Here is a 72,089-nt window from a genome sequence, read left to right on the forward strand (position 1 = left end):
ATGACCTCCACATAAAACCAGAGACACTGAAATAAATAGAAAAATAAAGTGGGAAAGAGCCTCCAACACATGGCCACAAGAGAAATTTTCCTAAACAGAACACCAATAACTTATACTTGAAGATCAAGAATTAACAAATGGGACATCATAAAATTGCAAAGCTTCTGTAAGGCAAAGGATACTGTCAATAGGACAAACTGACAACCAACAGATTGGAAAAAGATCTTTTCCAACCCTACGTCCAAATGCAGGGCTAATATCCAATATATACAAAGAACTCAAGGTTAGACTCCAGAGAAGCAAATAATCCTATTAAAAATGGGTTACAGAGATAAACAAAGAATTCTCAACTGAGGAATACCAAATGGATGAGAAGCACCTAAAGAAATGTTCAACATCCTTAGTCATCAGGGATATGCAAATCATAACAACCCTGAGATTCCACCTCACACCAGTCAGAATGGCTAAGATAAAAAACTCAGGTGACAGCAGATGCTGGAAATGATATGGAAAAAAAGAAATATTCCTCCATTGCTGGAAAGATTGCAAGCTGGTTTTGACACTCTGGAAATCAGTCTGATGATTCCTCAGAAAATTGGATATACTACTACTTGAGGACCCACTAATACCACTCCTGGGCATATGTAATAAGGACACATGTTCCAGTATGTTCATAGCAGCCTTATTTATAATAGAAAGGAGCTGAAAAGATCCCAAATGTCCTTCAACAGAGGAATGGATACAGAAAATGTGATACATTTTCACTCACATATTAAAACCAATGACTTTATGAAATTCTTAGGTGAATGGATGGAACTAAAAAATATCATCCTGAGTGAGGTAACCCACCGAGTAACGGAGTGAAGTAACACATCACTGATAAGTGGATATTAGCCCAGAACTTCGGAATACCCAAGATAAAACTAACAGACCATATGAAGCTCAAGAAGAAGGAAGTCAAAGCTTGAATACTTTGGTCCTTCTTAGAAGGGGAAACAAAATATGCATGTGAGAAGATACAGAGACAAAGTGCAGAGCAGAGACTGAAGGAAAGACCATCCAGAGATTGCCCCACATGGGGATCCATCCCATACACAGTTATCAAACCCAGACACTGTTGTGGATGCCAACAAATCTTGTTGAAAGGAGCTGGATATAGCTGTCTCATGAGAGGCTCTGCAAGTATCTGACATATTCAGAGGTGGATGTTCCTGCCAACCATTGAACTGAGCACAAGGTCTCCAATGGAGGAGCTAGAGAAAGGACCAAAGGAGCTGAAAGGTTTGCAGCCCCACAGAAGGAACATCAATATAAGACAACCAGTACCCCCAGAGCTCCCAGGATCTAAACCACCAACCTAAGAGTATACATGGAGGGACCCACGGCTCTGGCCACATATGTAGCAGAGCATGACCTTGTAGGACATCAGTGGGAGATGAGGCCCTTGATCTTGTGAAGGGTTGATACCCCAGTATAGGTGAATGTTGAGACAGAGAAGCTGGAGTGGGTGGGTTGGTGAGCATGGGGAGGGGAGATGGGATATGGGGTTTTCAGAGGTGAAACAAGTGAAGGGGATATCATTTGAAACTTAAGTAAAGAAAATAAGAAAAAAAAGAAAATATATTAAATTAAAAGAAGGAAAAAAGAATCCTTAAAGTTTCCATATTATGTAGTTATTACTAATAATTCTATTTTATTCAAAGGATAAATCTTTCTTTGGGGTTTAACTTTTATTTTTAAAATAATGTGTATTAAGGTGACCTTTGAGCCTAACTTGCCATAAGTTGCTATGGTTGAAGCCAGAGTAGAAAAAATGTATAAAGGCAGGGTGAGAATACCAATTTTCTAAGAAAATATCAAGTGCATGAATTATAAAGCCTGTTTAAGGTTTTACAATAACACACCAGATAAAAAGGAGCTCAAGAAGACACACTATGGGCTATTAAGCAAACAAAAGCAAACACAACTTGTAGTTGACTGTTCAGTGCCTGAACTGGATGGTGAGAAAGAAGCAACACAATGGTGCAAATGGAGGGATACCAATAAATTTTCACTAATTTAAAGTAGTTTGTCTTATAGAATATATGCATTAATCTCCATAGAGTGTGTGGGTTCAATTCCAATCATGTGGCCTAATGTAATGGAGATTATTAGGTTCATAACTTCATTTCCATAATTGGTAAACTACAAAAGATTTAAAGTTCTAAGTACCTGTCAATATGGTTATGTAGCTTAGTTTGTTTGTTTGTTTGTTTTTTCCTGGCAAAAGTTTGATCTTAATAGATATTTGCCAAGTATTGCCTTTTGTTACTTCCTGGGTGTTACAGCCATGCTGTAACATTTGATGGTACACATTAGTAACTTTGATATCTGAGTTACACTCTTGAATTTCTCCTTTCTTTCTTCAATAGCTGCATGGTTTTTCTGATTCATAGAACAAAATAATTTGAGCAAGGAAATTTAAGCTATGATGAATAAGGTTATTTTCATAGAGTTATCTCTTTTTAAACCAGGCCCTTACCATCTGTTCCCTTCTTTATGTGTTTGGGATGTATATAATTAACTGAGCAATCATGTCATAAAAGGAAGGAGATGAGTCATTTCAGTGCATCTCCATAGTTTTTGTACAGTACAGCTGTTAGGAAAGATTTCCTTCCAAACACTTTTTTCAGGTAAAAGTAAAAAGAGACCTTTTTCTCTCTTTGATCAACCTCCCTAAAATGCACATAAAATAGAAGTAAATTTGAGAGTTCATATTCACTGAAAGCACTTAGCAAGTTACAGGCCAAAATAAGGTCACACGTTGCTTATTTTATTCATGGTGAAAAACAGTATAATAGACTGTATTTTATCTCCAATGTTATCTGTATGCTGCAACTCAATAAACCCTATCAAACTAATTCTTCAACTTGATATACTGCTTCTTTCTAGTACTAACAACATGCTGTTTGTTCTACATGATACCACCTCGGGGGTTGGAAATTATATCTCTGTATAGCATATCTTTGAAAACAAGTTATATTCACCTTCTATTTACCAGAGTACAACATTTATAACTTTTCATTGAAATTGTCTCATTATTGAATTCCAACTCTAAAGTATACATTTGTGAAGCCTTATATACTATTTTTCCTACATATTAGTTCTGGGAGTATGCAACTAACAGTGGATGCCCACAGAGTTTTATACTCCATTGAATTAATAAACTATGCCATGAACATTACCAATCCTGAACAAAGGTGTATGTGCCTACAAATACAAGTTATTTGTTAACTGATTGACATCAGAGGACATACCCAGGCAGGTATGTTACCTTATAGAACAGCTGCCTGTGACAAGGTATAATTGGTGCCATTTTTCAAATGTCATTTTTGTATCCACAATAAAAATTGAAATATGTATGCTTTTTCACATTGGTATTTTGGACAACTATAGAATCATATGTGTGCCTGCAAAGAAACTAAATCATAAAATTATGTGACAGGAATATTTTTAGAAAATTTGAAACACCAAAAATATTTTTAATTTAAAAAAGGGAGGTAAGGATGAAGAGAGATGCCACTGATTAAGAACACTTTCTGGTCTCCTGGAAGACCTGAGATCAGTTCCTTAAACCAACATTGGGAGCTCACAAGTGACTGTTACTACAGCAGCAGGAGTTCTCACCTCCTCTGCTGGGCAAGATGAGTGCCTGAACATATACAGCACAGACAGAACGTACATCTAGAACTGACTCTAAAATTGATGTTAACAATACAAGACAAATAAATAAACTAGAATGTTGATTTAGTGATTCAGTTCAGATTGTGCAGGAGTATAAATCTCTGGTAAAATTCAGATGACTAATTAGGCATGACACTGGCAGTAAACAGAAATTTATCATCACATAAGCCATAGTAGCAATCGCAGGGTAAATAAGTAAGAATTAACAGATTATCATCAAATTTTTAAAGTCATTCTTATTAATTTAAATAGTTTACTTGTGATAGGCATGAGCCTTATTTTGAACTGCTGTTTTGAATTGTTTTTCAGCTCTATTTTGAATATCTTCAATAAATGTATTTAGTTTTAATTCTGCTTCTTTACTACTTATTTGTATTATTTTCTGTGGAAATTACAATGATGTTCTTCATTTCCCTAGTAATTAAAATGAATATTTAAAATGAAAATGAGTAGTTCTAAAGGCAGTAATGTGCCAAGGAGAGGTTGTCTATAAGGTCTAACACATACCCAGAGAATCTATAATACAAACAAAAAAGCAAAAACAAAAACAAACAAACAAAAAAACCAAAACAGAACAAAACAAAAAAACACTAAAACATAATCTCTGGGCTATAGAACCCCCAATTTACATACTGACCTTAAGCTTTCTAAAAATCCTTGAGATTCCCTTCATAAATGTGTGAAGATGGACTATGAATCCAAAGATGTACCAAGGGTCAGAATTAAGAAAATGTTTGCACATAAATCTGAAAGGCTTGCTCTTGACACAGAATGGAAGGACATGGACTAAATGTTAAAAAGGAAGCAGAAAGGATTTTCTTGAAGAGTTTATGATTTTGAACGATAATAAAGTCATTAGTGATAATTGGCAACAAGATATAACTTGAGTGGTTTTTCAGTGTTCATCCACATGCACACTAACACATGTGCACACACACACACATGAAAACACAAACAAGTGCAAGAAAATTTTAACTTCACTGATGTTTTTCTTAAATGTGTCAATGGTCAAAAGAAATTGCTGTGGGAACCCACAAGAGGAACAATTTAGGTTTCAGAATATCAGTGACTAAGAAACAGAATAAATAATATCCATTGAAGCAGTCATAAATACAAAAAAAAAAGATAATTTTTCTAAAAGTAGTCTTTGCAAATGACTTTTAAATAAACAAAAGATAAGATGGAAAACGCAAAAATGAGAAATTATTTTAAAGGTGACTTATCAATACAGAAAGGTAAATACTTCTAGAATGATAAATATATAGATACATAAATAAACTTCATTACACATTTACACAACTATCAGTATATATTTAAATTAAATAGTGTGGGCAAAATAGAGAACAAATCAAAACAATTTGACTACATATAATAGTGTAATCCCAGGACTCCAAAAAAATAGAGACAGAATGAAAGAAAGGGGAAAAAAAGAAAGAAAGAAATAATGAAAGAGAGAAAGAAGAAATAAAGGAAATTTAGTATTATTATCAAAGAAAATCATCATAAAATAGCTTAAATAATTGACCTGTAAAACAGAATAAATGTTTAAATTACAATAGTGAGAGGAGGAGTGGGTGAAGATGCTGCAAGACTCTATCATATCAATTTCATGTCTGTCTAATTAGACTGTCAGAAGGAATGAATTTGGAGTAGATTAAATGTTTAATTTTTAAAGAATTGACAATGTACACTTCCATGTAAACCGAATAAACATATAACGGCAATCAGGTCCCAAAAATGCATAACATTTTATATCTGTACTTGTCATCATAAATCAGTATAATTATGAAGAAAGACAAACCCAGCTGACTCATCTCCATATCAGTAATTAAAGGCATTTTTTAGTAGGATGATTAAAGAAAATTACTTTCAACTACAAGTCCTATAGTAAGAAATAGCTTTCCCAAATTGGTTACATAAAAAGGACATTATAAAATGTTAAACCAATCCTAGATTAAAAATCATATAGTAAACAATTACTGAGACTGTGTAAATCTGACGCTCACTGTGGTGGAAATCAGCCAGAAATTAAAAAAATAAATGAACCTTGAAAGTTCTTTGAAGATTTATGTGTTTAAGAGTACTTTTATAAATGGCATCAAATATATTTTAAATAATGTATAATATGGATGGAAAACAATGAATAACTTTACTTTCAAGAAGTAAATAAATAAGACCTCCACATAAAGGCCTTCGCACACACATGATTCCTTTCCACCATGAAATAAATATAATGAGTGAAATATTTAAAATAATGTTTAATATTAATACAATATAAAAACTAATTTTGTAACAATAAATTGGAAAAAAACTGTCATTCAATATTAAAAGGTTTCTAAAGGCTCTATTACACAGACTTGAAGGGTATCTCCCATTTTTGTTAATTATCTTTTTTATTTATTTTGTTTCATTATTTTACTTTCATTTTTTTTCATTAGGCATTTTCTTTATTTACACATCAAATGTCATTCACATTCCTGGTTTTCCCTCAGAAAACTCTGTAACACTGCCCCTCTCCGCAACCCACCCATTCCCAATTCCTGGCCTTGATATTCCCCTACACTGGGGCATAGGGCCTTCACAGGACCAAGGCCTTCTTTTCTCATTGATGACCAACTAGGCCATCCACTGCTACATATGCAGCTGGAGTCATGAGTTCCACCATGTGTAATCTTTGGTTGGTGGTTTACTCCCTGAGAGCTCTGGGAGTACTGGTTAGTTCATATTGTTGTTCCTCCTATGGGGCTACAAACCCCTTTCAGCTTCTTGTGTCCTTTCTCTAGTTCCTTCATTGGGAATCCTGTGATCATTGCAGTGGATGGCTGCGAGCATCCACCTATGTATTTGTCAGGCACTGTTTGAGCCTCTCAGGAGACAACTATAACAGGCTTCTGTCAGCAAGCACTTGTTGGCATTCACAAAACTGTCTGGGTTTGGTGACTATATGGGCTGGATCCCCAGGTGGGGCACTCTCTAGATGGTCATTCCTTCAGTCTCTGCTCTGAACTTTGTTCTGTGACTCCTTCCATTGGTATTTTGTTCCCCCTTCTAAGAAGGATCAAAGTATCCTCACTCTGGTCTTCCTGTTTTCCCTGAGTTTCATGTGGTTTCTGAATTGTATCTCGAGTATTCTGAGCTTCTGGGCTAATATCCACTTATCAGTGAGTGCATACCATGTGTGTTCTTTTATTATTGGGTTGCCTCACTCAGGATGATATTTTCTAGTTCCATCCATTTGCCTAAGAATTTCATAAATTTATTGTTTTAATAGCTGAGTAGGATTCCATTGTGTAAATGTAACCACATATTCTGAATCCATTCCTCTGTTGAGGGACATCTGGGTTCTTTCCAGCTTCTTATAAATAAGGCTGCAATGAACATAGGGAAGCATGTGCCCTTATTATGTGTTGGAGCATCTTCTGGATATATGCCCAGGAGTGGTATTAGTGGGTCCTCAGGTAGTACTATGTCCAATTTTCTGAGGAACTGCCAAACTGATTTGCAGAGTGGTTATACCAGGTTGCAATCCCACCAACAATGGAGGAGTGTTCCTCTTCCTACAAAACTACTCTAGCATCTGCTGTCGCCTGAGTTTTTGATCTTAGCCATTCTTACCGGTGTGAGGTAGAATCTCAGGGTTATTATGATTTACATTTCCCTGATGACTAAGGATGTTGAACAGTTCTTAAGTGCTTCTCAGCTATTCAGTATTCTTCAATTGACAATTCCTTGCTTAGCTCTATACCTATTTTTTAATAGGGTTATTTGGTTCTTTGGAGTCTAACTTCTTGATTTCTTTGTATATATAGATATTGGATATTAGCCCTCTATCAGATGTAGGGTTGGTAAAGATCTTTTTCCAATCTGTTGGTTGCTGTTTTATCCTCGTGACAGTGTCCTTTGACTTATAGAAGCTTTACAATTTTATGAAGTACCATTTGTTAATTCTTGATCTCAGAGCAAAAGCTATTGGTGTTCTGTTTCAGGAAATTTTCCTCTGTGCCCATGTGCTTGAGGCTCTTCTCTAATTTCTATTGTTTTTGTTTCAGTATATCTGGTTTTATGTGGAGGCCCTTGATCCACTTGGACTTGAGCTTTGTACAAGGAGATAAGAATGCATCAATTTGCATTCTTGTATACGCTAACCACCAGTTGAGCCATCACCATTTGTTATCTTCTTTCCTAGTTTCCCCTCCGAAAATTTGCTATCCCTTCCCCACTTCCCCCTGCTCCCCAACCTACCCACTCCTGCCTCTTGGCCCTGGCATTCCCCTATACTGGTACATAGAACACTCACAGAACCAATGGCCTCTCCTCCCACTGATGACCAACTAGGTCATTCTCTGCTACATATGCACTTAGAACCATGAGTCCCACCATGTGTTTTCTTTGATTGGTGGTTTACTCCCAGGGAGCTCTGAGGGTACTGGTTAGTTCATATTGTTGTTACTCCTATGGGGCTGCAAACCCCTTCAGGGCCTTGGATACTTTCTCTAGCTCCTTCATTGGGGACCCTGTGTTCTGTCCAATGGATGGGTGTGTGCATCCACTTCTCTATTTGTCAGGAACTGGCAGACCTTCTCAGGAGACAGCTTTATCAGGCTCCTGTCAGCCAGCTCTTGTTCGCATCTGCAATAATTTCTGGTTTTGGTGGTTGTTTATAAGATGGATTCTCAAGTGGGGCTTTCTCTGGATAGTCATTCTAAGAATTTCATAAATTCTTTGCCTTTAATAGCTCTGAACTACTCCATTGCTATTTCAGATGAATTTGTAAATTTTTCTTTCTAACTCTGTGAATAATTGAGTTGGAACTTTGATGGGGATTGCATTGAATTTGTACTTTGCTTTCGTCAGGATAGCCATTTTTACTATATTAATCCTGCCAATCCATGAGCATGGGAGATCTTTCCATCTTCTGAGATCCTCTACAATTTCTTTCTTCAGAGACTTGAAGTTCTTGTCATATAGATCTTTCACTTGCTTAGAGTCTCACCAAGGTATTTTATATTGTTTGTGACTATTGTGAAGGGTGTTTTTTTCCCTAAGTTCTTTCTTAGCCTATTAATCCTTTGTGTAGAGGATGGCTACGAATTTGTTTGAACAACTTTTCTGAAGTGGTTTAGCAGGTTCTGTAGTTCTCTGGTGGAATTTTTGTGGTCATTTATGTTTACTATCATATCATCTGCAAATAGTGATATCTTGACTTCTTTCTTTCCAATTTGAAGACTTTAAGTACTATATTGAATAGGTAGGGAGAGAGTAGACAGCCTTATTTAGTCCCTGATTTTACTGGGTTTGTTTCAAGTTTCTCTCCATTTCATTTGATATTAGCTATCAGTTTGGTGTATATTGTTTTTACTATGTTTAGGTATGGGTATTGAATTCCTTATCATTCCAATATTTTTATCATGAAGGGGTGTTGGATTTTTGTCAAATGCTTTCTCAACATTTAATGAAATGATCATATTTTTAAAGTTTGTTTATATAGTGGATTAAGTTGATGGATTTCTGAATATTGACCCATTCCTGCATCGCTGGGATGAAGCCTACTTGACGATGATGGATGATTATTTTGATGTGTTTTTGGATTAGGTTTGTGAGAATCTTATTTAGTATTTTCTCATCGATGTTCATAAGGGAAATTGATCAGAAGTTCTCTTTCTTTGTTGGATATTTGTATGGTTTAGATATCAGAGTAGTTGTAGCTTCAAAGAATGAATTGGATAGAGTAGCTTCTGCTTCTATTTTGTAGAATAGTTTGAGAAGTATTGGTGTTATGTTTTCTTTGAAAGCCTGATAGAACTCTGCATTAAACCCATCTGGTCCTGGGCATTTTCTGTTGTTGTTGTTGTTAGGAGACTACTAATGACTGTTTCTACTTCTTTAGGGGATATGGGACTGTTTAGATCATTTAAAACTCAGGATTTAACTTTGGTACCTGACATCTGTCTAGAAAATTGTCTATGTCTTCCAGATTTTCTAATTTGTTGAGTATAGGCCCTTGTAGTTAGGTCTGATGATTTTTTTTTGAGTTTTCTCGGTTTCTGTTGTTATGTCTGCCTTCTAATTTCTGATTTTGTAATTTGGATACTGTCTCTGTGCCCTCTAGTGAATCTGGCTAAGGGTTTACTGATTTTAATGATTTTCTCAAAGAACCAGTTCCTGGTTTGGTTGATTCTTGGTATAGTACTTTTTGTTTCCACTTGGTTGATTTCAGCCCTGACTTTATTTGCTGACATATACTCCTCTTGGGTAAATTTGCTTCCTTTTTCTAGAGCTTTTATGTGTGCTGTCAAACTGCTAGTATATGCTCTCTCCAGTTTCTTTTTGGAAGCACACAGAGCTATGTGTTTCCCTCTCATGCCTCTTTTCATTGTGTCCAATAAACTTGGGTATGTTGTGGCTTCATTTTCATAAAACTCTAAAAAGTTTTAAATTTCTTTCTTTATTCCTTTCATGAGAAAGTTATCATTGAGTAGATGGTTGTTCAACTTCCAAGTATATGTGGGCTTTCTATTGTTTATATTATTATTGAATACACGTATATGCTCAGTTCTGTAGAAGGTACCATGAGGTGCTGAGAGGAAGGTATATTCCTTTGTTTTAGGATAAAATGTTCTACAGATATCTCTTAAATCCATTTGTTTCATAACTTCTGTTACTTTCACTGTGTCTCTGTTTAGTTTCTGTTTCCATGATCTGTCCATTGTTGAGAGTGGGGTGTTGAAGTCTTTCACTATTATTGTATGTAGGGCAATATGCTTTGAGCTTTAGTAAAGTTTCTTTTGTGAATGTGAGATCCCTTATATTAGGAGCACAGATATTGTGAATAGAGAGAGAGAGAGTCCTTCTTGGTAGATTTTTCCTTTGATGAGTAGAAGTGTCCTTCCTTATCATTTTTAGGTAAAAGTAGATTTATTCAATATTATTATGTTTACTCCTGCTTGTTTCCTGGAACCATTTGCTTGGAGAATTGTGTTCCAGCCTTTTACTCTGAGGTTGTATCTGTCTTTGTCCCTGAGGTGGATTTCCTGTATGCAGCAAAATGTTGGGTCCTATTTATTTATCCAGTCTGTTAGTCTATGTATTTTTATTTGGGAATTGAGTCCATTGATGCTAAGAGATATTAAGGAAAAAATTGTTGTTTCCTGTTATTTTTGTTGTTAGGGTATAATTATGGTTTTTGTGGTTATCTTCTTTTGGTCTGTTAAAAGATTATTTTCTTGCTTTTTTCTAGGGTGTGATTTCCCTCCTTGTCTTGGAGTTTCAATTTATTATCCTTGAAGGGCTGGATTTGTATAGAGATATTGTGTAAATTTGTTTTTGTCATGCAATATCTTAGTTTCTCCATCTATGTTTTTTGAGAGTTTTGCTGGGTATAGTAGCCTGGGCTGGCATAGTAGTCTGTGTGACATCTGCCCAGGAGCTTTTGGCTTTCATAATCTCTGGTGAGAAGTGTTGTGTAATCTAATTGGTCTACCTTTATATTTTAGTTGACGTTTTTACCTCACTGTTATTAATATTCTTTCTTTTTTTATTCATTTGGTGTTTTGATTATTTTGTGACAGGAGGAATTTATTTTCTGATTCAATCTATTTGGTGTTTTGTAGGCTTCTGGTATGTTCATGGGCATGTCTTTCTTTAGGTTAGGGAAGTTTTCTTCTATTTTTATTGAAGATATTTACTGACCTTTTAAGTTGTGAATCTTTGCTCTGTTCTGTATCTATTATCCTTGGATTTGGTCTTCTCATTGTGTTCTAGATTTCCTGGAGGTTTTGAGTTAGGATCATTTTGCATATTTTATTTTCTTTGTTGTGTCAATGTTTTCTATAGTATCTTTTGCACCTGAGATTCTCTCTTCTATCTCTTGTATTCTGGTGCTGGTGCTTGCATGTATGACTCCTGATCTCTTTCCTAGGTTTTCTATTTCCAGAGAAATCACAGTCTCTCGTTGTGATTTCTTTATTGTTTCTACTTCCATTTTTAGATCATGGATGGGTTTGTTTAATCCCTTCACCTGGTTGGTTGTGTTTTCCTGTATTTATTTAAGGGACTTTTGTGTTTCCTCTTTAAGGGCTTCTACCTCTTTAGCTGTGTTCTCCTGCATTACTTTAAGGGATTTATTTATGTGCCTCTTAAAATCCTCTATCAGCATCTTGAGATAATGGTTTTAAATCCATATTTTGCTTTTCTGGTGTGTTGCAGAATCCAGGATTTGCTCTGGAGGGAGAACTGAGTTCTGATGGTACCAAATCGTCTTGGTTTCTGTTGGTAAGATTCTTGAGTTTGCTTTTGCCATCTGGTTGTCTCTGGTGTTATATGTTCTTGCTGTCTTTGGGTGGAGCTTGTGAGTCTGTAATCCTGTGTCAGCACTCCTGAGCGATCAGCTCCTTCCTGGTGGAACTTGTGTACAGAGGGCTCTAGAACAACCCAATCTCTGGTTAAAGATGGTGGACTGAAAGGATCCTGTCCCAGCTGCTTCACTGTTCTTACACCCAGTGTGCTCCTTGTTGCCTTGCTCCATTTAATGGAGAGAAATTGGCTATCTCACTTCTGAGCCTGGGAGTTGAAAACACTCCTGGGAGAAAAGGTCTTTCCTGGCAGGATTCATGCACAGTGGGTTGTAGAACAGCCTAAGCTCATGGGTATAGATGGTGGACCAGAAGCGTTAATTATCATTTTTATTTGAAGTATAAGATAGTAGATATTCATACGCCTTTTAATAGTTTCTTGGATACTTTAACCCTTAGATTTTCTTCTATTTATTTCACTCTGTGCCTACATCTTTTTATTTCCATGCCTAATACATCTCCTTTACTTTCATATTACCCATATTCTACTAGCCACCCCTCCTTCACTTTACTTTTATTAATCAATTATTTGTAGAGTGGATATATAAAAAGTCATAGATTTAATTATCAGTACTTTCCCCTTTCAACATCCAGATAAAACACTCAGAACTAGAAATTCAAAGCTATTATCTACATTTGGGAAAAATGATACAAGCCCTGCAATACAAATGCCATAATCTTCTTCCTCATATAAAACTTCAAAAGATGTCTGAATATTTGTGTATTCATAGAAGAGTTACTTTATATGGTCATTTATAAACATTGGGGTTCTATAATAATACTGCACAAGTTTGGTTTTTATGTAGTTTGTAATCTATATCTACATTCCTAGTAAGAGATAAGAGGTCCTGGCAATGGGGGTGGGGGGGAATGTCTTGGGAATGTCTGCTCAATATACAGTGTACACTTGTATGTTTTTATCTTATTTAAACACAGAATGGGTAAAGAATATATTTTAAAAAGTTTTAAAGAGAAAAGAAAAAGAAAATGACAAAGAAACAAATTCTCAGACATATAATGCAAGATGACAGAACCAGGGTACAGGTCAATGATTCAGAACTTAAAGGTTTCAAGAAATGGAGAGAACAAAGCAGTTTCTTCATTCTGTGCTAAGGCTTCTGGAGTAGCTTCTGTTGTCATACTTTTTTTAGATCATGACTTTGGGTCTAATAACACAGGAGAGTCAGCTATACCATGAAAAATTCTCTTAGAGACATATTTACTAGAGTTTTGCCAACTCCACAGGGTCATACAAACTTCAAATTGTATATATGATTAAATCAACAGTTTGTTTACCTTGAGGCAAGGTTCTCCTCCTGGTCCCAGTGCATCCTTCTTTAAAAGGATAAAGGTGAAGAAGAGGGTTATAGATATACTTTTGAGGTCTACATTTCTGTTATTTCTGATTCTTATCAAAGTATGTGTATATTTACCTATTCACATTTGTGAAAGTTTGGTCTCAGCTAAGCAAAGCCAAGCAGCAGGAAGATACAGCTTAAAGAGAAGTGAAATCAATAACCCCAAAGCAGTTGCTTCAAAGACTATGTACATCTTTTGTCTCTCTTCGAGGGCAAAATGCTTGCAAGAATAAGGGGAAAAGAAATCAGAATGAGTGAGAATAAGAAGAAATTTGGGAGTTAGGTGGGGGATTGAATAGTGAAGGAGGAAATGAATTTAGAATAAAGCCCTAAAATTATACATTTTACTCAAGCATTTATTTAGCATCTATGGCTTCAGAAAATGTCTATATGTAGTGATTGCTCACTTTTCTTTTCTTTTTTTTCTGTGTATTGGCAGATAAAAACACTCTCTTCTACCCTCTCTCCTCATCTTTCCTCTCCATTCTTATACTCCCAAAATTACAGTTCCATATTTTTCCATTGATATGACAATGCATTTGTTTCAGGTATATTGATTGAATCCAGATATTACAGATAATGGGCAAGTGTTCCAAAACTGTGATTATCCAAAGTTACTTTCTTGTAGGTATGTAAAGAAAATCTTCCATTTTGAAATTTAGAGTATTGACAGACAACCACAGCTAAAGTCTCCACCCACCAAACACTTATAATTCTCACTTGCGGACCATGCAGCAAGCAGAGCCATGCAATTTACCACAGTGCTCACCTTATCCAAAGAGTTGGTATTCCACAGAAGAAGTATGAGGTAGAGGTATAAAATAGCTCACCAAATTTCATGAACCAGAAATAACAAAGCTACAGGATGAGCCTTGATGTGATTACCTATGTGTTACTAAGTAAAAATGTGAAAACAACAACTATCTTATGAGATAGGTAGAACTTTTGTGCTTCTACTTAGTTTATTTCCATCAAAATAGTTCAAATTTGTACTATTCAATTATACAGTTTTAAAACTTTTAGTGAGATTTTGTGAGATATAAAATCATAAACAGTAATTCTGGTCTAGAGATAGGTACCTGAATTCCAAACAATGTTTTGTTTTGTTTTGTTTTTAAAGGAAGGCAAAAGAAAAGGGATGAGGAACTTGATAATTCCAAATACACTCAACTCAAAGACACAATCAGCAGCTTAGAAAGTTGCTTTTAACAATGGAATAAGATTTTGAGTAAATAAATGGAACCTCATAAAATTACAAAGCTTCTCTAAGGCAAAGGACACTGTCAATAGAATAAAATGGCAACCATCAGATTGGGGAAAAAAATCTTTCCAAACCTACATCTGATAGAGGGCTTATATCATATATATATATATATATATATATATATATATATATAAATAATCATATATCATATATATATATATAATGTATGGAGAGAGAGAGAGAGTGAGAGAACTCAAGAAGATAGACTCCAGATAATTAAATAACCCTATTAAAAATGGGGTATAGAGCTAAACAAAGAATTTTCAACTGAGGAATATCGAACGGCTGAGAAGCACCTAAAGAAATGTTTAACATCCTTAGTCATCAGGAAAATGCAAAACAACCTTGAGATTCCAAACACACCAGTCAGAATGGCTAAGATGAAAAACTCAGGTGACAGCAGATGCTGGTGAGGATGTGGAGAGAGAGAGGAAGATTCCTCCATTCTTGGTAGGGTTGCAAGCTGGTACAATCACTCTGGAAATCAGCCTGGTGGACATAGGGAGTGGTTGGGTAGGGGAGCAGAGAAGGGGGGAGGGTATAGGGGACTTTCAGGATAGCATTTGAAACGTAAATGAAGAAAATATCTAATAAAAAATTGAAAAAAATAAGAAAAGAAATGTGGACATAGTACTACCTGAGGACCCACTAATACCACTCCTGGGCATATACACAAAAGATGCCCCAACATATAACAAAGACCCATGTTCTACTATGTTCACTTATTAATAATAACCTTATTAATAATAGCCAGAAGCTCAACAGAGGAATAGATACAGAAAATGTGGTACATTTACACAATGAAGTACTACTCACCTATTAAAAACAATGATTTCATGAAATTCTAAGGAAAATGGATGGAACTATAAAATATCACCCTGAGTGAGGTAATTCAATCATGAAAGAACACACATGGTATGCACTAACTTATAAGTATAAGTGGGTATTAGCCCAAAAGTTTGGAATACCCAAGACACAATTCAGAGACCACATGAAGCTCAAGAAGAAGGAAGACCAAAGTGTGGATGCTTTAGTCCTTCTTCGAATGAGGGACAAAATACTCACAGGAGGAAATACAGAGACAAAGTGTGGAGCAGAGACTGAAGGAAAGGCCATCCAAAGAATGCCCCACCTGGGGATCCATCTCATATACTGTTACCAAATGCAGATGCTATTGTGGATGCCAAGAAACACATGCTCACAGGAGCCTGATATAGCATCTCCTGAGAGACTGTTTCATATCCTGGCAAATATAGTGATGGATACGCACAGTTAACCATTGGACTGAGCACAGGGACCCCATGGAGGAGTTAGAGGAACGAATAAAGGAGCTGAAGGGGTTTGCAACCCCAAAGGAAGAACAACAATACCAAACAAACAAACCCCTCAGAGCTCCAAGGGACTAAACCACCAACCAAAGAGTATACATGGAGAGACTCATCGCTCCAGCTGCATATGTGGCAGAGGATGACCTTCTCAGGGGTATCAATGGGAGGAAAGGACCTTGGTCCTGTCAAGGCTTGATGCCCAAGTGTTGGGGAATGCCAGGGTGGGGAGATGGGGGGGGGGGTTGAGTGGGTGAACACCCTCATAGAAGCAAAGGGAGTGGTGTGGGATACAGTGTTTGAGGAATGGGGTCCTGTAAAGGGGATTTTGCCCTTCCCAGCTTTGAGCAGCTTTCTTCCAGTCTTGAGCAGGTTGAATAGACCTGAGTGCTTGCCACTTTGGATCTTAATGACCAGGTGGAGTCATCTGCCTTGGTTGCACAGTGCACATGCAAGTTTCCACTGGAACTTAGAAAAATAGACTTCCAGGTGATCTTGCTCTGTACCATAGTCCAGCTCAAACAAATGATGGGTCTCTGGGTTTTCCCTATATAAACACAGTGATGAATATTAAACTTTGATCCTTGATCAGAACCTTGTCTTGGCTTCATTCTTCTCTTGTTCCCCGCCCCCAGGCTTTTTTCATTTCCAGTCCACTCCCCCTTCAGTTAAACCTAGTTTGTTCATGGTAACTGGATGGCTACAGGGAATAACATTTGAAGTGTAAATAAAGAAAATATATAATAAAGTAAAGGAAAAAGTAAAGGTGCCAGTTGACATAACTTCTCCAGACCTCTGAACTGAAATAAAACTCTTTTCTCTATAACATAAAAAAAAAATAGATTGAAATATGACTTAGTTAAATGTTTATTCCTAGTTCTGTGTATTAGGTACTATGATGGCTATATTTGTTTCTTTGTTTATTTGTTTTTGTCAATTTCACATAAGTTAAGGTAATGTGGAGAAAAGGAAAGCCCCATTAAGGAAATACTTCCATGAAGTTGATTTGATAGCAAGCATGTGGACTATTGTTGTTGTTTATTTTTTTTTTCTTGAATGATGATCAATGATTGACTGTAGGCAGTGGTGTTCTTGGTGGGTGGGTGGCCCTGGGTATACAACTGTGGATGCCATTTTCCTCAAGCCAGTATGATATCTCACCATGGTCAGTGATTTAGTTCTTACCTTGATGTTCCAGCTTTGTGTTCCTGCCCCTACTTCCCTCAATGAAGGACGGTGATATATAAGATGAAACAAAGCCTTATATCCCCAAGTTTCTTTTGGTTATGTTGTTTTATCACAACAGAAGGCAAATTTGACAGGTGGCAAATGCCCTTTATCACTAACCACCTAATGTCAGGAAAAAGAGCAAGGTCTCTAAGTAATCTGGAGTAAGAATATGGTCAGTAGACAACTAAATATTGCACGGGAAAAAGTGAAAAGTGAATAAGTAAAAACAATGTTATAGTTTCTAAAAAAATTAGGAGATAATAAATAATTTGAGATGATAAAAAACAAGATAAGAAGGCATGGAAACATTGAAATTTGTGGTTATAGAAGCAAATTAAGACAAGTAAAATTTCAGCACACTAGATTTTGCACAGTGAAAAAGAGAAAACTTGAAAAGGCAGATTGTAAAATATTAGAAAATGTATATTTGATAAGATGAAATGTGTACAGTTTACTTGAAAGATATCCTCACAGTAAGCAAGTTTTTTGAATATGTCCTTTTTCCAAAAATGAAATAATTAATAATAATAAAAGCCAGTGGGTATATAAGAAACTACTCAGCCTCAGTTTGAGTAGTCATCAGCAAGTACAATTGAAAACTCTACAGGGTACCTATGTGTATTATTGTTAACAAAGAAACCAGATGTAAGTGTTGACTGGAGCATAAAAAAAAAAAGAAGTGCATAATATAATTCCTCGATATATGGATTAGCACAGCAATTATCAAAACAAAATGGATGTTCCTACAAATTTAAAGATGAAATTATAATAGGATATAGTAATATTACTTCTTGATAAATAGCCAAAGGATATAAAACCATTCATCTTGTAATGATGTTTGTTCCTATGCCGATTGAAACAATAGTCATAATAACCAAACCACAAAAATCTAAGTATCTTCAAATACGAGCGTAGCAAAAGAAAACTATGACTAATAAACACACATGCTATTTATCTACCTTACAGACTTGCATATGTATTTTTGAATATAACCTAAGAAACATAGTTTACAATTTGAAGGGACACGAAAATAAATTAAATTATGTGAAAAAAAGATAGATGAATATTGAAAAATGTCATATGTCCTCAATTCTATATCAACTTGTTTTAGAAACAGAAAAATGGTTTAATCATAAAAACAGTGAAGCATGCTAGCCAACAACAACTAACCAAATAGAATCCTTAAAGGCTGCATGTACACTGAAAAAGGAGAAAGTGGGAGAATATTTTGCATATGTAGTACAAATGTGTAGTATGTTTCTTATAGAATAAGTGCTCAATGGAGAATTTCAAAGTTAATATTATTTAAGGACAGAGTAAAGATAAGATTTTCACATTTTAAAGTTTACAATTTTTGTTGTCAGCAAAACAACAACAACAAAAAAAATGCACAGGATTGCAGTTTCTCATTTTGATCATTAATTAGCCTATATTCAGTATAGTAGCTTTTCTACTTTTCTGGTCTATTTGCGTAAGCATTTTCACTCAGAAGAGAGATTCGGGCACTTCCTAACACTGCAAGTCTTTTATTTTTTTAATATATATATATTTTTTTATTACATCTTTTCCTCAATTACATTTCCAATGCTATCCCAAAAGTCCCCCATACCCTCCCCCCCACTTCCCTACCCACCCATTCCCATTTTTTTGGCCCTGGCATTCCCCTGTACTGGGGCATATAAAGTTTGCATGTCCAATGGGCCTCTCTTTCCAGTGATGGCCGACTAGGCCATCTTTTGATACATATGCAGCTAGAGTCAAGAGCTCTGGGGTACTGGTTAGTTAACGCTGACACCATTGCATTCACTAGCAAGATTTTGCTGAAAGGACTCAGATATAGCTGTCTCTTGTGAGACTATCCCGGGGCCTGGCAAACACAGAAGTGGATGCTCACAGTCAGCTAGTGAATGGATCACAGGGCCCCCAATGGAGGAGCTGGAGAAAGTATCCAAGGAGCTGAAGGGATCCGCAACCCTATGGGTGGAACACTGCAAGTCTTTAATATCATTCTAGTTTCCCTTGTAGTTTGGGGAAATTGCCGAGTTTTCTGTGGCACATATCTTAGGGTTTTCCTTCTTGTGCATATCTACTCAGCTTTCAGCAGGGCATGTACATTTGCATAAGAATGAGCTTTCCTGGAATTTCTGCCAAAAGTTAGGCTCTTTATGAGTGTTGCCTGAGTTGTGGGTTTTTTTTTTCCAGACATAAATGAATATAGAGAGCAGGTGTGAATTTTGGAGAAATTTTGAGACACACACACATATATGCAGATAAATATTCACAAATGCCAAGATGAATATATGGGTAATACATATTTCTTTCATAACATTTCATTAAATAATATGTTATCACTTTTATGATTTTATTTGTCAACAACTAAGTACAGGACCAGGGAAAAACCAGAATTTTTAAAAATTTAGTTAATGAAAATATCAAAATATCAGACACTTAATAAATATACTTGGAGAAAATGAATAATACTTTTCTAACAATGCAAAAAAAAGAGACTCATTTTTAAAGTGGAAAGTATTAATTGGTAAATGGAAACTCCAACTTAAATGTATTTATAATGAACGGAGACAGAATTGTGTTGTGTCTTCAATACATTTCTTAAATGATAAATATAGATAAGTATATTGAACCAAACACAGACATTAGTAGAAATCAAAGAGCAGAAAAATAATAATTTCCAAAATCAGTATCCAAGCAATGGACAAATATTTTATTTGAAATAGTACTAATTTATTCCAGTTTACACTTGGCATTCTGGTGCTCTGACCTGCTAGTCCTTTATGTGTGAAAGATATTTGCTTCAGACATTCAAAGTACTGGCTACTTAGGATGATCTTGGCTACTGAGAATAGCTTCAAACAGGTTGGTGCTATCTCTAGAGACTGCTCATATTCGGTAGCTGTTCAAGAGTAGATACATTTCTTCAGAACCTAGACTCCACCTAGAAAAAATGCTAAACTATTTTTCTATATATGTCTGCAAAAGATTGTTTTGATTGGTTGGTAATTGATGTGGGAAGGCTCAGCTAGTTATAGGTATCATCATGAGCTGTGTAAAGAACATATCTGAGCATGAATCACAAAGTGAGAACCTAAGCAGCCTTCCTAAAGGGTTTCTTATTCAGGTTCTGGCCTGAAGCTCCTCATCCAACTTCCTTCCGTGATAGACTTGACCTGGAACTATTCTCAGAAAACCCTGGCTACCATGTGTCATTTTGGATCAGGATTTTTAACTTAGTAATAGAAAATGAAATACCAACAGATTTTTTTTTAAACCAGTAGAGGCTGTCACAGATGCGATGACGATAGGCTGTTGTTTTGTACTAGATAATATATGTCAACTTGACACAAAATATTCATCAGCGAAGAAAGAACCTCAATTAAGAAAATGCTTCCCTAAAATCTGTGAGCAAGCATATAGGATATTTTCATAATTAGTGAATGATGCAGGAGGTGCCAGGCCATTATAAGGTGATACTATCCTTGGGCTGGTGGCCCTAGGTTCTATAAGAACACCTTAAGATTGGAGCCTGAATTGGCCAACACTTATAAACAGGCAAGCCTATCAGTGGAGGAACTGGAACACCAACTCAGGCACAAAACATCCAATCTACAACTTGTCCTGGCTACAAGATATGCTGGGTAACCATGGTGCAGAAGTTGTAATGAAAAATGAAATTGGGGCCAAATAATGACTGATCCAGCTTGAGACCTATGGCAAATAAGAAGCCCCCCCATTATGAAACCTGGAAGGCTAGGACCTAGAGACTGAATAGCTCAAGAGACCTAGGATAGAACCAAGCAAGAATGAGGAAAACAAACAAACAAACAAACAAACAAATTAAAAGTCAATAAAATGAGTCCTAATGATATTTCCCTAAAACCATAGATTAGTACCTAACCTAATTGCTTTCAGGGAGGCTTCATCGAGCAACTGATGCCAACAGTTGTAGAGACCCACAGCTACACATTAGGGGGAAGTTGGGGAATCCTGTAGAATATGTGATGAAGCATTGGATAAGTGGGCTGAAGGGCACCACAAGAAAACCCATAGAATCAACTTAACTGAGCTCACAGGCACTCACAGAGACTGAACTGACAACCAGAGAGCCTGCATGGGAGTGACCTACACCCTCTGCATATATATTGCAGTTGTGTAACTTTGGCTTCTTGTGGAACTCCTAACAGTGGGAACATGGTTTAAAACCAAGTTTAACTCTTTTGCCTGCTTTTGGGACCCTTTCTTCATCATGGGTCACCTTATCCAGCCTTAATATAAGGAGATGTTCCTAGTCTTGCTGCAACTTGGTATTCTATGTTTGGTTGATATCAGTGGGAGAAATGTCCTTTTCTGAAGAAAAAGGAGGAGGAGTGGATCATGGGGGTGGATAAGAGCAGAAGAGAGAAACTGCCTTAGGATTAAATAAAAGCATGCTGAGCAAGCCATGATAAACAAACCAGCAAGCAGTATGATTTCATGGTCTCTGCATCAGTTCCTAGATCCAGGTTCCTGCCATGTTTGAGTTTCTGATTCCCTTTAATGATAAATAGGATATAGAAGTTTAAGCCAAATAAAACCTTGACTCTACAATTTGCCATTTTGTCATGATGTTTCATTTCAGCAGTAGAAATCCTGACTAAAACAGCAATAATTATGGAAGAATTTGGAACTTTGGGTTTGAAAACCTATTAAGTGATCAGAATTTAGTAGGCTGTTGTAGGAACTTGGAAGATAAAAATATTGAGAGAAACACAGATAATGACATTTTAGATTTCAATCAGTGTAGTAAAGTGCAACCTTTGTGCTTTACTAAAACAATGATTGCAAGTCAAAATCAGCTATAATTTATAAGAGATCAGAGTCATTGTTCTGACCACTTCTGTCTAGGTCAACACTTAGAGGCTGTGTTCCAGTGGAAGGCAAGACCTTAATCTCAAGTTGGTGGTCAGACTTATGAGATAAACTATGGTAGTCACTTTATGAGACAACTGCTGTCTTAGGATTTTCTTGATGTGAACAGACACCATGACCAAGGCAACTCTTTAAAGGACAACATTTACTTGGACTGGCTTACATGTTCAGAGGTTCAGTCCATTAACATCAGTCACAGAGGAGTTGAGAGTTCAACATCTTGTTCTTAAGGCAAACAGAAGACTGGCTTCCAGACAGCTAGAACTAGGGACTTAAAGCCCACAGCAGCAGTGACACACCTATTCGAGTAAGACCACAGCTCTTGATAATGGCATTCCCTGGGCCAGTCATATACAAATGATCACACCTGCCTTGCAAATTAAGCTAATGTCCATTATTAAGCTAAGTGTAAATTATGGTAGTCAACTTATTAGAAACCTGTCTAATTTCAGGGCTGAAAAGTGGGCCCAATGGTTAAGAGCATTTACTATTCTTTACAGAAAAAGTACAAACTAGCAACTTTGTCAGGTGGAGGTCTAATACCTCTGGCCTCTCCAGGGTAAAGCACAGCATTAAGCTAAAATTACACTAACTAAAACATGCAGTAAAACCAAATTTACTAATACACCAAGAAAAATGTAGCTATGAAGACAATGAGATTTAATTTATGTTGCTAATTGGTCTGCTAAGGAATAACAATTATTAATTAAATATTGCATGTTAAAATGGTGAGGCATTTTTTATGATCATAAGCAAGTTCAAATTACCTTCTCTGGGAAGATAGAGACAGGTGAAAGTCATCACAAAAAAATTGTTTATCTATAACTGTTAAAGCATAGATAGGACATGGAGGAAAACCAAAAAATAATAAAGACTAGTCTAATACTAATAAGGACTAGTCTGCTATACCAAGGAAAGAACAAATAGTCTTATTGACTGCTAAGACTGAGACTTGAGACAAAATATAGAATATCTAAGTTATACATTGAGGAATTTTAAATTTCCAAAACCAGGTAAGGCTGAGCAAATAGATGCACTGTATCCATCTGTGTTGAGAATGTGCAACCCCATGATGCTTATAGAAAATGCAAAGATCTGTCTTCTATAGTAATGCATTTACTCCAAGATGTCCATTTCCTACTTGTCACTAAGACTACATGGCAAAATTATCAGAATGGGGAAGTACCAGGACTTCCAGTAGAGGTGAAATATTATAGTTGTAGTGAAATTTTATGTGAACATGTTTTTGTTTTAATCCCAGGTATGGGATGAGAGACTGCCTCACAGCAGGTAATTATGATTTGTCTCCTACACTAACAGAAAAGCACTGGTATGAATTTTGTCAACTGCAGATAGTTTAATCCTGGGGACCCTAGAGAGGGTATAAATGTGAGAACCCTAAGAGGACCTGTGGAGGCTATTGCTTTCCCTATTGTTCCTGGTTGCTATTGTTGTGGTTTGGCAAGTAGTCTGGATTGAGAGAAAATTGTCGACAAGAATATTGGACTTGCCCCAAGAAAGTCTATTTAGTAGGAAGTCTGTTATTATGAAGTAGTCTATTTTATTTGCTGAAAGAGATCTATGCCCCTTTGCTTGCTAACTTTTCTTTCCTACCTAGTGTTAGGGGATTGGAAGTCATTAGGGTGGAAAAAAGTTTGGAAGGGAGATAGATTAGCACTCAATAAAATAATAAAACAAATAGAACTAAATGGAAAATTCTCCACAGAGGAATCTCTAATGGCTAAAAAGCACTTAAGGAATTCAATGACCTTGGTCTTCAGAGAAATATAAATTAAAACAACTCTGAGATTCCACCTTATTGGCCAAGATAAAAAAAAAAAAAACAAAACAAAAAAAAAAAAAACTCTAGGGGAAGCACATGTTGGTAAGGATGTGGAAAAAGGAGAACACTCCTTCATTGCTAGTGATAGTGGTAACTTGTAAAACCACTCTGGAAATCAATTTGGCAGTTTCTCATAAAAAATAATAATAGTTCTACCTGACCACTCTGTTATAACACTCTTGGGCATATACAAAAAGGATGCTCCGTCAGAACACAAAGACATTTGATCAACTATGTTTAAAGCAGCTTTATTCATAATAGCCAGAAACTGGAAACAACCCAAGTGTCCTTCAACCAAAGAATAGATAAAGAAAATGCAATACTACTCAGATATTAAAAACAAAGACATCGTGAAATATGTAGGCAAATGCATGAATCTGAAAAATATCATCCTGAGTGAAGTAACCCATACCAAAAATGACATTTATGTTATGTACTCACTTATAAGTAGATATTAGTTATAAAGTACAGGATACTCACACTACAATCCACAGGCCTAAAAAGCTATGTAATAAGGAGAGTTCAAGAAAGGATGCTTGAATCTCACTCAGAAGGAGAAATGAAATTGTCATTGAAGATGGTTGGAGGACAAGAACTAGGTGGGAGAGGAGATGGAAAGGGCAAGAAGAGGGAATTGGGTGTAGGAAAATCTGGAGAAAGATAGCCATAGAGTAAGCTAAAATCTGAGTTAAGGATGAATGGCATCTCTAGGACATTCCACAGACATGGGATCCAGGAGGTTCCAGGGAGTCTACAAAGATGACTAACTGAGACTCCTAGCAGTTAGAGATAAGGAACCTGAAGTAACCACCTCTTATAATCAGGAAGTTCTCCCAGTGAAGGAAAAAGGACACAAACCCACCCACAAAACCTTCAACCAAAGATTTGACCTCACTACATGAAGTGCAAAGACAAAGATGGAACAGAATCTAGAGAAATAGCCAGCCAGTGAATGGGCCACCTTAAGACCCATCTCATGGGCTAGAACCACTATTAATGATACTCTATTAAGCTTCAGCAAGAGCTTTCATTACTGTCTTTTGAGAGGTTCTTCCCGGCAGCCAACTGACACAGATGCAGAAACGCACAGCCAAACATTAGACAGTTTCAGAAGTCTTGTGAAAGAGCTGGGAAAAGATTAAAGAATGCTGAGGGGATATGGACCACAAAAAGACCAATAGTATCAACTGACCTGGAACCTTGGAAGCTCACAGAGACTGAACCACCAACTAATTAGCATACATGGGCTGGATTTAGAACCCCCACACATATGTAGCAGATATGCTGCTTGGTACTTATCCAGGTCCCTTAGCAAATCAAATATAGCAGGGTCTTACCCTAACTGGTTTGCCTGCCTTTGGATCCTCTTCCCCTCATTAGGCTGCCTCATTTGGTCTCAGTAGAAAAGAGTACACCTAGTCCTGCAGAGACTTGAGGTGCCAGGGTGAGTTGGCACCCAGGGATGAGAAAGGGAGGGGTATGGGGGAGGTTCTATGTGAAGTGGGGCCTGGGAGGAGAGGGGGCCTGGGATCAGGTTCAAAGGTGTATAAATAAATTAATGAAAAAAATAAAAACAAAATCATCAACATACAGTCTTTAGGAATGGCAAGTCTTAATCAACCGAAACAACAATTATACACTTTCATTCAAATAGTTAAGGTATGAATGAAATAAAAATAAAGTGTATACTTGAATCAGAGTTCACTAATTGTGTTTTTATTTCATGAAACCCAGAATTTAGCATCTGATAAAGTATCAGGTTTTGAAGAGAAGGTGCTATAGTAATAGCTGACAGCTACATAAGAAAGTTGTACTGGTTATTGCAGATGAAGTAGACATGACAAAAATAGAAATTGGCAAAACACCAGTATCAACAACAACAAAACAAAGAAGAACTACAAGTCTCAAAAGCATGACGTTTGTGTAGATATGCAATGAAAGCTCAGAAAACTTACCTGTTAACTCTGGTTTCCAGAGCTATGTGGAAGCTAAACCGTGCCATATGAGACAAAAATCTGGACAAAGACATCCCATTCAGTTAGATACTGTACAGTGGCCTTTTCATGTAAAAATTACCAAGGTAGGAGATATTGTTACAATTTTATGATCCAAAACATTGAAAGAAGAGTAGAAACAATTATTGTCGAAAGCAATTGGGCACAAGTGTTGTCCATAAGTGTCCAGGTTGAATGACCTTGGCATTCAGGAAGGGCAAGGGAGCTTTATTTTTCAGAGAATTATAGGAATAGTTAATGGACTGTGACTTTCCTAGAGGCACAACAGATGGGCGACGAACAACACTGCCAGTCTGTGTAATCTTCAAAGCCAACATGATGGGCCCGTGGCTGAGGGTAGTTGCCTTTATCTAGTGCAATGACTTGGCCAGGTTTTAACACTCAGAATTTTCTAACCTGTAACTATTTAATTGAAATAGAAACCAGGACCCAAGAAATAAGAATATCACAAAAAAATAAATAAATAAAATGGAAAGTGTACTTTCTTTCATTTCCTCCTGTGGTCCACAGCGATGTGGGAATTCACGGGACTACAAGAAGGTAGAATGACAGCATATAAGATAAACATGACCTGCTAGTCATGAAGTTCACATAGAATATCCTGCTGGGAAAGAGGCTGGAGGACAATTTTCATGTGACCACTTTCTCCTTTCTCCATATGCATGGGGAAGTCTGAATGTCTATCAAAAATAAGGGGAAGTATCCATTTATCCATTTACAAAATAACATCCATATTAATGTGACTCTATGGAAGCAAAGCAATAAAATCCACTTCCCCATAGAGCTAACATTTTAACATGTGGCCATGAAATGGAAAACATAAAGTATATTGGAGTTGCATTATAAAGTAATACACGTGGGAAATTTTAATGGGAAGGTATTGCAAGGATTCCAGAGATACGTACTGGGAGACTCATATTTTAAATAGAAAATTCCTCCAGGGAATGAGGTATTTGCTCAGATACCTAAATGATTTGAACACATGAGCAATATGAATGGGTAGTAAAATAAATTAATTTCAAAAACAGTGGGAACATCACATGTAACAACCCAGAAAGGGGACAGTATAAGCCAAAGAACCTGAGTCCAGATCACAAATGTCCATTTAAGTCTAGGACTCACAAGGTGGGGAGGGCACAGATATATCTGAAGGATCTACCTGCTCATTATTATGACCCAGATATTGAACTCCAGGTCCAGTGTGATAATTTGTTTAAAAAAAAAAGAAGGTATAAAGTCATAGCAGAAAATATCAAAAGTCAAACCATGTTCTATGCAAACTTTCATTGTATTATATACATGTACACAGACAGACAGACTGAAAGACACACACACACACACACACACACAGGAACATACACACACACACACACACACTTTGGAAAAGCAGTTAGTGTGGTGTGTTATAGAAACAATAGAGAGAATGGTTTAGTGACTGATAAGTGAGGAAGAGCAGAAGATGGAAATAAAGGAAGTGCAAGCACCCCTGGAGGAATCAAATTACTTAGTGTATTTGTTTCCAGTACCAGGGCATCTTGGCAGTCAGGAGCAAAGAAATACAACAAAATCACATCATGCATCAAGCCTCACAAATGAGATTTATTGGACAGAAAAAAAAAAAAAAAAAAGGAATGGTGGCTGCTCCAGAACAGAAAAAGAGATAAAGGTGGGTTTGGCAGAGGGGTGGGTTTTTATAGGGTCTTTGGAGCATGAATAGTGGAAAAGTACTGCCAGGTTAGAAACATTGTTGGGCTATTTATGCATAATCACAGACTGGGTCAAGTCAGGGATAAGATGTCTTTATTTTGACCTTTTGATCCTACAGTTACGGGCTTTCAGAGTGTATGGGTCATGCACTATTTCTGTTAATTATTTGATATATCCAACACAATAAAATTTCCACTCATAGTGCTCAATAATTCAGTTTGAGATGTTAATGAATGACATTTTAGAAGGAGAGAATGTCCATAGGAATATCTAGGCCAATGAGGTAAAGATGGGTTCATCATCAGAGGGTGAAGACTTAGACCTAAAAGGCTTGACAAAGTCCCTGGATGAATCCAAGGTTGATGATAGAGAAAGTCCTGTGCTCCTTCACCCTAAACCATTTAGAGGTCAAGCAGACAGGAGAGTGAATGCTAAATCATTGACAGGAATATCTAGAGAGTTATTTTTTAAAAGTCTACAAGTATTCCAAAATATCTGCCAAATCAGACCATAAGGATTTAATCAAAGAAGTGTACTCTTAATTATTTATTTTGCTTCATTTAGAAAATATTTTGATTATTATGTTTAATTTATAAAATTATCATCAGTGTACATCCCCCACCCCAAGGAATTAGAAAGTAGAGGAATAGTTGAGACTGGAGACATGGCCTAGTAGTAAATAATGAGGAGCAGAATTTAAACCTCATCATAATACAACAAACTTGGCATGGTACAAATGCCCATAACCCAAGTTCTGAAGGAACTTAGAGAGAGAGAGAGAGAGAGAGAGAGAGAGAGAGAGAGAGAGAGAGAGAGAGAGAGAGTGTGTTAATTAAATCTTTTAAAAATATTTACAAATTTAAGGAACATAGAGTTATAGTACTTGTGATGGTTTGAATATTCTTGGACCTGGAAGTGGCACAATTTTGAGGTGTGATCTGGTTGGAATAGATGTGTCACTGTGAGTGTGGGCGTAGGACACTCACCATAGTTGCCTGGAAGTCAGTCTTTCACTTGCAGCTTTCAGATGAAGACATAGAACTCTCAGCTCTGCCTGTGTCATGCCTGTCTGGATGCTTCTACCTTGATGATAATGGACTGAACCTCTGAAACTATAAGCCAGCCCCAAATAAATGTTTTTATTTTTTTTTTGTTGTTGTTGTTGTTTTATTTTTTATAAGACTTGCCTTGGTCATGGTGTCTGTTCACAGCAGTAAACCCTAACTAAGACAGTACTTTTCTAGAAAGTTATCTTAAGACAAATTACATGTATTAATAAAAATTCTAAGAGTATAAGTCTGTTAACTAAGACATTTTTTCTCTAAATATCCATCTTTATCTAAATCTCAGAAGGGAATACACAGTCACATGAATTAAAAAAATGAATGTTAACACAAAGGATATATGTATCATAAATGTGCACATGTACACATAGGCACAAAGAAGAGTTGACCTAGTATACATTTGTATCTCATATATAGACATATCTTACACATATACTGAACATACAGTTGTGTATTTTTCCTATTCATTCCATCAACTCTATGATATAGCTCATATACTTATCTGTCACTTGCATATTGTCAGATGTTATTACTAATCTAGATATGGTTGAAAGAACATAGGATATTTGCCACCAGATCTGCACAAATACTATACCAATTTGTATAAGGGACTTGAGTAACCAGGAACTTAAATATCTTTAAAGATTTTGGAACCAATTACCCCTCTTTACCAAGGGATTACAGTGTAAATATGTATATACAGAATTGCATATATATTCAGGACTCAATAAAAATCCAAAGGGAGTGTGTTCACATTAATAAAAAAAAGACATCATTGAAAACTTGAGCAGCAATATATAGAGGCAAGTATACAAAAGAAATGCAGAAATCTTGTCCAAACAAAAAGATTCCTAACTTGCTAAGAGAGGTAGGGAGGAATTGTGGTGGAAATTCACTCAACTCAGTGCTACTTTATGATCCAGGTCTGGAGTCCAGTAAAGTCAGTGCGCTAAAAGGGGCTTCTGGTGGAAGGATCTTTTGTTTTCTTGTGAGTCAGCTCTCTTCTACTTTTCAGCAGTTAATTTTTAGCCTATAAGTAGGCAGTTCACCTAGGGAGAAGATGGAAAACAGAGTCCAATATTAGAACTAGAAATCTGAAAACAAACTAACAGAATTTATTTTATGTCTGGGGGTATAATATAATTACTATTCAATATAAGTAGATATTGTCAAAAAGTCTTAGGCAATGTCTTACAGTTTTCAGAAAAGGAAAAGGACACACACAGACACACACACAATAAATTAGAAGATTACATTAAAATGGAACATACACTTAATAGACTGACAAGCATATAATGTTTATGAAACATTTTTGTAAACCTAGAAAACAATTAAAAAATGTGTCATCTTAAATATACATTTTAAATGGAGACAAATTTAATAATGCAAAACATTGAGTAGAAAAGTCAAAAAATGAGATAAAATTACAGAGCAAATTTTTTGAGATGGCCTGCATTCAGGTTCCTTTTTTTTTTTATATCTGCTGACTTTTCTTTACAACACTTTATGAACATGATTAAAATATTTCTAAGAATCATTTCAATTTCAGTAGAAACAACCTTATACTTTATCAAACACAAAATCAGTATCTATTAGAGCACTAAGAAATGTTGAGTGCATAACACCTGGTTTGAAGACATTTCCATACACATTCTTCTTCATTGCAAAACCTACTATCTCTTCTGTCCCTCAGGGGTGCCTCTTGCTGCAGAGAGTAAGCAGCTAGGCAGTACACATAGTTGAACAAGATGTGGTACTTAAAAGGACTTTTGAATTTAAACCACAAGGCCATGAGGCATCACTATAAAAGGTAAAGGTTAAAGGATGTGATTGTAAGGCTTCTGACTACAAAAAGTCCCTTGTGGTCCTCATCATGCACTAATGGAGGGAATGAGCGCAGATGGTATCTTCTGAGGAACCTGAGCACTAGGGATGCACTAAAAATTGTCTCCAAAGTTCTCCTGAAATCAAATATTAGTCCTTTAACCTTACAGAGCCTCACCACAAGTTTCCTAACTCATTTTTCTATCCACTTCTGTGTGCTACTTTGCACTAGGAATCAAACTGTGTTATTCCCGGCAAGCTTCCCACCCTGAACCGTATGTTCTGAAGATTCTAATAAAGGAGCCTGAGTCCTTAGTGACTGTGGGTATGGAAATTCACTAAAGTGTATGACAAACTCTACTTTGGGGATCTCAGAGTTAAACAGCTGGAACTCATCTTCATCCCATGCGCGTTCCAGCTTTACCTTTTTTGCTACTGAAAATACAGAAGAGAATTTAAAAGTGTGGTTGCTGCTCTCACCATGCTTCTATAATCATGCTGCACATATATCCATGATGTATGAATAATATGGCTTTCCACGAATAATTCATGATGGTGCAACTAATTTATTACTTACACTTAAACTAGATAAAAAGTTGTTTTGTTTTTTTTAATAAAACAGACAAATGTTCTGTTTACATGACTCTTGAATGTATTTTCAAGTGGGAATATTCTCCTTCAGATGTGAATGTCAACTCTCATCTGCAAATGCCTCTCCCTGAAAAACACAGGACTATGTCTTGTTTACCCCCAGCCTAGGCTCTTGTATCAGATATGCTTTCAACAAATCCATTATTTATTTCGTTATTAACTCTCAAGGAGATGCTGGTGCTGAAACACCTCATAGGATAAAATGACAGAAGAACACAGTTCAGGGATTCAGTCCCCCTAAATATGTATGTCTCAGTCCCTCAGAAACATGCAGTGAATGGCCACTCAATGATTAGAAGTTTGACATGTTTATCTTGAAGCCATCTGCATAACATAGCCAGATGAATATTCTGTGAAATTCTTGTTAGAAATCCAGAGCCTTGCACCAAGGAATGGTTATGTACCTTTCTTTACTGCTTACAGTTGATTTTTCTGTGTGAATGAGAAAATGGAACCTGATTAGGAAAAACAACCAGCTTCTGAACTTCTTTTACATGATTGACAGCCTTACTATTATTCCAGGATTTTAGGTATTGTTCCTTCCTCTGTGTGCTGGCTAGTTTTTATGTCAACTTGACATAATTTGAAAAGGAAACCTCAGTTGAGAAAATGTGATCATAGATGTGATGATAGACCAGTCTGTGGGGCATTTTCTTGAATAATAATTGATGTGTGGTGGTCAAGCTCATCATCCTGGATTGTATAAAAAATAAAATAAAATAAAATATAAAATAAATTAAATTAAAATAAAACCACATGAGAAAAGACATGAGGATCAAGTCAGTAAACTGTTCCTACATAGTCTCTTTATTCCCCTGGTCTACAGATTCCTTTCCGTACTTCTGTAGATGATAAACTGTATGCTTTAGGTGAAAAAACAAACAAACAAACAAAAAATTTTTTTCCTACATTGGTTTTCAACTTGGTATTTGTCACCATAACAGACACCAACTAGGATACTAAGTAACTTCTAATGATTTACTAGAGGGAGAACATTTTTGATTCTCTTTTAGAAAGAAACAAAATATCAGCTAATAGTGTCTGTCCTCTGAAAGCTTATACATTACAGGGAATACATATAATTTTTTCTAGGCATTGAAGGAAGGAATCCTTAGATATCGTTCTTCGTATTTCCAGTAGGTGTGTAAATGAATCAGTAAAATAATAAATAAATGAAAAATAAAAGAATATAGTTCCAAACACACAAAAAAATTTAAAAAATTCTAAACAGAACAAGAAACTATTGATGTTTTTTTATTTCATTTTTATTCTGTGTGTACATGTGTAGGTGAGTGTAAGGTAGAATGCCCAATTTGAGGTCAGAGAAGGACAGTGTTGTGTAGTCACTATCATCATTTCCTCTTTTGAACGTTTTATCTACATTTGGATTTTATGTGCATGAATTTTTCACTGTGTTTCTGTAGGTGTACCACATGCATGCCTGTTGCTACTGGAGATCAGTTGAATGTATCAAATCACCCTTTCCTGCAGCTACAGATGGTTGTGTGTTATCCTGTGTGTCTAGGAAACTAAATCTGGGTCCTCTGCAAGACTAGCTAGTGCTCTCAACCATTGACTCACCCTGCTGTCAGCCCAGGATATTTTTTTATTCATATCACAGAAAAATTATTAAATGTATGCCAAAAATTCACAAAATGATCTGATGTTTGAACAAATACTGTCTAATATATATTTCGCTAAGACTGGTGACAAACTGAACCTGTTTAAATTTCACATGTGTATGCCAAAACAGTCACTGCATTAAACCTATATAGGGTTAAAATTGCATATTATGGTGCTTTGAATGAAAAATAGACCATGTCAACTTCCTCAAATAGGTAAGAAACACTTGGTTCCTTGTTTTTCTCTTTCTTTCATCAGATCAAGTCAGTTCTGCTCTCCTGATATTTCATTATCGATTTCTTTTTCTCCACATCCTTCCTTTAACTTAATTTTGTCCCCTGTCATCATTCATTTCATTTGCCTATAGGTTTGGCTCTTACATATCAAATCACCCTCTGTGTGAGGCATGCTCCACCATGATCTTTTAAAAATGTAAATCAGATTGGAAATCATTCCAGCATAAAATTTTTAATAGATTCAAATTGCCTTCAGCATTAAGTCTTAAAGTGTGCGACAAGACGTACACATTTATCAGCAGGCTCTCTGTTTCTGATCTGCATCCTTCTATGTTTTTCTCAATTCTTATCATACTTAATAAGCTTCAACTATTTGTTACCCAAAATATTCTTAGTTCTTTTATATCTGTTCAATTTACATATAAATCTGTGTTTCTCGACTTTATTTCTGATCATCACATGCCATCTCAAATGAGTTGGTTTATTGTTTTTTTTCAAATTTCATTTATTGATTAATTTATTTATTCACTTTACAAAATGTATTAAAATCCTTCCAATCCCACCATTCCATCCTTTATAAAATCCTACCCCACATCCCTCTTTCCCCTTCTCCTGTGAGAAGGGGTGGTCCCCACTTGGGTACCACTCCACCCTGGGACATCCTGTCAGAGTGGGGCTAAGCATATCCTTTCACACTGCAGCCCACCAGGCAGTTCAGATAGGGGAAGGGGATCCAAGGGCAGGCAACAGAGTCAGATTTATCCTCTGCTCCACTCTTAGGGGACTCACATGAAGACCAACCTGGACATCTACAAATGTGTGTGGGATCTAGGTGCAGTCCTTTGATTGGTGGTTCAGTCTCTGTGAGCCTCCATGAGCCCAAGTTAACTGACTCTTTAGGTTTTCTTGTGGTGTCCTGGGCCCTTCCAACTTACTCAATTTTATCTCCCAATTTTTCACAAGACTCCTTGAGCATCTTGGCTGATTATTGGCTGTGGATCTTTGATTATGTCTCCATCTGCTGGTAGATGAAGACTCTCAGGTGACAGTTATGCTAGTCTCCTGTCTGCAAGCATAGAAGAGTATCATTTAAAAGTCAGGTGTTGAAGCCAGGCGTGGTAGCACATGCCTTTAATCCCAACACTCAGGAGGCAGAGGCAGGTGGATTTCTGAGTTCAAGGCCAGCCTGGTCTACAAAGTGAGTTCCAGGACAGCCAGGGCTATACAGAGAAACCTTGTCTCAAAAAAGCCAAAAAAAAAAAGTCAGGTGTTGTCTCTTTCTCATGGAATATGTGTCAAATTGGGAATTGGGACAGTCACTGGTTGTACACTATTCATAAAGTCTAAGATCAAAACTCAAGTGACAACACATGCTGCTGAAGATGTAGAACAAGGGGAACACTCCTCCATTGCTGATGGGGGGGGAAACTGGTACAACCATTTTGGAAATCAATTTCAAGGTTTCTCAGAAAATTTTGGAATAGTTATACACCCCATGACACAGCTATATACCATTCCTGAGCATATACACAAACAATGGCACAATATATCACAAGGACACTTGCTCAACTCTTTTTATAGCAGTGTTACTTATAATAGACACAAACTGAAAACAACCTACATGTTCATCAACTGAATAACAAATAAAGAAAACATGGTACATTTTCATACTGGAATACCATTCATCTATTTAAAAAAAGATATTTTCAGGCAAATTGATAAAACTATTAAATATCATCCTGAATGAGGCAACCCAAACTCAGGAAGACACACAGTAGGTACTCACTTATAAGTGAACATAGCCATAAAAGACAGGATAACCATTCTAAACTCCACAGACCCAAAGAAACTAAGTAATAAGGAAGGTCCAAGGGAGGATGGGTAAATCTCACTTATAAGGGGAAACAAAATAGACATAGGAGGCAGATGAAGGGAAGGAACTGTGTGGGGAGATGTTGAGGTAATGGGGGTGATGATAAGGTATGGGGAGAGGGAGTATAGGATAGGGATAGAAGTAAGAAAGTGAATAAATGGTGGCCATCTCTGAGAGAGGCTGGAGACCAGGCATGGGGAGGTTCCAGGAGTCTATGGAGTTGATCCTATCTGAGACTTATACCAGCTGGGGGATATGGAGGTTGATGAGGCTACCCTTTGCAGACATGTGGGACTTCCAGTGGAGACAGGATTTGTTGGTTTGAATATGCTTTGTCCACAGACTGAAGGGGTCATGCAAAGAGAGCCTATGGGAGGCTATTGGTGAAGCCCAGTTGCAGAAGACCCAAATGTATTAGAGATGCCAGTACCATATGATGATCATGAAGAACAGCAACATCAGTAGAGTGGACCAAGCCAGAGCCTATAGTGCTATAGAGGGTAGAGCTGCAGATGTGACCCAAGCCCTTATGAGGAGCCCAGAAGATCATGTGTGGATCCCAAAAATTGGAACAAGAAGCTGTAACAGTGAAGGTGCCTTGGAGATCCCAAACTGTTTAAGATTCCAGAGTCATGGGATATCTGCTGAAGAAAGCTGCTAACAGGGATTGGAACCCGCCAGAGGAATTGTACTACTGTCAGGAAAGATGAAAGGAATTGGAGACCTAAAGAGCTATTTGCCATCAGACATGTAAATGCAGAGTTTGGAGTTTGACCAGCTGATTTTTGCTCTTATTAGTTCTAGTATTTTTGCATTTTTGAATGGTAATACATGTCCTTCGATGTTTAAGGTGTGTGATCTGCTTTTTGATTTTGACTTTAGAGGGAGTTACAGTTAAGTGATTGAATAAATCTCAGGAAAGACTTTGAACTCTGAACTTTTAACATTGTTGAAACTTCTATAGACTAAGAAGACTTTTGAAGTTATCCTATGTGTAGTTATGGCCCCCATAGACTCATATGTTTGAACAAGCCTATGGGGTCCAAGGAGTGAAATGTGGTAGTTTGAATATGCTTTGTCCGGGGAGAGGAACTATACAGAGCCTTGTTGGAGTAGGTCTGGCCTTATTGGTGAAAGTTTGTTACTGTGGGTGTGGGCTTTAAGAGCTTCCTCCTAGTTGTCAGTCTCCTCCTTTTGTTTTCAGAACGAGATGTTGAATTCTCAGCTCTTCCTGTGTTGTGACTACCTGGATGGTGCCTGCCATGATGGCAAAGGACTGAACCTCTGAATCTGTAAACTGGCCCCAATTAAATGTCCTTAAGGACCTAGAGAAAGGACCCAAGGATCTGAGGGGGGTTGCAGCCCTATAGGAAGACCAACAATATGAACTAGTCAGTAAGTACCCCAGAGCTCCCTGGGACTAAACCAACAATCAAAGAAATCACATGGTAAGACTCCTGTCCCTAGCTTCATATGTAGCAGAGGATGGTCTAGTCGGTCATCAATGGGAGGAGAGTCCCTTGGTCTTGTAAACTTCCTATGCCCCAGTATAGGGGAATGCCAGGGCCAGGAGGCTGGAGTGGGTAGGTTGGGGAGCAGGGGAATTGGGAAGGGGATAGGGGATTTTCATAAAGAAAACTAGGAAAGGGGATAACATTTGAAATGTAAATAAAGAAAATATCTAATTAAAATCAATAAATATAAAAGAAAAAGAAAAAAAGAGCAAAGTAGCTGAGTGTGATGGCTCATATCTCTAATACTAACATTTGAGAAACTGAGGCAGGAAGATGGGTGGACTGTTTCAAGTTCAAGGCCTGCCTAGGCTATATAGAGTTAGGCTAGTTCAAGACCCTGTCTCAAATTAAAATCTGTATAGAGACTTACGTTTATAAACACTGTCTCTATGTAGACTTGCATTCTGCCTGGTATAATATACTTTGTGCCTAGCAATTTCATCTAAGGACTTTCTAAGATAGGGCCTCTCTGTCATCATCTGGAGACACTATTTGTCTTCCATTTCTGAATAAATTCTTAATGTTTTTCAGCATTTCAAAAAAGGAAAAAGAAAAAAGAAAAGAGAAAAGAAAAGAAAAGAAAAGAAAAGAAAAGAAAAGAAAGGAAAAGAAAAGAAAAGAGTTGTCTTTGTCACAGTATCTCTTCATAGCAGTAAAACCCTAAATAAGACAGAGGGAGGACATCAACCTACCCACAAAGCTTTCAACCCAAAATGCTTCCTGGCTTCTTGATTTATCGATGTGTATTACTGTGATATGTGAGCATGCCTGTCAACTTGTAAGGGTTTAGAAAAACTTAAGAGAAGTTTCTTTCATCCCAACTGTGAGTTTTCTTTTTTCTCAAAAAGTTTAAATGAAGAAAGACATTCCTTGTATGCACACAGTACTATCTCATGGATTCTGGTCCTAGAATAAATAAAATGTAAAAAACAAGAAGAAAACTAAGCATCAGCTTTCACCTTCGTCTTTGTCCTGACTCAGGACACAATATGACCAGCTGCCTCAAATTTTTCCTGTAAGAACTAGCATTGCTCTCATGCCGTGGGTTCCCTACCATGAGAGACTGGGTCCTCAGTCTGTGAGTACAAACAAACCCTTCAGCCATTTAGATGCTTCTGTCTTCTGTGATCATTGGAACAAGAAAAGCAATTAATGAAACACCTACACCCAGAATAAACACTCCCTTACTCTCTGTCTGATCTCTGGAGTTAGAATCGCAGTATGGGCTCCTTATGTGTACAGGAAGTTTCTTTTAACATTTTGTGTCTGGAGATTTGTACTTATCAACTACATAGTGAATTCTTGGTAACGGATTGAAGAAGAAATGAGAACAGAGCAGCATAAGGACTAGTGGCATTCCAGTCATGTTAAATTTCTTTCTTTTATCAGCATGTTTTCTGTGGTCCTTCACAATATTATGCAAATTGCTTTCTGAGCTTGCAATTACAAGCACAATAGCTATCCCCAAAAAGAGTTACTTTTTTATTGGAACATTAAAGATTACAGCTTTGCAGAATAGGATTTTGGGTACTTTGGCAGTCTACGGAGACTGCCAGTTGTGGATGCTTCTCTTTCTTGCTGAAATAGGCACTCCTTTGATAACTCTGCTTCCGACAGTTATTACTAGGCTCATCAGGTTTTAGATATAGCACCTAAATGATGTAATGGTGCCATGAAAAGCTGCTATGTGTGGGTTTCTAAGCTGATTGTCATTTGTATTATCTTACAAAAGAGGCAAATAAACCACTCAAATACATAAAAAAATTGTTCATATATAGCTCTCATTTAAAATGAGGCAGATATGTAAGATGCACAATTAAGCTTTATGACACTAAGGTTTTGATTTATATTATCTGTATAAAAGACAAAGGGTTCTTTTTTTTCTTTTTTTAAAAGCCTTGATGAGGCAAGGAAATGACACAACACCCTATCAAATAATAAATCCAAGCAGTGTTCATATGAACTGTCAGCTACTGAAGCAGATATAAGTACATCAAGCAGACTCAGCTGTGAGGTTATGGCTTATTGGGATGTGTTTGTTCAGATAAACCTCTGTCATAATCTATCTTTCCATTCGTGATCCCTCTCTCTTTGTCTCTTCTTCCTCTCTTCTCACCTTTGCTCTCTCCAGCATCCATATGGTTTTTTTTCTGGATTTATTTTAACATATCTCTACCAGCTCTTTTCCAGAAATATGGATGGCAATTCTAGCAGGCTTGTCTGTCTGTTTGTTTTCTCTAGAATGGACTACAACATGGATTCCAAGAACATGGTTGATAGAATTTCCATGTGACAGTGTTAAGGACATGGTTCTATGTAGCAATAAAAGTTCTATGGTTGATGAAAAATACACACATGAATGACTAAAGAAAACCTTAGGCCTTGTCTTCGGTAGAACTCTTCCTAATATTATACGCAGTTACTTGAGATACTACCAGTGAGCCAGAAGCTAATTTTGACATTTAAACTATTTATTTTTTATTTTTCATAGGAATATGTCCCTAAACACAAAGGTCATTTAATATAGTATTTAGTAGTTAGACTATATATCTTACTGATACAGTACATCCCAATAAAACAATAGTTTAAGAATCAAGTCTTCTAAGTTATAGATACTCATATTACATTTTAAAAGAAAATATAATTAAAATAATTATTATTTTCATACATGTGAGATTTTCAGATCATTGATCTACTTATCTATGCACACAACCATTTTGTATAGCTATCTCATTAAATGAAAGCTTGATTTAAAATAGTTTTATTTTTAGTTAGTAATAGATCATCTGTCCTCTTTAGCTTATCTATATTTTTATAGGATTCATATTATAAACATAGCATAATTTAGTTGTTTCATTAATCATGATTAATGAATCCTAATCAGTATTTAGTATGCTATTTTAGATCACCATGGCCTCATTTTAGTCTCTCAAATGGTCTGAGCTCATACTTGTAATAACATATAAAACTTTTCATCTTGTCTATATATTTCCCTACCCCACTAAGCACAAATTAACTGTCATTTCCATGGAGGGTAATCTCTGATCTCACAGATTTAATTTCACTTCTTTAAGCTGACTTTATTTTAATTTTTAGCATATTCCCTCATATACCTAAAATGTCAGGCTAGCTATGTGTAATTAATTCAGTAACATTCACTTTACCTTACTCTCATAGGATCCATTATTAATTTTCACCTATTTCTTATAGTTTACATCAAAACATCTGTGAGAATATCTAATTTGCACATTATTGTATTCCTAACATATGAAATGGTTCCTGCAACAGCCTAGATGCTCAAAGTAGCCACCATCAATTACATCATCAAAATTTACTTTTCTTTCATTTTGTATGGTTGCTTAATTTTATTCTTGTAAATATACAAATAGATAAATGTAAATATAAACAACAAATAGTCTCATATTTAAGTTTTAATAAAAATTATTGGTTTTCTCTAACAAAATGAATTATTACATATTTTGAGGAGAAAAGAAATGAAAATACATGCAGGTGATATATCAAATACAGACAAAGGTTTATTTTTTATATAATCAATTCACAGGGTTAAAAGATCAATGAAGCCAACAACATAGGAGCCATGCATAAAGCAAAAAGGCTAAAGATATTCCAATTGCTCCACAGAACTTGGGGATATTAGATACAAAGAGATCACTTAAAGAATTAAGGTAGCTCTTCCGGTCAGAAAAGCACCGGGGTAGCTAGGGCGCAGGGTCAGCTGACACTCGCCAGCTACCCACAACACCCGCCACAGGATCTTAAGACTTCTGGTGAGTGGAACACAGCTTCTGCTCCAATCCAATTGCGCGCAGGACCTGAGACTGCATTAGTTAGGGAAGCAGAAACCGGCCTGAGTAGGGCCACAGGCCTCACCCGGCCGGATCAGCACCAGGGTAGCTAGAGCACAGGGTCAGCTGACACCTGCCAGCTACCCACGACCCCCACCACAGGATTTTGAGACTGCTGGTGAGTGGAACACAGCTTCTGCTCCAATCTTTAAACAGTGACAACGACAACAACTAACCCCAGAGATTACCAGATGGCGAAAGGTAAACATAAGAATCTTACTAACAGAAACCAAGACCACTCACCATCATCAGAACCCAGCACTCCCACTTCGCCCAGTCCAGGGCACCCCAACACACTGGAAAAGCTAGACACGGATCTAAAAGCATATCTCCTGATGATGGTAGAGGACTTCAAGAAGGACTTTAATAACACACTTAAAGAATTACAAAGGAACACTGGTAAACAGGTAGAAGACAGTAAAGAGGAAGCACAAAAATCCCTTAAAGAATTGCAGGAGAACACTGCTAAAGAGTTACAAATCCTTAAAGAAAAACAGGATAACCTAATCAAACAGGTAGTAGTCCTTAATGAAAAACAGGAAAACACATCCAAACAGATGATGGAAATGAACAAAACCATACTAGACCTAAAAAGGGAAGTAGACACAATAAAGAAAACCCAAAATGAGGCAACACTGGAGATAGAAATCCTAGGAAAGAAATCTGGAACCATAGATACCAGCATCAGCAACAGAATACAAGAGATGGAAGAGAGAATCTCAGGTGCAGAAGATTCCATAGAGAACATCAGCACAACAATCAAGGAAAATGTAAAATGCAAAAAGATCCTAACTCAAAACATCCAAGAAATACAGGACACAATGAGAAGACCAAACCTACGGATAATAGGAGTGGATGAGAATGAAGATTTTCAACTCAAAGGACCAGCAAACATCTTCAACAAAATTATAGAAGAAAACTTCCCAAATCTAAAGAAAAAGATGCCCATGAACATACAAGAAGCCTACAGAACTCCAAATAGACTGGACCAGAAAAGAAATACCTCCCGACAAATAATAATAAGAACAACAAATGCTCTAAATAAAGATAGAATACTAAAAGCAGTAAGAGAAAAAGGCCAAGTAACATATAAAGGCAAGCCTATCAGAATTACACCAGATTTTTCACCAGAGACTATGAAAGCCAGAAGATCCTTGACGAATGTTATACAGACACTAAAAGAACACAAATTCCAGCCCAGGCTACTATACCCAGCCAAACTCTCAATTAACATAGATGGAGAAACCAAAGTATTCCAGGACAAAACCAAATTCACACATTATCTCTCCACGAATCCAGCCCTTCAAAGGATAATAACAGAAAAAAACCAATACAAGGACAGGAACCACACCCTAGAAACAACAAGAACTTAATCCCTCAAAAAACCTAAAAGAAGACAGCCACAAGAACAGAATGCCAACTTTAACAACAAAAATAACAGGAAACAACAATTACTTTTCCTTAATATCTCTTAATATCAATGGACTCAACTCCCCGATAAAAAGACATAGACTAACAAATTGGCTACACAAACAAGACCCAACATTTTTCTGCTTACAGGAAACTCATCTCAGAGAAAAAGATAGACACTACCTCAGAATGAAAGGCTGGAAAACAATTTTCCAAGCAAATGGTATGAAGAAACAAGCTGGAGTAGCCATTCTAATATCTGATAAGATTGACTTCCAACCCAAAGTCATTATAAAAGACAGGGAGGGACACTTCATACTCATCAAAGGTAAAATCCTCCAAGAGGAACTATCAATCCTGAATATCTATGCTCCAAATACAAAGGTAGCCACATTCATTAAAAAAACTTTAGTAAATCTCAAAGCACACATTGCACCTCACACAATAATAGTGGGAGACTTCAACACACCACTTTCACCAATGGACAGATCATGGAAACAGAAACTAAACAGGGACACAGAGAAACTAAGAGAAATTATGAATCAAATGGATATGGCAGATATCTACAGAACATTCTATCCTAAAACAAAAGGATATACCTTCTTCTCAGCACCTCATGGTACTTTCTCCAAAATTGACCACATAATTGGTCACAAAACAGGCCTCAACAGATAAAAAAATATTAAAATTGTCCCATGCATCCTATCAGATCACCATGGACTAAGGCTGATCTTCAATAACAAAATAAATAATAGAAAGCCAACCTTCACGTGGAAACTGAACAATACTCTTCTCAATGATACCTTGGTCAAGGAAGGAATAAAGAAAGAAATTAAGGACTTTTTAGAGTTCAATGAAAATGAAGCCACAACATACCCAAACTTATGGGACGCAATGAAAGCATTTCTAAGAGGAAAACTCATAGCTCTGAGTGCCTCCAAAAGGAAACTAGAGAGAGCACACATTAGCAGCTTGACAACATACCTAAAAGCACTAGAACAAAAGGAAGCAAATTCACCCAAGAGGAGTAGACGGCAGGAAATAATCAAACTCAGGGGCGAAATCAACCAAGTGGAAACAAGAAAAACTATTCAAAGAATCAACCAATCAAGGAGCTGGTTCTTTGAGAAAATCAACAAGATAGATAAACCCTTAGCCAGACTCACTAGAGGGCACAGGGAAAGCATCCTAATTAACAAAATCAGAAATGAAAAAGGAGACATAACAACAGATCCTGAAGACATCCAAAACACCATCAGATCCTTCTACCAAAGACTATAAGCAACAAAACTGGAGAACCTGGATGAAATGCAGAAGTTCCTAGACAGATACCAGGTACCAAATTTGAATCAAGATCAGGTTAATGATGTAAACAGCCCTATATCCCCCAAAGAAATAGAAGCAGTCATTAATAGTCTCCCAACTAAAAAAAGCCCAGGACCAGATGGGTTTAGTGCAGAGTTCTATCAGACCTTCAAAGAAGATCTAATCCCAGTTCTTCACAAACTATTCCACAAAATAGAAACAGAAGGTACTCTACCCAACTCATTCTATGAAGCCACAATTACTCTGATACCTAAACCACAAAAAGACCCAACAAAGATAGAAAACTTCAGACCAATATCCCTTATGAATATTGATGCAAAAATCCTCAATAAAGTTCTTGCTAACCGAATCCAAGAACACATCAAAACAATCATCCATCCTGACCAAGTAGGTTTCATCCCAGGGATGCAGGGATGGTTCAATATACGGAAATCCATCAATGTAATCCACTATATAAACAAACTCAAAGACAAAAACCACATGGTCATCTCGTTAGATGCGGAAAAAGCATTTGACAAGGTCCAACACCCATTCATGATAAAATTCTTGGAAAGATCAGGAATTCAAGGCCCATACCTAAACATGATAAAAGCAATCTACAGCAAACCAGTAGCCAACATCAAAGTAAATGGTGAGAAGCTTGAAGCAATCCCTCTAAAATCAGGGACTAGACAAGGCTGTCCACTTTCTCCCTACCTATTCAACATTGTACTTGAAGTCCTAGCCAGAGCAATTCGACAACAAAAGGAGATCAAAGGGATACAAATTGGAAAAGATGAAGTCAAAATATCACTCTTTGCAGATGATATGATAGTATATATAAGTAACCCTAAAAATTCCACCAGAGAACTCCTAAGCCTGATAAACAGCTTCGGTGAAGTAGCTGGATATAAAATTAACTCAAACAAATCAATGGCCTTTCTCTACACAAAGAATAAACAGGCTGAGAAAGAAATTAGGGAAACAACACCCTTCTCAATAGTCACAAATAATATAAAATATCTTGGCGTGACTCTAACTAAGGAAGTGAAAGATCTGTATAATAAAAACTTCAGGTCTCTGAAGAAAGAAATTATAGAAGATCTCAGAAGATGGAAAGATCTCCCATGCTCATGGATTGGCAGGATCAACATTGTAAAAATGGCTATCTTGCCAAAAGCAATCTACAGATTCAATGCAATCCCCATCAAAATTCCAAATCAATTCTTCAACGAATTAGAAAGTGCAATCTGCAAATTCATCTGGAATAACAAAAAACCTAGGATAGCAAAAACTCTTCTCAAGGATAAAAGAACCTCTGGTGGAATCACCATGCCGGACCTAAAGCTCTACTACAGAGCACTTGTGATAAAAACTGCATGGTACTGGTATAGTGACAGACAAATAGACCAATGGAATAGAATTGAAGACCCAGAAATGAACCCACACACCTACGGTCACTTGATCTTCGACAAGGGAGCTAAAAACATCCAGTGGAAGAAAGACAGCATTTTCAACAAATGGTGCTGGCACAACTGGTTGTTAACATGTAGAAGAATGCGAATCGATCCATTCCTATCTCCTTGTACTAAGGTCAAGTCTAAGTGGATCAAGGAACTTCACATAAAACCAGAGACACTGAAACTTATAGAGGAGAAAGTGGGGAAAAGCCTACAGAGCACAGGGGAAAAATTCCTGAATAGAACAGTAATGGCTTGTGCTGTAAGATCGAGAATTGACAAGTGGGACCTCATGAAACTACAAAGCTTCTGCAAGGCTAAAGACACCATCAATAAGACAAAAAAGCCAGCAACAGATTGGGAAAGGATCTTCACCTATCCTAAATCAGATAAGGGACCAATATCCAATATATATAAAGAACTCAAGAAGGTGGACTCCAGAAAGTCAAATAACCCCATTAAAAAATGGGGCTCAGAACTGAACAAAGAATTCTCACCTGAGGAATACCGAATGGCAGAGAAGCACCTGAAAAAATGTTCAACATCCTTAATCATCAGGGAAATGCAAATCAAAACAACCCTGAGATTCCACCTCACACCAGTCAGAATGGCTAAGATCAAAAATTCAGGTGACAGCAGATGCTGGCGAGGATGTGGAGAAAGAGGAACACTCCTCCATTGTTGGTGGGATTGCAAGCTTGTACAACCACTCTGGAAATCAGTCTGGCAGTTCCTCAGAAAACTGGACATAGTACTACCGGAGGATCCAGCAATACCTCTCCTGGGCATATATAAAGAAGATGTCCCAACCGGTAAAAAGGACACATGCTCCACTATGTTCATAGCAGCCCTATTTATAATAGCCAGAAGCTGGAAAGAACCCAGATGTCCCTCAACAGAGGAATGGATACAGAAATTATGGTACATTTACACAATGGAGTACTACTCAGCTATTAAAAAGAATGAATTTATGAAATTCCTAGCCAAATGGATGGACCTGGAGGGCATCATCTTGAGTGAAGTAACACAATCACAAAAGAACTCACACAATATGTATTCACTGATAAGTGGATATTAGCCCAAAACTTAGGATACCCAAGATATAAGATACAATTTGCTAAACACATGAAACTCAAGAAGAATGAAGACCAAAGTGTGGACACTGTGCACCTTCTTAGAATTGGGAACAAAACACCCAGGGAAGGAGTTACAGAGACAAAGTTCGTAGCTGTGATGAAAGAATGGACCATTTAGAGTCTGCCGTATCCAGGGATCCATCCCATAATCAGCTTCTAATCGCTGACACCATTGCATACACTAGCAAGATTTTGCTGAAAGGACCCAAATATAGCTGTCTCTTGTGAGACGATGCCGGGGCCTAGCAAACACAGGAGTGGATGTTCACAGTCAGCTATTGGATGTATCACAGGGCTCCCAATGGAGAAGCTAGAGAAAGTACCCAAGGAGCTAAAGGGATCTGCAACCCTATTGTTGGAACAACATGATGTACTAACCAGAACCCCCGAGCTCTTGTGTCTAGCTTCATATGTATCGAAAGATGACCTAGTCGGCCATCAATGGAAAGAGAGGCCCATTGGACTTGCAAACTTTATATGCCCCAATATAGGGGAATGCCAGGGCCAAAAGAATGGGAATGGGTGGGTAGGGAAGTGGGGGGCGCTATGGGGGACTTTTGGGATAGCATTGGAAATGTAATTGAGGAAAATATGTAATAAAAATATTAATAAAAAAGAATTAAAGTAGCAGCATTTTAGATATTAGCTACATAGTCAGTGAAGAAATTTGGTTGGAATAATGGCAACATTTTATGTCTTTCCCAGGAACAATGAAAGCTAGGATTTCTTAGTAAATTTAAGTAAACAAGGAAAATAAAGTCCTATATATGATGCCAGTATGGTGTTCAAAATCTTGAATGGCTATTTAAAAAAAAAAAAAAACATCTACATAAGAGTGAAAGGATACAGTTTGATGGGGGAAAGGTTATTTCACCAGGTGCACATTACAATCCTACAGAATGCTTCAGGAAATATCTTAATAACTAGGGCATTACTCAGATAAATATATGTGTGTATATAAGGTAAGGTTATTAGAATGTTTTTCTCCTAGTTGTTTCAATGCATGTCCAGAAAAATATAAGGTGCTTAATGAGATTCACACAGATGTTATGACTACCACATGGTAAACAGGAGAAAATATGAAATACAATCAGAGATAGCCCCAAATGTCCTAGTGTGGCTCATAGAGATGGACATGCATATGTGAATGCCATTAGGTTTCCTAGGGTCAGTGACAGAAATACAACAATATTTTCATGTATGAGGTCAATTGGAGTTGGAAATATATATTAGATTAGTTTATGTAACTCGCTAGCTATTTTCCCATTTTTAAAGCCTATGTTATTTTGTTTCATCTTTTTCCAAGTGACATGTAAGTGACATGTAAGTGGCTTAATTCTTATAAGAATTTTCTTATAATTAAATAAAGTTGGTAATTACTTTTGAATGACCAATAAATTTTTTGAACTAGAAAATGATGAATGAATATTCCCTGCAATATTACTGAGAAAATAGCTTAGTTCTCTTGTTAATAAGACAAATAAAACTTTAAATGCAACAGAAAGAAAGTACAAAGGGGGGTATGGTTCAGGAATTGACAAAGGAATCACAAGAACCTTGTCTGGCAGGGTCTAACTTCATTGCTTAGCAGTTGTTTCTCTGGAAGAAAATAAAAGTGTATATTGTTAGTTTACTGTGAGTGCAAGATATCAATTTAGATTCTATAATTTAATCTACATAGGAAAACTAAAGAAAAAAAAGAACAGCTTTATCATAATAGAGTGTATAGATCTCTACAGTGTATAGATAATGTAGACAAAGCCATTCAGTAAAATCTAGACTCCTTGGGCTGCTTTTAGTACTGGCAGTAGAGGTGCAGTTCAGTTGCAACTGTTACAGAAGGAAAATGGCATCACCATAGATCAAAGGGTGCTTAGGTCTCAAAGACCCTTCTAAAAGTTCAGTATAGCTAGACTAGTCTCTAGCCAAGGAGAAGGATGGATGATAGTAAAATTTCTTCTTGTATTTATTTCTGTGGCATGTTGTATCCCATGACAAACTCTTAGTCACTACTTGCTTAGATTTAGTCTACTTGCTTAGATTTCACCCTCTTTTGATATAAACTCCATTTCTTGGTATGTTTAATGCCATCTCAGTATTGGCATGTCCTTCTTTAGTTTCAAAACTTTTGTCTCCTCAAATAAACCTGGTATCTAGTGTGAAGCTTGCCACACAACTGATTGCTGCCTTGCATACTAGGATAGCTTGCTTATGAACTTTTTGTAATTCTTTTTTCGTTGCTTCATGACTTTTAGTAAGAATACCACCACACAGCTGCGTATTATGGACTCAAATGTAGGTCCACATTCTTTGGTAGTAACTGCACACTGAGCCACCTCATCAATATGACACACAAATATTATCAGGCCAATAACCATATTAAAACAGACATATTAGAATTGCAGCATACCTATCACTGTAAAGCAAGAAGGTCCTAGATGTCTTGCAGACTCTAAGAGACCACAGGTGCCAGCTCAGACTACTAAACCCAACAAACTTTTCAATCACCATAGATGGAGAAAACACAGGACATGCTATGACCAAAACCAAATTTAAATACTATCTATCCAAAACTCCATAAAACAGAAGATAGTAGGAGGAAAATTCCAACCAATTGAGGTTAACTACACCCAAAAAAACACAGGAAAATTTATAATTAAATAATTTTACATGAGCAAAATCAGAAGAGAAGAATGCACACACATACACTTACGCACATGCACATACACACATAACACACACACACACACACACACCACTACCACCACCACCAACTCCACCACCATGACCAAAACAGGTCCCACCACCAATCCCAACACCAAAATAACAGGATTAAAATCTATTTGTCATTAATATTTCTCTAGACCAATTTCTTAATTAAAAGACACAAGGAATAAAATGAATGCAAAAATGGAATCCTTCATTTTGTTACATTTAAGAAACATACTTCAAGACTTCAGAGTAAAGGATTGAATCAAGGTATTTCAGGAAAATGGACCCAAGAAGGAAGCTTGTATGTCCATTGTAATATCTAAAATATAGACATCAAACTAAAATTAATAAAGACATGGGGAAGGACATTTCATAGTCTCCAAAGGGGAAAAAATCAACCAAGATGACATCTTATGTCAGAACATCAATGCCCCAAATAAAACGTTATCCACATTATTAAAATAAGCATTGCTAAAGCTTAACTCACATGCTGAATTCCACACATTAGTATTGGGAGGCTTCAACACCCAACTATCACCAATAGACACGTAATCAAAACAGAAACTAAAGAGAAAAGTAATGAAACTAACAGATGCTATGAATCAAATGGATGTAACAGATATTTATAGAATATTTCACCTGAATAAAAATAATATACCTTCTTCACAGCACCTGTGAGAATATATATTCAGTCACAGAGAAAATCTAAACATACAGAAGAATATTTATATAAGCTCCTATATCTTATAGATTACTATGGATTTAAGCCTAATATCAACCACAAAAGTAGCCACACAAAGCCAAGAAACACATGGAAATTGAACACCTCTCTACTGAATGACCACTGGGAAATATATTAAAGGAAAGAAATTAAAGACTTTCTAGAATTCACTGAAAATGAATACATAATATGCCCAAACATATCGGGTACATGAAAGCAGTGAGTTCATAGCACTAATTGCCTTTGCAGAGAAATCTCATACCTGTAACTTAACAGCACACCTGAATGATCTAGAAAAAGTAAGCAAGCACACCATATATGAGTTGACTATGGAAAATGATCAAATTCATAGCTGAAATCAATAAAATATGAACAAAAAACAACACAAAGAATCAATGAAACAAAGAGTTGGTTCTTTGAGAAAATCATCAAAATTTCACTAACCCTTAGGATAATTAAAATAAAAGGCAGAGAGAGAATATCCAATTTACAAAATTATCAAATTCTAAAATGAAAATGGAGACATAACAGACACTGAGAAATTACAATAAAATCATTATGTCTATTTCAAAAAGGTATATACAAAATAATTGGAAAATCTAAACAAAAGAATGATTTTCTTAATAGACTACACTTTCAAAGTTAAATCAATACCAAGTAAAAAATTACAATAGATCTATAAACTCTATGGAAATGAAAGCAGTTAGTAAAAGTCACCCAACCCAAAAGAAGAAGAAGAAGAAGAAGAAGAAGAAGAAGAAGAAGAAGAAGAAGAAGAAGAAGAAGAAGAAGAAGAAGAAGAAGAAGAAGAGGAAGAGGAAGAGGAAGAGGAAGAGGAAGAGGAAGAGGAAGAGGAAGAGGAAGAGGAAGAGGAAGAGGAAGAGGAAGAGGAAGAGGAGGAAGAGGAGGAAGAGGAAGAGGAAGAAGAAGAAGAAGAAGAAGAAGAAGAAGAAGAAGAAGAAGAAGAAGAAGAAGAAGAAGAAGAAGAAGAAGAAGAAGAAGAAGAAGAAGAAAGGTATAGTGTACAATTGTTCCATAGATTCAAAAAACAGCTAATACTAATACTCCACAAGATATTCCACAAAATAGAAACAGAAAGAAGTCTGCCAAATCCATTTAATGAGGTCACAGTCACCCTCATACCTAGACCATAGACAAACTTAACCAAGTAAGAGAATTTCAGATCAAACATCTTTATGAATATTTTTTCCCAAATACTCACAAACCCTGTCTAAGAACACATCAAAAACATCATCAAGGATGAAGTAGGCTTCATCCTAGATATGCTGTGGTGATTCAAAACATGAAAATATATCAGTGAAATTTACCATATAAACAAACTGAAAAATGATATGGTAATCTCATTAGCTGTTAAAAAATGCCTTTTAAAAATCCAACACTCTTTCAGTATAAAAGTCTTGGAGAGATCATGGGTACAAGGATATACCTGAACACAATAAAGGCAACATACAGTAAGCTGATAGACAATATCAAATCAAATGGAGAAAAACTTACTACACTAAAATCAGGGACAAGAAAAGCTATTCACTCTCTCCATATCTAGTCAATATAGTAATTGAATTCTTAGCAATAAGAAAATTAAAGGATATGAGGTAGAAACTAATTGGAAAGGAAGAAGTAGTCAAAGTACTACTATTCTCAGATAATATGAGAGTATATATAACTTACCCCAAAAATTTTACCAGGAAACTCCTATAATTGATAAAGTCCTTCAGCCAAGTGGGTAGATACAAAATTAACTCAAAAAAGTAGCCAATTCTTTATACAAATGATAAACAGGCAGAGAAAGAAATTATGGAAAGAATGCCATTCACAATAGCCACAAATAATATAAAATATCTTGGTGTAAATCTAACCAAGGAAGTAAAAGATAGGTATGACATGAACTTTGAGTCTTTGAAGAAAGAAATTGGAGAAGATTTCAGAAGATGGGAATATTGTCCACACTCATGTTTCAGTAAGATTAACATAGTAAACATGACCATCTTACCAAAAGCAATCTATAGATTCATCACAATTTTCATCAAAGTTTAAATGCAATTCTTTACAAATCTTTAAAAACAACAATACCTAAATTCATATGGAAAAACAAAACCCAGTCTACCTAAAACAATCCTGAATAATGAAATAACTTCTGTAGTTTTTACCATCCATGATTCCAGGGCAATAGTAATTTAAAAACAGCATGCTATTGGCATAAATCAGATAGATTGATTAATGTAATTGAATCACAGATGCAGAAGTAAATTCACACACCTATGGACAGTTGATTTTTGACAAAAAAGTAAATTTTACAATGGAAAAAGAAATCACAAGTCATACTGGTTCAATGGAATGTCAGTATGTAGAAGACGCAAATAGATCCATCACTATATATCACCCTGTGCCAAATTCAAGTCCAAGCGGATCAAAACAAGTTCACTAAAACTCATATAAAGAAAGTGGAGAGAGATCTTAAAAATATTGGCAAAGAAGAAACCTTTGTGAACCTAACACTAATAGTGCAGGAACTAAGATCAATAATTAATAAAAGGGACCCTGTGGTACTTAAAAGCTTCTATAAGGCAAAAGACACAGTAAATTTAACTGAAAGGAAGCTATAGAATGGAAAAAAAGGTCTTCACTAAACTCACATCGAACAGAAGGGTGATATTCAAAATATATAAATAAGATAGAAACTAGATAACAAAACAAAGAAGGCAATTAAAAATGGGGTACAGATTTAAACATAGGATCCCCCAAAATAGGAATCGTAAATGGCTGAGAAATGCTTTTTTCAAAAGTTCAACATTATCTATCAGGGAAATGAAAATTGAAAGGACTCTAAGATTGTATCTTACACCTGTCAGAATGGCTAAGATAAAACATACTGGCAAGCATGAGAAGCAGGACTAACATTATGTGTTGCTGGTCATAGTGCAAACTTGTATAGCTACTTTTCAAATGAATATGGTGTTTTCTCAGAATATTGGGATTCGATATACCTCAAGATGCAGCCATATCATTCCTGGGTATATATCCAAGGGATTCTCCACATTACTACAAGAACTCTTGCTCAACTATGCTTCTATCAGCTTTATTTGTAGTAGCCACGAACTTGAAGCAACCCAGAAGTCCCTCAACAAAAGAATGGATGAAGAAAATGTGGCACATTTACACAGCGGAATATTACTCAGCTGTTAAAAACAATGGCATCATGAAATTTGCAAGCAAATCAATGGATAATCCTGAGTGAGGCAATTGAGATCCAGAAAGACAGACATGGTATGCGCTCACTCATAAGTGGATATTAATCATAATGTAAAGGATAACTACAGGCACAGAGAAGCTAAGAAACAAAGAGGGCTCAAGTGGACACACGATATCACTAGGAAGGAGAAACAGTAGATAATGCAAGTGGAGTGGGCAAAGGTCTCGATAAGGGTTGGGTGGGTGTGTAGGGGAATAGGAGAAATCACTTTTGGGGGAGAACACGAGGAGAGAGTACTGAGAGACAACTGGAATTTGGAGACACATGTGGGACATGCTAAAATCTCCCAGGAACCTATGAAGGTTACCCTAGCTAAGACTCCTAATAACTGGGGATGTGAAACCTGATCTTGCAAGCTCCTATAACCAGGCATGACTTTCAGTGGAGGGACTGGGACAGGAGCTTAGCCATATAACCTTTTACCTATACATTTTCCTGCCTACCAGATGTTCTGGAATAAAGGAGGCAAGAAATTGTGGGAGTAGCCAACCAATGACTGGTGCAGCTTAAGATTGATGCTATGAGCTCTTCCGGTCAGACCAGCACCGGGATAGCTAGGGCACAGGGTCGGCTGACACTCGCCAGCTACACACAACACCTGCCACAGGATCTTAAGACTTCTGGTGAGTGGAACACAGCTTCTGCTCCAATCCAATTGCGCGAGGGACCTGAGCCTGCATTAGTTAGGGAAGCAGAAAACCTGCCTGAGTAGGGCCACAAGCCTCTTCGGGTCTGACCAGCACCTGGGTAGCTAGAGCTCAGGGTCAGCTGACACCCACCACAGGATTTTGAGACTTCTGGTGAGTGGAACACAGCTTCTGCTCCAGTCCAATCACTCGGGACCTGAGACTGCTTTGGTTGGGGAGGCAGAAACCCAGCCTGAGTAGGGCCACAAGCCTCTTCCGGTCTGAACAGCACCAGGGTAGCTAGAGCGCAGGGTCTGCTGACACCCGCCAGCTACCCACGACACCCGCCACAGGATTTTGAGACTTCTGGTGAGTGGAACACAGAGTCTGCTCCAATCTTTAAACAGTGACAACAATAACAACTAATCCCAGAGATTACCAGATGGCGAAAGATAAACATAAGAATCTTACTAACAGAAACCAAGACCACTCACCATCATCAGAACCCAGCACTCCAACTTCTCCCAGTCCAGGGCACCCCAATACACCGGAAAAGCTAGAACCGGTTCTAAAAGCATATCTCACAATGATGGTAGAAGACATCAAGAAGGACTTTAATAACACACTTAAAGAAATACAAAAGAACACTGGTAAACAGGTAGAAGACATTAAAGAGGAAGCACAAAAATCCCTTAAAGAATTGCAGGAGAACACTGCTAAACAGGTAGAAGACATTAAAGAGGAAGTACAAAAATCCCTTAAAGAATTGCAGGAGAACACTGGTAAACAGGTAGAAGACATTAAGGAGGAAGCACAAAAATCCCTTAAAGAATTGAGGAGAACACTGCTAAACAGGTAGAAGACATTAAAGAGGAAGCACAAAAATCCATTAAAGAATTGCAGGAAAACCAGACCAAACAGGTGATGGAATTGAATAAAACCATCCAAGACCTAAAAAGGGAAGTAGAAACAATGAAGAAAACCCAAATTGAGGCAACACTGGAGATAGAAACACTAGGAAAGAAATCTGGAACCATAGATACGAGCATCAGCAACAGAATACAAGAGATGGAAGAGAGAATCTCAGGTGCAGAAGACTCCATAGAGAACATCCGCACGACAATCAAAGAAAATACAAAATCCAAAAAGATCCTAACTCAAAATATTCAGGAAATCCAGGACAAAATGAGAAGACCAAACCTACGGATAATAGGAGTAGATGAGAATGAAGATTTTCAACTCAAAGGACCAGCAAATATATTCAACAAAATTATGGAAGAAAACTTCCCAAACCTAAAGAAAGAGATGCCCATGAACATACAAGAAGCTTACAGAACTCCAAATAGACTGGACCAGAAAAGAAATTCATTCCGACACATAATAATCAGAACAACAAATGCACTAAATAAAGATAGAATACTAAAAGCAGTAAGGGAAAAAGGTCAAGAAACATATAAAGGCAAGCCTATCAGAATTACACCGGATTTTTCACCAGAGACTATGAAAGCCAGAAGGGCCTGGACAGATGTTATACAGAAACTAAGAGAACACAATTTCCAGCCCAGCCTACTATACTCAGCCAAACTCTCAATTACCATAGATGGAGAAACAAAAGTATTCCAAGATAAAACCAAATTCACACATTAGCTTTCCACGAATCCAGCACTTCAAAGGATAATAACAGAAAAAAACCAATACAAGGACGGAAAACATGTCCTAGAAAAAGCAAGAAGGTAATCCCTCAACAAACCTAAAAGAAGACAGCCACAAAAAAAGAACACCAACTCTAACAACAAAAATAACAGGAAGCAACAATTACTTCTCCCTAATATCTCTTAATATCAATGGACTCAACTCCCCAATAAAAAGACATAGACTAACAGGCTGGCTACAGAAACAGGACCCAACATTTTGCTGCTTACAGGAAACTCATCTCAGAGAAAAAGATAGACACTACCTCAGAATGAAAGGCTGGAAAACAATTTTCCAAGCAAATGGTATGAAGAAACAAGCTGGAGTAGCCATTCTAATATCTGATAAGATTGACTTCCAACCCAAAGTCATCAAAAAAGACAAGGAAGGGCACTTCATTCTCATCAAAGGTAAAATCCTCCAAGAGGAACTATCAATTCTGAATATCTATGCGCCAAATACAAGGGCAGCCTCATTCATTAAAGATACTTTAGTAAAGCTCAAAGCACACATTGCACCTCACACAATAATAGTGGGAGACTTCAACACACCACTTTCACCAATGGACAGATCATGGAAACAGAAACTAAACAGGGACACAGTGAAACTAACAGAGGTTATGAAACAAATGGATCTGACAGATATCTACAGAACATTTTATCCTAAAACGAAAGGATATACCTTCTTCTCAGCACCTCACAGTACCTTCTCCAAAATTGACCACATAATTGGTCACAAAACAAGCCTCAATATATACAAAAATATTGAAATTGTCCCATGCACCCTATCAGATCACCATGGACTAAGACTGATCTTCAATAACAAAATAAATAATAGAAAGCCAACACACACGTGGAAACTAAACAACACACTTCTCAATGATAACTTGGTCAAGGAAGGAATAAAGAAAGAAATTAAGGACTTTCTGGAGTTTAATGAAAATGAAGCCACAACATACCCAAATTTATGGGACACACTGAAAGCATTTCTAAGAGGAAAACTCATAGCTCTGAGTGCCTCCAAAAAGAAACTAGAGAGAGCACACATTAGCAGCTTGACAACACACCTAAAAGCTCTAGAACGAAAGGAAGCAATTTCACCCAAGAGGAGTAGACAGCAAGAAATAATCAAACTCAGGGGTGAAATCAACCAAGTGGAAACAAGAAGAACAATTCAAAGAATCAACCAATCGAGGAGCTGGTTCTTTGAGAAAATCAACAAGATAGATAAACCCTTAGCCTCACTAGAGGGCAAAGGGAAAGTCCTCTAATTAACAAAATCAGAAATGAAAAGGGAGACATAACAACAGACCCTGAAGAAATCCAAAACACCATCAGATCATTCTACAAAAGGCTATACTCAACAAAACTGGAGATCCTGGATGAAATGGACAAGTTTCTAGACAGATACCAGGTACCAAAGTTAAATCAAGATCAGGTTAATGATCTAAACAGTCCCATATCCCCTAAAGAAATAGAAGCAGTCATTAATAGTCTCCCAACCAAAAAAAAGCCCAGGACCAGATGGGTTTAGTGCAGAGTTCTATCTAACCCTCAGAAAAGAACTATTCCCAGTTCTTCACAAACTGTTCCACAAAATAGAATCAGAAGGTACTCTACCCAACTCATTCTATGAAGCCACAATTACTCTGATAACTAAACCACATAAAGACCCAACAAAAATAGAGAACTTCAGACCAATTTCCCTTATGAATATTGATGTAAAAATCCTCAATAAAGTTCTCGCTAACCGAATTCAAGAAAACATCAAAACAATCATCCATCCTGACCAAGTAGGATTCATCCCAGGGATGCAAGGATGGTTCAATATACGAAAATCCATCAATGTAATCCACTATATAAACAAACTCAAAGACAAAAACCACATGATCATCTCCTTAGATGCTGAAAAAGCATTTGACAAAATCCAACACCCATTCATGATAAAAGTCTTAGAAAGATCAGGAATTCAAGGCCCATACCTAACCATGATAAAAGCAATATACTGCAAACCAGTAGCCAACATCAAAGTAAATGGTGAGAAGCTGGAAGCAATCCCACTAAAATCAGGGACTAGACAAGGCTGCCCACTCTCTCCCTACCTATTCAACATTGTACTTGAAGTCCTAGCCAGAGCAATTAGACAACAAAAGGAGATCAAAGGGATACAAATCGGAAAAGAAGAAGTCAAAATATCGCTTTTTGCAGATGATATGATAGTATACATAAGTGACCCTAAAAATTCCACCAGAGAACTCCTAAGCCTGATAAATAGCTTCGGTGAAGTAGCTGGATATAAAATTAACTCAAACAAGTCAATGGCCTTTCTGTACACAAAGGATAAACAAGCAGAGAAGGAAATCAGGGAAACAACACCCTTTTCAATAGTCACAAACAATATAAAATACCTTGGCATGACTCTAACTAAGGAAGTGAAAGATCTGTATGACAAGAACTTCAAGTCCCTGAAGAAAGAAATTAAAGAAGATCTCAGAAGATGGAAAAACCTCCCATGCTCATGGATTGGCAGGATCAACATTGTAAAAATGACTATCTTGCCAAAAGCAATCTACAGATTCAATGCAATCCCCATCAAAATTCCAACTCAATTCTTCAACGAATTGGAAAGGGCAATCTGCAAATTCATCTGGAACAACAAAAAACCTAGGATAGAAAAAACTCTTCTCAAGGATAAAAGAACCTCTGGAGGAATCACCATGCCTGATCTAAAGATGTACTACAGAGCAATTGTGATAAAAACTGCATGGTACTGGTATAACGACAGACAAGTAGACCAATGGAACATAATTGAAGACCCTGAGATCAACCCACATACCTATGGTCACTTGATCTTTGACAAGGGAGCAAAAACCATCCAGTGGGAAAAAGACAGCATTTTCAACAAATGGTGCTGGCACAACTGGCGGTTATCATGTAGAAGAGTGCGAATTGATCCATTCCTATCTCCTTGTACCTAGGTCAAATCTAAGTGGATTAAGGAACTCCACATAAAACCAGAGACACTGAAACTTATAGAGGAGAAAGTAGGGAAAAGCCTCGAAGATATGGGTACAGGGGAAAAATTCCTGAATAGAACAGCAAAGGCTTGCCCTGTAAGATCTAGAATCGATAAATGGGACCTCATAAAGTTGCAAAGCTTCTGCAAGGCAAAAGATACTGTCAATAAGACAAAAAGACCACCAACAGATTGGGAAAGGATCTTTACCTATCCTAAATCAGATAGAGGACTAATATCCAATATATATAAGGAACTCAAGAAGGTGGACTCCAGAAAATCAAATAACCCCGTTAAAAAATGGGGCTCAGAACTGAACAAAGAATTCTCACCTGAGGAATACCGAATGGCAGAGAAGCACCTGAAAAAATGTTCAACATCCATAATCACCAGGGAAATGCAACTCAAACAACCCTGAGATTCCACCTCACACCAGTCAGAATGGTGAAGATCAAAAATTCAGGTGACAGCAGATGCTGGTGAGGATGTGGAGAAAGAGGAACACTCCTTCATTGTTGGTGGGATTGCAAGCTGGTACAACCACTCTGGAAATCAGTTTGGCAGTTCCCCAGAAAATTGGACATAATACTACCAGAGGATCCAGCAATACCTCTCCTGGGCATATATCCAGAAGATGTTCCAACCGGTAAGAAGGACACATGCTCCACTATGTTCAAAATAGCAGCCCTATTTATAATAGCCAGAAGCTGGAAAGAACCCAGATGCCCCTCAACAGAGGAATGGATACAGAAAATGTGGTACATTTACACAATGGAATATACTCAGCTATTAAAAGGAATGAATTTATGAAATTCCTAGGCAAATGGATGGATCTGGAGGGCATCATTCTGAGTGAGTTAACATATTCACAAAGGAACTCACACAATATGTACTCACTGATAAGTGGATATTAGCCCAAAAACTTAGGATACCCAAGATATAAGATACAATTTGTTAAACGCATGAAACTCAAGAAGAACGAAGACCAAAGTGTGGACATTGTGTCCCTTCTTGGAATTGGGAACAAAACACCCATGGAAAGAGTTACAGAGATAAAGTTTGGAGCTGTGAAGAAAGGATGGACCATCTAAAGACTGCCATATCCAGGGATCCATCCCATAATCAGCTTCCAAACGCTGACACCATTGCATACACTAGCAAGATTTTGCTGAAAGGACCCAGATATAGCTGTCTCTTGTGAGACAATGCCAGGGCTTAGCAAACACAGAAGTAGATGCTCAAAGTCAGCTATTGGATGGATCACAGGGCCCCCAATGGAGGAGCTAGAGAAAGTACCCAAGGAGCTAAAGGGAACTGCAACCCCATAGGTGGAACATTATTATGAACTAACCAGTACCCCAGAGCTCTTGACTCTAGCTGCATTTGTATCAAAAGATGGCCTAGTAGGCCATCACTGGAAAGAGAGTCCCATTGGACTTGCCAACTTTATATGCCCCAGTACAGGGGAATGCCAGGGCCAAGGGGTGGGGGTGGGTGGGTGGGGGACTGGGGGAGGGAGTGTATTGGGGACTTTTTGGATAGCATTGGAAATGTAATTGAGGAAATTACCTAATTAAAAAAAAAGAGATTAAATTGAGTAATTTAAGGGATAATATGGAAAGGGTTATATGAAGGAGTAGGAGGATAATATGCCATATATATTATATACATGCATGAAATTATTCAAAGAATTAATAAAATATATTAAAAAGTAAAAAAAAAAAAAAAGATTGATGCTATGAGAGGGTGCCCACCCCTTATACTGCCTGAAGGGCCAGGAACCAGAGGCTGGATAGCCTACAACCCTAACATACAATCAAAAAATAAATTCAATGAAATGATTCCTAATGATATTCAGCTAGTCTCATAGAATTGTGCCTAACACAAATGTTATCAGAGAGACTTCAACTATTAACTAATCGAAACATATGCAGAGACCCACAAGCCAAATATTAGGCAGAGTTGAGGAAGAACCCGACTGTGGAAGGATTGTTGGAGCCTGTAAGAGTAAAGGTCATCACAAGAAAAGCCACAGAATCCAATAACCTTGTCTCATAGTGGCTCATGGAGGTTGAACTACCAGCTATGTAGCCTGCATGGGACTGACCTAGGATTTCTGTATATTACAGTTTGGTAGCTTGGTCTTCTTGTAGGACTCTTTAGAGTGCGAGGAGGGGCTATTTCTAACTCTGTTTTTGGACATTTTTCTCCTGCTGAGTTGCCTATACAACCTTATATTTAGTAAGACTAGGAGGTACTTAGTCTTACTGCAACTGCCATGGAAGTTTGATATTCATGGGAAGCCTGTACTTTTTTGAAGAGTAGCAGAGAAGGAATAGAAGTTTTGGGGAAAGACTGGAGGCATGGAGGAGGGACTGCAAAGACAGGAGAGGGAGAAAACTGCAAAAGGGAATTAAAATAATAAAATACTGATTGCACAAATCTAAGACTTTTGGAAGTAAGCATATACCTATATATAAAATATCATTATACACTTGAAATAAAAATAAGTATCTAAACATCAAAACAAGTTAATAACTTAAAAAGAAAAAACTTTGAACTGAATTTACATCTGATAGCCATGTATAAAAGCAATACACACAAGTTACTCGTTCTCTTTTCCAGAATGACTATTCATAAAATAGTTGAAAGTGCAATCCTGAAAGAAGAGTGTTAATTTCAATAATGCCAAAAGTTTACAAAGGTGTAAAAGGGTGACAATTTGTTAATGCTAAAAATCTAAAAACCTCTTGTTTTTCTCTAACATACAAAAGTTAATGGATTACAATTTATCTACATATTTTAATTATTTTAAACTATCAGTGATATATTTTAAAATACTACAAAAATGTTTATATATCATTTATAGAATTAACAATATACATGAAATGGTTCATTTACACAAAACCACAACTATCACAACTCAATAAGTGAAGCTGTTTTTTTAATTGACATGTAATAATTGTACATATTTGTAGGGTATACTTGGTATGATGTAATTTAAATAGATCTGTAATTATTGATGAAATTTAATTAGTGATTTTTATTTTATTTTTTTACATTAAAATATTTTTTCCAATTTTTAATTAGGTATTTTCTTCATTTACATTTCAAAGGCTATCCCGAAAGTCCCCCATAACCTCCCCCGCCCCGCTACCCTACCCACCCACTCCCACTTCTTAGCCCTGGTGTTCCCCTGTACTGAGGCATATCAAGTTGCAAGGCCAAGGGGCCTCTCTTCCCAAAGAGAGCCGACTAGGCCATCTTCTGATACGTATGCAGCTAGAGACAAGAGCTCTGGGGGTACTGGTTAGTTCATATTGTTGTTCCACCTATAGGGTTGCAAACCCCTTCAGTTCCTTGGGTGCTTTCTCTAGCTTCTCCATTGGGGGCCCTGTGTTCCATCTTATAGATGACTGTGAGCATCCACTTCTGTGTTTGCCAGGCACCGGCATAGCCTCACAAGAACAGCTATATCAGGGTCCTTTCAGCAAAATATTGCTGGTGTATGCAATGGTGTCTGCGTTTGGAGGCTGATTATGGGATGGATCCCTGGGTGTGGCAGTCTCTAGATGGTCCATCCTTTCCTCTCAGCTCCAAACTTTGTCTCTGTAAATCCTTCCATGGGTATATATTTTTTTTAAAGAGCCTTCTCTGAACTGTGATTGACTTTACTATATAAAACCTAGTTACCTTCAGTATCTTTAAGCTAGGAAAATAGAAATTAAATATAGATGAACACATTGAAGTCAACAACAGACATATGTTGTGACACATATGCCTTCCTGAATTCAGAACTGAAATAAGTGACTTAATAATAGTAAAACCTTCCACAGAAAGCCTGAGGCAACAAAACCCAGTCTCTGATCATCTCTCCCTTCTCTAGTTTTGAGTTTGATAATTAATGGATTTTAACTTTATTTTAAAATAATCAGATAGTTTTCATGATGACATGCTTCCATGACCCTTATGTAGTTATGTTACATGCGTGGGTTTTATATTTACCACTGAACTCTTCTAATTATTTTCCAGTTGTGAACTTTGTCTATTTTAATTAGGTCAAATGGTTGTAAGTTTGTGAAAGTGAAATTACTTAGCAAATTGTAGAGAGAGGAAAATAAAAACAGAAAATTTGTTTCTAAAAATAATCTGTTTCACGGTCATGACCATTCACTATATGTATGAATCTAATAATACCAAGACACAAATCTCAAATATATAGGTAATCATGCATATATATATATATATATATATATATATATATATATATATAATATGTAATTAGATATATTATTTTACTTTATTTAAAAATCTACTACATTCATTTATCATGTTTGTGATGGATACATCCTATGGTTAACATGTGGAGGTCAGAGGTCAATATAGAAAACAATATAACACACAACACAATCTAGTTTTCTTCTACCATATCAGTCTTAACAATTTAAGTTGGCAGGCTTGGAAGCTAGGGCCTTGACTTGTTGAATTATTTCAAAGGCTCAGAATAAAATCTAATTTTTTAAATTATCAGTTTTCAGGAGTTTTATAATGAAAGACAGTACTACCTTTTATGCTAGTAGAACGGAGACTGTTTATGTAGTTCAATATAAATCTATGCATAATCAAGTTACCTGAATTATAGACGTGAAAACTGAAAGAAAGCTAAATCTCTTATTAAGCACTGAAAATGGATTCCTCTTGCTCCATTTTTTCTACAGAATAACTATCCCAAAGAAATAGAAGAAAAGATAAAGAGGAGATGGTGGCACACATAGAAAAAAGGCAGGAGGGAGGAAGAAGAGGATAAAGAGAGGCCAAAGCCTGGGAAGGAAAAGAGAAGCTAGGAGAGTGAGCCATCCATAGTATATCTGCTATGACAAAGTAGAAAATGATTCCTACCAAAAGCACCAAAAGAATACTTAGTACAATAGAAACTTCTTAAACATACATGCACATACAAAATTAATTTAGATAGAGTTACCTTATAACACTCTCATTAGACAATATATACAAACAAATAAAATAACCCTGTGCCATCAAGGGGTTGCTTTTTTATAGCTGGTGGTCAATGAGGTTTTATAGACCTCAAAACTGTTGTCCATTGCCATTTTTCGATTACCTCTCAGAATTTGAGGATAATATCCTATTATTGAGGACATGACATACTTGAGTCTAGGTGCTGATCTGGAGGTTTCATCCCCACATACAAGTTTTCCTAATAGTGTGAAATGTTATACACATCCCTAGAGGGGAAAAAATTAATCATTACCTTAAATCACTGCTAATCCTTTAAGCTATGATAGCTGTCTATCTTAGCAATGTCAACCCACTGGTGTGAAAAGGGCAGAAATGTTATTTGGAGTAACCAACTGCTCTTTGATTGGATTTTAGCCTTGCTACATGTGATAGACCCATTAGCACCAACACTGAGCCAAAAAATGGCTAGAACATTCATAGATCTTAGGAGAGAATAGAACTTAGAATAACCTACAGCTATTCTTCTGCTAAATGGAAATCATATAAAAATTATCGCTAATGCTTTATTTGCTTCTATGACGGAGTCCTAAATAAGTATGTATTACTGACATGGACGTGCACACTTAAAAGATCCCAATTACTCAGACCCATGAGAATGACAAAGCCTTACTCAGATTTTGTACATACTTCTGCCCCTTTCTTTTCTTTTGTTGCTCCAGTCAAGTGAACCTAAAGGGGGTATGAATTCCAAATTCAGTGTATCTTAGTGCATCTTTCAATCCTCTTCAGAAAAGCTTTTTTTTTTTTTTTTTTTTTTTTTTTTTTTTTTTTTAAAGTGGAAGAAAATGGGCACAAAGACCATTCACTGGTCAGCATATAGAGAATAAGAAACTTTAGAGTGTTTAACTCCCAAGTGGGAAATACATATCATACCACTATTGTTAGTGTTCAGAGACCTGTGTGGAAGAAGCACAAAGATGATGAACCTAATATGGTCGATGATGACATAGAAACGGTATTTTCCAAACATGTATCAGTAGTACATATAAACTCAAAGTGAAGATATAATCACAGCATGGATCTCATAAGGTCATGAAATCTCAACCCTAGTTGAAGAACTATTGGCATCTTAGAGCTGTTAGAAGATGAAGAACTGGTTTTCTTTAAGTGTGTAATCCATTTTGATCCACCAGGCTTCATCATGTCCTTCACCACATCTAAGCCTATTTGAACAACAAAAGTTGGGCTCCATTTTTTTTTTTTAAGAACATAAAATTTTATGGGTAGAGAGGTGATAGTGGATCTGGAAGGAGTTAGCTAATAGGATAAATGTGCTCAAAAGGCATTTATTAAAGCAATACTTATAAAACAAAAGAGGACAAGATAAATAGCAAAAAACAGCAATACAATTAGTCATTATTTAAGTGAGAATGAAAGAGATAAAAGAGTGAAGTGAGTAAGTTGAAAAGAAGAGTGTGGAAGAAAGGAGAGGGGGAAGAATTTGTAAGAGAAAAGATAATGGAAAAGGAAGATATTTGAAACGGACAGAAAGAAAAACTGAACGAGACAGAAAAGAATTACTGAGATTCATGAAACAGTTTTGATTTCCAGTCGTAGTTCAATAATATGCCTGATACTTATCAACCCTTAAAACAAAACCATAAATTATAAAACCTAACCCAACCTTAAAAATAATATCTCTTTATAACATGCCATGGGTAGGTGGATGTGACATAATAACTATTATTGTGAATAGGAATTAATGTTAAAATCATCAAACAGATAATCAGTATTAAATCTTTAAAAGGTTATTTAAAAGAAACATTCAAAATTACATTTTATTAACATTTAATGAAGAGGGTTTTTTTCTCAGTTTACATCAAAGCAGTTTTAGTTGAATCAAAATGTCTTAACAATTGGTATAAACATGTAAAACACAGAACTTAATTGGTATAAGATTATATGGCAAAGTATTAGAGATGTTTAAATATCCAAGTCTTTTGTATAAAAATGAAAAAAAATACATGTTTTATATCATACATAAGGAGCACACACTTCCCAATTATTGAAGGTGAGTATATCTGCACAATATTTGATGTCTGGGAACAAAATATTAAAAAGATTTTATTAGTTATTTTCTGTCTGATCTTGTTCATAATTGCATTTAAAATGATGAAGCAAGACTCTTTAGACAGTCTGTGGGAGCATAAAGTTCTGTCTCAAGATGAATAATAGTTCTGGCTGTTCAGGGAGTCTGGGATGGGCAGGGAAGGTCTATGCAATGGAACAAAGGTGCTAATCAAGCCTAAGCACCAGACAGAAGGAAGAAGAACAATTTGGCTATGGCAGCTTCAAAGACTCCAGGAGCAGCTGGGGGTCTGGGTCATGCAATGTTGGTCAGGTATTAGCTGCAGAATGCACATAGTTTGTTTCCAAAAAGACCTCATGTTTGTGTGACATAGATGAACAGAAAAAATGGTTACAAAACATTTCAGCACTTTTTCCTAAGAAGTTATTTGCTGTCACATTTGATTTCATGAATGATTCAAATTTCAAGCACTCACACTCTTAGTAGTTCATTTTTTTCTGATTAAAAATTATTAAAAAAAAAGAAAAAAAATAGAGTAATATGAGGAGATGGGGCAATGAGATGAGCTACTTGGTATGAAAAATCTGAACTTGATTTTCCTCAATTTTAGATAAGACTTGGTTTTTAGATCTCAAAGTTTTCATAAAATAAAAAACTTGATATAGGAAAAAAAATTCCTTAACACCAATTGACTGATAGGAAAATATCATACTGCCTGATGCATCAGTAATACTCTAAAAGGCAGAAATATGCAGTTATATTCAGACTTGTTTAGAGTTCAGTTAAAACCCAACTTGCTCTTAAATTATCATGAAAATTTGCTTCATTGGCTGTCACTGTAGTTACTTGTTTCTGTTTATTTATTTATTTTCCTTTTGTTTGCTTGCTTGTTTTCTGTAACATGAATACAGTACTTGAAAAATGTATATTAGGAAAGGATAAGATTTGATTATATGACATTTTCATTACCATTAATACTAAAATCCAGTTCATAAGACAATGAAATAAAAATAAATACTGTCTTTGAGGAATCTTAGTATAATTTTATATTAATGTATAATAGTGTTGATACTAATTAAGGACTTAATTAATAATTATAAGATACAAGAAATATAATCTTAAGTGTAGCAGATTGCACTCATACATGGAATTGGACATTTTCTGGTGAAAAGTTGGGATAATTGAAGAACAGTTTTTGCTGCAAGACAGGAAATAGCAGAACTACAATACCTTCAGTTACACAGAAACAAATAAAGCACAATAAAAAACAACAGAAATGATACAACACTATGTTTTCATCATCTACTTTTTTATTAAACAAAATTTTCATATAGTATATTCTGATCATGAATTTCCTTTCCTTCATCTCCTCACAGATGCTCACCTTCCCACCCATCCAAGAAGTCTTATATGAGTTGTTACTTGCTTTGTCAGAGTTATTCCAAGATATATACATATATGAGGCTACAGTGAAAGATATTGGCTTTTTTCATTTGTGGGGAATTCCTCCAAGTGCAAGAAATTGAATATGGATTGTCACAACAATGGCTGAAGAAAAAACTACAGAACTTCGGAAAATTTCAGTTGTACTTTCTGTAAGAGAGAGAGAGATCTTTACAGAAGAGGTTATGCTGAAACAATCTTCGTTTGAGTGAATGGCTAGGCAGCTCTAGAAGCAAAGGTTCTTCCCTACAACTGTCTCTGTGAACAGCATTGTACTGGTGTCACAGTACAAAATGGGGAGGCTGAGCCTGTAGATTCCCACTAGCTCCAACAGAAATCTTTCCAGCTTTACTGGAGACAGAAATCTATCTGATCAGATCCGTAGACTGAGCATACTCAATATAGACTGGAATGACATCCAAATACACATTCCAGAATCAAGCCTGGCATCATATTCACGGCTGGCACAGCATGGAGATCTGCATTCATACCAGGTTCTAAATACAGACTCTAAATACAGACTGTGACCCTCACTCCTTCATCATTCCTTCACTATTATCATTCTCTTACTTAACATCAGATCTCATTAGGGTGGACAAGCATTTCCTTCCCTGTCCTCTTGTATTTATTTTTAATATCCTTTCCTGAAGAGAAAAGATTGCCTTGCACTTGTGTGATCCAATCTCTCAGCCTCCTAAGACCTGAGATTCTTTTATGCTGTTTATTTGCATTTCCTTAACTTTGTCTTTTTATTATATCCTTAGCTAGAGATGCCGTATCTTTTATGTTCATCCTTATTCCCTTGTTCTATTGGCCATCGTCCAGATTTTCTTGGCTTGTTTAGTATCAGTGTGTATCTTACTGTTCATTTCCTTTCCATTCATACAGAGTACCATGGCACATACATAACTACCATTGTTTTACTTTCCCTAAATTCCTTTAGTTGAAGAGGTTATTTTTAACTAGCTGTTGATATATTTTCATAGTGGGCATATCCATTGGTCACACACTGGTCACATCTCCAGTTGTGTATTTTATGTTTGGAGGCAGAATTTGGTGATATGGGCATGTGGATTGAGGATTTATCTACTAATTTGAAATGAAGTACAGTTGAGGGATGAATGATAGTGCATCCTGACTACAACCGAAGCCTCTTTGAAAATTGCAGTTAACTTCCACTGGAAAAGAACAGGCGACTAAACGATTGAGCCGATATTAACATCTTGTTTTCACAAGTCCCAACACAAAATCCAAGACACATACAAGGGCAAGACAAATAACAACTCCTTTGAATACTACTAAATCCAGAGTAGTGGACTATAAATAATGTGAATTAGATGAAATAAAGAAGAACTCAAAAGAACAATTATAAGAATGCCAAAATAAATGAAAAAGAATACGAATGAAGTCTGAAGGGATTAAAAGGCAACACTGTTTGATGTGAGGGATCAGCACGCAGTGTAAGGAGCCAAGCCACTGAAACCAGCCAAGCAGTAGAATCTCTGCCTAACAAGCATGATGGCCTAGTATAGATCCATCATATTCATGGAAAGGGAATTCATATCTATAAACCCAACACTAGAAAGACAGACAGGCAGATGGCTGGGGCTTGCCAGATTGCCAATGTAGTAGAATTAATGAGCTACACATTTAATGAATGAATTTGTTTAAAAAAATGAGAATGAAAAGTGAAGAGATTGACGAAAATATCCACTGTTTATTTCCATCCTAAACACACACACACACACCAAACTTAGAACATGTATATACAGCTGTACATCCACACATTTGTGCTCACACAGAGAAATATGCACAGCACATATACAAAAATATACCCAAGGAGCTAAAGGTGTCTGCAACCCTATAGGTGGAACAACAATATGAACTAACCAGTATCACCAGAGCTCATGTCTCTAGCTGTATATGTAGCAGAAGAAGGCCCAGTCATCCATCACTGGGAAGAGAGGCCCTTGGTCTTGCAAACTTTATATGTGCCAGTACAGGGGAATGCCAGGGCCAAGAAGTGGGAGTGTGTGAGTAGGGGAGCAGGGCTGGGGGAGTGTATAGGGGACTTTTGGGATAGCATTTGAAATGTAAATGAAGAAAATATCTAATAAAAATTGAAAAAAATGTATTGCACATACACAGAGAAGAACACAGTTTAGAGGTACTTCTTGCATTTACCTACCTGCCAAATAACATTACAAAATACAGCTAGACAGAAAGTATTTCATTCAAGGGATGTTGCTGTTTTATATCATCCTAGGCAGACTCAAAATTCACACGAAAAATTATGGCTATTTGAAAGGCCACTCTGAAATCTACAATTCAAAATCAAACAAAATAATTTGGGCAATATCTAGTTTTCATTCGTGCTTAAGTAATGAATCAATAAATGTATTAATTTAGGTATTTAAAATCAATTTTAGAGTTTAAGAAAGATCCACTTGAAAATTTCAAAGTTATGGTTAATTCATACATGATAGGATAAAAAAATCTAGCCTAGTGTGGGTCTCCAATTTTTTAGGGATGCTTGGCCATTGACCCATGGTGTTGGATGGAGCAGAAGCTGTGGTCAGGATTCAGACAGCTAAGAGTATGATTTGATGATGTCCAGCGAAACAACTTCAGCCAGACAGCTCTTCTTTATTGTTTCAGGTATAAGGTATATAAAGGCTGTTGGGGCTACAGGTAGAAAGGGTTGATTTAAGATAACACTGTAACTAATTATCATATGGCTATAAGGACTGAGCTGGACTTAATGTGCTGAAGCATACAAGGATTGTAAGAAGCTCTCTGCAGGAATATCCTCCAGATAGGGTCAGGGGCCTGTGCTTAAAGACAATCTCCAGATAAACTTAGTGAAGGAAGGGAAGCCTTGCTAACAAAGGGTGTCCCTCATTTTGTGCCATGCTCTGAGAGCTACCTGGAATGTAAGACTGCTATCTTAATAGCAAGATCTCTAAACAGCCTGTGTTTGTAAAAGTAGGCTATACTCATTTAAATTATGATTACTCATACTAATAGAATACACTTATCATTTTCTGTAGACTGATACAGAAAATTTTTTTGTTTGAAATGTAACTATGTACGTTATATATTTGTTTTTAAGTCTGCAAGTCTGATTGTAATAAAAAAAAAAAACTGCCTGTGAGCAACGTTGTCTTTTACATTGTTCCTTGCCTCAATACATTTGAAAAAGACTAAAGAATAGTTCTCAGAGAGAAATACAAGAAATCAATCAGCCCTAGCCATTGCTTAGCCTCAAACCTTGTATCCTGAGGCTTGTTTCTTTGAACTACTATGTATTCCTAATTGATAATACCACATTTAGAAGCATATATTCAATATTGTAATGTTAGGAAAACAGACAATAAAAAAGAGTTGAACTATTATTTATAAAGTACATGTGAAGTTGTCACCTCTGTACAGTTTTTGATGGACTGTAGTGTTGAAGCAGTAGAAGTTAGTGAAGGCAGGACAACCTGCCTACATTTGAAACCATATAGACCTTTTAAAGAATGAATTCCACTTTAATCCATATCCCGGGTCCTGTCATAATACTTAGCTGAAGATGTGGAAGTTCCATTGTGAGCTTTTAAGATGGGCCTAGGAAACAAATTATTCCATCTAAATGTTCCATCATCAGGAATGATTACTGCAAAAAAACTTATCTCCACAGTAGGTATTGATAGCAGTTTTTGAATTTGTTATGCCCCATAAAAGGTAGCAGAGGTTATAATAGTTCCTTTGGAAAAATTGGTTCAGGATGGAGGGGCCAGGAATATTACCTCATATAAAATCTCACATTCTCCATGATCAGTCTTTAGCTCCGCTAATAGCATGTTGGTTTTGCTGAGGCTGGAACTGTATTGCAGGGGATTTTAAGGTTGTAGTATTACTGTCTAGGAAGTAATTTATGCTTTGCAGAAGCTCATGAGTTTAGGATTTGATACAGTGATTCATCCCCTTCATATCTTAAGTAGCATGGAGATGAGACTTGTGACAACTAGTTTGGAAAATGAAAATTCTGGCAAAAAATACTTCTTCTAGATATGTTGTTTCTACCTATGCTTCATATTTTAATACCAAAACCAATATGATGTCTTAAAGCCAGCTCCCAAAAGGGAATATTTTAATAATATAGTAAAGAATTTGGGCATGTGTCACAATTGCAAGCTGTAGGAGAAAGATTTCAACTGCTTTCTTTTTTCTATAGAATTTTTCAGTATGATTTCAAGCAGAAGATTCTACTTAGTTTGTTCTATTTCTTTGCAAAACCACTAGTTAAAAAATAATCATACAACACTTTAAGAGGTCATTGTTTTCAAAAGATCATGAGTGAGGGAGCTCTCATTATTAAAAACCTTCTAGACCTCAATATGTGGATGCAGTTGCTTCTGCTTGGTCATAGACAGTATACACGGATTACAGCCTGTGAACACAAAGGAATGCAGGAAGGTGATATAGTTTGTAACATTAATATATTCAGGGCAGATTAATTATCCACCTTTCTTCAGAAATGCTTTCAGTGCTGTTTGTATACAGGAACTTATAATATAGCTCTTAGGACTATTGTATCTAAGGCATAGCAATCTCTAACATAATCCTCATTAGCATATGAATGTCAAATAAATTATTGATTAAAAACTTACTGTGACTCCAACATTAACCTTTCACTTTGTTTGCTCCCTGGATAACAGTGCCCTGAAGGACAGAAGATAACCTAAGATTCATTAAGCCAAACCCTCACACAACTCACAACATTTTTACTCTGAGACAAATAAGAATACAAAGAAAGGTCACAAATAAGAATGTGACAGACTTATCCGTAATGGGTCATCATAAACAGTAATATTCTGTTGTAATATATGTGGAGAAATACCAAGAATGCTCCTTAAGGTTACAAATATCCAGTCAGAACTACCCATCAGCAGCTCTGCAGATTTTAATGGGATGTTTCATCTGTCTTCTTCCTAGGGTATGAATTAATTTTTCTTATTCATGTCTTTATGAATATTTATTTTATTCATGATTTTGTGTATGTGCATAAATGGTCCATGCACTTGTATATATGAGTGTGGATGGCAGATGTTAGCTTTAAATATCATGGTTAGGAATTCCATCTACCATTTTTGAGAAAAGGCCTACAGATAAAAAATTCATGTGAGACTGTCTGAAAGCAAGGCAAGTGGAACATCCAGTCCACACTGGTCAAATTTCTCACCCCTGGAATTAAAAGCATGTGAGCATTTTTGTATGGGTGCTGAGGATCAAACGTAGTTCTTTATGTCTATGAAGCAAATACTTCATCAACTAGACTATTGAGGCACTCTTTGCTTAAAATATTCTGCAGAGATAAGAAGTATTAATAACAAATATCAACAAAGTCAGAACATGTACATGTAATACCTATCCCACAAGATAGCTATATTCCCAAAGATAGCTATATAAACTCCCAACATAAAAATAGTACTTACTTAAACATTGACATTTTCTTTTCCTTTCTTTTCTTTTCCTTTCTCTTCTTTTCTCCCTTCCTTCCTTTCTCTTTCTTTCCTTTTCTTTTTTCTTTTTGCAATTTTATCTTATTTCTTAGTAAAGATATTCAATGGTATCATAAAATTTTATGCACAAATATCACACATGAATTCCAAAAGTAAGTTGCCATAAGATAGGTAGAAGAGCTAAGTGGTGAGAAGGTATGGAAGCCTGACAACTTGAGTTCTACCTCGAGAATTCATTTTTAAAAAATAAGATTGGGGCCCAGGGCAGAGCCTGTACTCCAGATACCATCCTACACAAGGAGACAGCTTGATTCCCAGGAACTCCTTCACAATCA

The sequence above is a fragment of the Mus caroli genome, unplaced genomic scaffold (genome assembly GCF_978045245.1).
Source record: "Mus caroli unplaced genomic scaffold, Mus_caroli_1 scaffold_6, whole genome shotgun sequence".
NCBI lineage: Eukaryota > Metazoa > Chordata > Mammalia > Rodentia > Muridae > Mus > Mus caroli.